This window comes from Lacerta agilis, chromosome 8 (assembly GCF_009819535.1).
Source record: "Lacerta agilis isolate rLacAgi1 chromosome 8, rLacAgi1.pri, whole genome shotgun sequence".
Taxonomy (NCBI): Eukaryota; Metazoa; Chordata; class Lepidosauria; order Squamata; family Lacertidae; genus Lacerta; species Lacerta agilis.
This window is the reverse complement of record NC_046319.1, coordinates 65,866,464-65,938,552: the sequence shown is the minus strand read 5'-3', so window position 1 is coordinate 65,938,552 and position 72,089 is coordinate 65,866,464. Positions and strand designations below refer to the sequence as shown.

General features: G+C 45.6%; 1 protein-coding gene across 2 annotated transcripts; it reads right to left on the bottom strand.

Moving 5' to 3' along the window:
- Positions 1-15,945: 15,945 nt before the first annotated feature.
- Positions 15,946-67,626, bottom strand: HIVEP3 (HIVEP zinc finger 3). 2 transcript variants are annotated; one of them, XM_033158017.1, is made up of 6 exons: positions 62,367-67,626; positions 60,672-60,817; positions 37,834-38,009; positions 25,709-25,807; positions 17,817-18,901; positions 15,946-16,976 (listed from the first exon to the last, which is right to left on the bottom strand). In XM_033158017.1, the coding sequence occupies exons 1-6, from the start codon at positions 67,419-67,421 to the stop codon at positions 16,116-16,118; spliced, it is 7,422 nt and encodes a 2,473-aa protein (XP_033013908.1). In that variant the 5' UTR covers positions 67,422-67,626; the 3' UTR covers positions 15,946-16,115. The 2 variants fall into 2 exon arrangements, with proteins under 2 accessions (XP_033013908.1, XP_033013909.1); XM_033158018.1 differs by having other exon boundaries at positions 62,655-67,626.
- Between the last annotated feature and the right edge of the window lie 4,463 nt (positions 67,627-72,089).

Sequence of the window (72,089 nt, the reverse complement as noted above, 5' to 3'; positions counted from 1 at the left end):
TGGGAGATTGAAGTGTTCTCCTACTGGTTTCTCTGTCTTGTGATTCCTGATATCAGATTTATGTCCATTTATCCTTTGGCGTAGGGTTTGGCCTGTTTGTCCAATATAGAGAGCTGAAGGGCACTGTTGGCATTTGATTGCATACACAATGTTGGAAGATGAGCAATTAAATAGTCCTGAGATGGTGTGTTTGATGAATAATTTTCGATAAAGATATAGGGATAGTCTGGGAATCTGGATGTCCCTAACTCTGCCTTAACCCCAAAAGTCCAACGTTTTTGAGGGCAGGTGTTATTTCACCAGGGCTTTTGAAGTCGTGTGCCAGGTGGTTGTCTGAATTATTAGCCCGTTGTTCACACTGATGAACAAGACAGGATGACTGGAAAGAACACAGGAAGTTGCCTTAAACCCACTCAGACTGTTGTTCATCTAGCTGTGTATTGCCTCCACACTTTCAGAAGCAATCCTCCAGACTTTCAGGCAGGGGTTTCTCCTGGCCCTACCTAGAAATATCAGGGAATTCAACCTGGGATCTTCTTCATGCAAAGCATTTACTCTACCACTGAGCTATGGCCCTTTGACAAAGGAATGAAGAGGTTGTGGTCTCGATATTTAAAAAGGGGATAAGACAGAGCGAAGGAATTTTAGGCCAATCTCTTTGCTGTTAGTTGTGAGTAAAGTCACCCATAGCAAACTCACCCATAAGCCCAATATCAACACTCCATACAGGGAGAATATCAAAACAAGCTCTTCAGTTTTCAAGGGGCAGGGAAAAGAGGTTCATCTTCAGCTACAGACAGAAATTGCAAAGAGATAGTGTCAGTATATGTGCCATCACCAAGAAGGCCCTCTCATGAGCTTCTGCCCCTCAAATTTTGGACAGTGGCAGAACCACCAAGAAGGCTTCTGTTGCTGACCTTAATGCCTAGGGTAGTCCATAGGCAAGGAAGCACTCTTTTAGGTATATGCACGCACACAAAAATATTTTTACCATCTTATCTAGTACTTCTTATAGTCCAGTCTATCTGTGGAAGAGGCCAATTTTACTGTTGCGGTATAGTGATGATGTGATGCTGTTGTCCTTCTTTCAAGAGGGTTTCAGGAGGATTATAAGGTCTGGGCTGTTCATCTTATGAAAGGGACTTGAACAGATGCTAGGAAACAACCACTTATGACGACGTTCTGGAGTCCAACATGTTCCACATTAAAAATAATGTCATTGATTCCATCGTTTGTCTTCCCTGTCTCCAAGACTGTCCAGTCACAGTTATGTATGCCTGGTTAACTGCATGCAAGCAATTCAAATGCACGGGAAATAGCTGATAAAATCTGGGTTACACAATGAAAAGAGAAACCACAGTTATTTCATGCCACCTGGCAGGACTTCATTACCTTTGCATCCAGCAAGGTTTTACAAAAACACACAACAATGACCGCTCCCCACATCAAATGGGGGGGGCGCGCGACTTTTGTGTGGGTGTGTGCAGCCCCCCTGGATCCCAGTGCAGCTCCCGGTAGTTCGGGCTGGCTTCATCCTCCCCAGGCTGGATACCTGGGGCCTCCGCCTATCTCAGTCAATAGCCCAATCCCACCTGGGGAGGCACTGCCAGGGGATTGGCCAGGTAGGGGGGGGGACTACCCAGACCACACAACAGAAGGTGAAGCTTACCTGTGAAGCGGCAGTTGGCTCCAGAGCTTCTCCCACCCTCCCTTCCCTAAGTTAAGTCTTGTTGAAGGGCCAGAAAGGAATTTTCCTGCATTGGCAGGTTTTGCCTTTCCGGTACCAATATGTCACAACTTTGGCGGTTACCGGCCTTGGGCGGAATCCTTTAGTCTATCTTTCTAAATGGGGGGGGGCGTGATGCAGTGACCCACAGCCCCTTTGCGGCAGTGATACCAGGGTTCCTCATTAAAGGGGTCTTGAGGGGGGGGCATTGGCTACACACCGAGAGGTTGTCATTGCTCTCCCCTCCAGCGGCGGCGAAATGGGGACAGGCTCTCTGCTTGAACATATGTTCTCCAGAGCCAGCCCAACCCCCACACATTCTGGATAACCCTGAAGTTCCCCAGATCCCTGGCTGGGGACTGGGAAGGATAAACCCCCAGTGCCTGAGCCAAGGTCTCCCTACATCTGAATCTTAATAAAGTTGTGGCCAATTTTAATCCCATAGCACGTTGTCTTGAGTCATTATTCCGCTTGGGGGTCGCCTGGGGGTTGGGGGGACTCCGCCTGTCCACGCAATGGCAGTTATGAACAATTGACAACTTTATGTAACATGAACTCTGGAACTTTGAACTTCATTTTTTGAGGAGGACATTTTGCACTGGCCGTATTGATGTAGGGGTTTCCCCTCCTTTTTGTGTTTTACATTGCATTGCTTCGTTTTGTTTAGGATAAATACACTTGAACATTTTGTTTTTTAAAAAGATGGACAGGGGACAGATGGACACAGGACTTTTGGAGGGGGGCAACACCATTTCAAATGTAGGACTATCTTCTGCAAAGTAGAATATAGGGCATGGCTGCTCTATACATTTTTTTAAATTATATTTTATTAAGGTTTTAATTATATTTTATTAAGGTGATTTTGGTAAAAAGAAATAAAGTAACTCAGAAAAGAATGAAAGAAAAGTGAGAGGGAGAAAAACAACAACAACAAAGATACACATGAAAGTGAAAATATACAAAAAAATCCCCATACATTATTGTATAAATTGGCATAGTGCTATTGTCCTAGTGCTGATGTAAATGTTAATACTCTACTACAATTTGTATAAGCTCATTCCAAATGTTATTTTATTTACCCATACAGATTCTGCGCCTGTAAGCAGTCGGCTCATAAATTACCAGAGATGTCATATCATCAGTTGATTAATCGAAGGGTACCATATCTTTATTTTTTCCAATTCCTCAATCTCAATCTTTTGGCCACCATTAGGGCACGGAAAACCCATTTCCGTTGTCCCATTGATAATTTCCATACTGCGGGTATATAGTTCAATAAAATATTCTCCGCTGAAAGATTTAACTTTTTCTGCACATTCCTAGTTACACAGCACTTTCTTCCAAAACTTGTTAACTAAAGAACACTATACAAACAGGTGTTTCAGAGAGGCATTGTCCTTGCCACATCTCCAGTGCTGAGCTATCTTAGCTAAACCCTTTTTTGTACAACCGTAAAGGGTTCCAACAAACTCTAAATTTTATTTTCTCTTGTATTAGTCTTAATTTTTAACCTTAGATATTGAAGCTATACATGGAGACACTGTTGCCTGGCCCTGCCTTTGCCAGGACCACTGTTCCTTCCCTACCATTGCTGCCACCACACACACAAAGGGCTCTGATGGCATGAAGATCTTCCCTTTCCTACGAATTCCTATGTTGGCATGTTGACACCAGGCAGCAGCCTTTTAAGGTGCTGGCGATGAGACCGAAAGGAAGGCTCTGATTGGCTGGCAGTGAGTCACGTCCACAGTATGCATTTCAGCTTCCTCCTAGACCTCAGAGGTTTGGCGGTATCGCTGTCAGCGACTCCATTGAGCTGAAGAACTCATGCAGAATGAGCCCACTGCTTCAAGTCCAGCTGCTCTTTTCTTCCCCTAAAAGGGAAAAGGAAGCCAGGGAGCCACTTGCCTGAAAAACGTGATGAAAGCAAACATACAGGTAATGCGCCACAGGTAGATGGATTTTCAGCAACGGAGAGGAAACCCAAGAAAGCCAAACATACAATCGCAGGTCAGCCTAGGGTGAGATCTTCCAGGCAAGAGTGACATCACTGGAGGATTATCGTAGGCCAAATCTACACCATCCATTTAAAGCACTTTGACAGCCATGGTGTCCCCCAAAAGAATCCCCCAAGCACGCCATTTCCATGACAAAGAAACTTCAGCAGAGCTGAAATATTAACTTACTGTAGAGGAAATGCACTTTTCCGGGGCTTTTTTTAAAAATATTTTTATTGAGTTTTTAACAACAACCACAAACACCGACAAACATCCAAACATACAAGGAAACAAACAAGAGTATACCTATATCATTCATATTCTTTTTTTTTTTTACAAATATGCCTTATTACAGCAATAACTAGATAAAGAAAAATGTATCAAAACTTTTTAGCCATTCTTATTCATAACATTTTGTTGTTCAGTCGTTCAGTTGTGTCCGACTCTTCGTGACTCCATGGACCAGAGCACGGCAGGCACGCCTATCTTTCACTGCCTCCCGCAGTTTGGCCAAGCTCATGCTAGTCGCTTCGAGAACACTGTCCAACCATCTCATCATCTGTCGTCCCCTTCTTCCCATTCATAACATAAAGAAAGCTAAATTATATATTAATATTAGGCTTCCCTAATCCATCTCTCCATTAAACCAAAAATAGATAAACTGACATAAAAGAAAATATGACACTGCCATCAACAACTATATTACTATTTCCGGGGCTTTCCCCCCCAGGTCCAGCACCTCTCAGGTGGGCACCATTGCCATTCTAAGAGAACAATGGAGACATTCATGCTGAATTTCAGCATCTCTTTTTCTAGAGAAATATCACTGCACTTATCCAATATGGGATGCGGGTGGTGCTGTGGGTTAAACCACAGAGCCTAGGGCTTGCCGGTCAGAAGTTAGGCTGTTCGAATCCCCACAACAGGGTGAGCTCCCATTGCTCGGTCCCTGCTCCTGCCAATCTAGCAGTTCAAAAGCACGTCAAAGTGCAAGTAGGTACAAAATACAAAATACATAATAAAACAAACAAACAAAAAACAAAACAATCCTGGCTCAAATTAAACCCAGACACAATGTCCTTCTAAAGCATTTCATTGCCAAGCACTTCTTGGTACTTGTCACTCTGGTTGATTAATGATTTCCAGTCCTGTAGGTGGCACTGGAAGTATTATGTATCCTGCTGTTGGATTCTGCAGCAGCTGACTCTGCAAAAGGGTTATCAGATGCTCTTTCGTGCTGTGAAGGGATCTGAAACTGCTGCTAGACAGCTCCCTCTTGAGGCAAGAGAATGAGCTAAGGAGGCCAGCAATTGCTCATTTCCTTGGATATTAGAGGCAACCACTGCTCAGATTAGGGCACCTCCAAACTGTCAATATTTTTCGGGAGGGATTCAAGAGCATCTCTGGAAATACAGATTTTCCTCCCCCTTGGCAACCTCCAACATTCAGCCAAATCTTCTCGTTGGAGAGATTTTGTCTCAACTCTAGTCCGCAATACTTAATGAGTTGCTGAGACCAAAGTAGCCCAGCAGATGGTGCCAACAGACAGAGCTACAACTCAAAGAATGACCCAATTGTTGTTTTAAATTTGCTGTGACAATTTTATTTCGCTTGTGGTCCAGGACTTCCAGGACCACAACAGGCCACACTTTTGCAAGTCAGAGTTGGGCACAGATGAGTGACAGCATCAGATTTTCCTATCCACAAAGTGCACGAGGGTGATCCCACCAGGGATTTTGCACTCTCAGTCCCATTCCCGGTGGGAATAAGATGCTGAGCTGCAGCAGATGTCAGTGAGACATCGAGATGCAGGGAAGCTTCGTGGACGTTGGAGGGATGGAGAAACAGGCTATGCATGTTTGGGGCAGGCTGCACAGAGGACCTTTTCCCATTCAAAACCTGCTTGTGTCTACAAATGTATTGTTATGAACATTGTGGCAGGGGGAGACCTCCCCTAAACCGAAGAAATAAAGGAATGTCAGAATCTAGCTAATATCTGGGATATCGAGGGGGGGAAATACAGGCTGCAGAAGTACTCCTAAACTGTGCCAAAGGAAATTCTTGGGTTTAGCTTATGAAAACTAGCCTGGCTGGGTTGGTTAAATGCAGGCCATTATGAAACAACACCCAGGCAGCTACACATTGAAGAAGGTGTTCAGGTCTGTGCAAAATGGAGGTTGCCAAGGTGATGGTGTTTGTGTGTGTGTGTGTGTGTGTGTGTGTGTGTGTGTGTGTGTGAGAGAGAGAGAGAGAGAGAGAGATGTGGGATGTGATGCATTAGAGGCAATCAAGTACAACATTCCTTGTGATGCTAGAGAAGACATGTGAGGGAATGTTTGGTCCAGCCAATTGAAACTTCCTGTTCCTACTGGCTGGAGGACCCTTCCTTTGGCATGTGATAGAAGGTAGCCATGACCTAACCTGTCAAGGTAACAAAAGGACGAGTCACACAGTACCCTTCCCTCTTTTTGACTTCTTTCTTCGTTTGACCAGCTTTTAGCTAGGACTGCTCTGCTTGCTCTCTCACTGGGATTATTCCCCCATACGGGGTAGATCCACATGTACATATTTGTAACTAAGTCTGCCTTCAGGAATCCAACTGTGAACTGATGTAAGTAAACTTCTTTTATTGATTTTAAATAACATTGTGGCGGTCTTTATTCTTTTAAGAGGGATTCAAGGGAACTTACCAGGAATGTACAATTCAATCTGAGACAGACTGAATTGTATAATAGTGAGAGGCTCACACGAGCCTGCAAGCAGCTATCTGCTGTGCATCTAAAAAGGTGAATGTAACTCTGCTAAGTAAAGGAACTTGGTAGTGCAAGTTAGGAAGGATATTAATAAACAATATATCTCTCCTGCCACCCTGAACATTCCCACACCGGGGGGGGGGGGTGACAAGGAAAAGTGTCATTTTACGGGATGCTTGGGTTTGTTTTGTGTTTTGCAAAAGATGTGCTGGGAAGGAGAACAAAGCAGAAGCTCATATGGTGCTGGCTGGAGGAGGCTGCACTATGAGACTGGGATCTAAAGAAACTTTGGACGCAAGCTTGCTGAAACTATGGAATAGATCAGGCACCCCCAAACTTCGGCCCTCCAGATGTTTTGTACTACAATTCCCATCATCCTTGGCCACTGGTCCCATTAGCTAGGGATCATGGAAGTTGTAGGCCATAACATCTGGAGGGCTGCAGTTTGGGGGTGCCTGGAATAGACACTCATGGGATATAATGTTCTGCACCCCCTCCATTGCAGATTTCCAAGTGTATATATGTGTCAACACACCATATTCCACAAGGGCCAACACTGATGCCGAAATCTAGCATCCCCCGAGTTCTGCGACTGTGGCTTTCTCCTGATTGAACAGCAGAGTGTTTGAGGACTGGGACATTCGCAGGGAAACCAAAATGCTTGTTTACAAAGCAATTGTACTACCAACCTTACTGTATGCTTGTGAAACATGGACCACTTATAAACGCCATCTCCAACTCCTCGAAGGATTCCATCAACGGTGTCTCCGAAAAATTTTAAACATCACTTGGGAAGACAGGCAAACCAATACCACTTTACTGGAAGAAGCAAAGATCACCAGTGTTGAAGCAATAATTCTTCAACATCAACTTCTTTGGACTGGTCATGTTGTGCGGATGCCTGATTATCTTCTCCCAAAGCAACTACTCTATTCCAAACTTAAAAATGGAAAGCGTAGTGCTGGTGGTCAACAAAAGAGGTTTAAAGACTGTCTTAGGCAAGTCTTTTAAAAATGTAGTATAAACACCAACAATTGGGAAACACTTGCCTGCGAGCGCTCCAGTTGGAGAACAGCCTTTACCAAAGGTGTCATGGGCTTTGAAGACACTCAAACTCAGGACGCAAGGGAGAGACATGCTAAGAGGAAGGCATGCTTGGCAAACCCTCACCATGATCAACTCCCGCCAGGAAACCTATGTCCCCACTGTGGAAGGACATGTGGATCCAGAATTGGCCTCCACAGTCACTTACGGACTCATTGTTAAAACCGTGTTTATGGAAGACAATCTTACTCGGCTACGAGTGATCGCCAAAGAAGAAGATGATTTCTTAAAGACACTAGCCTCCACCTCTTCTCAATGGAAACACAACCCTGGGGTGTGCCCAGAAGCCCTGGAATCTGGCACCTCTTGTGAAGACTGGGGTGTTGTGTAACAGTATGGCTCACATCCCTAGCACTCGTGTTGTTGGCATTGCATTGCTCTGATGCACTGTGTGTTCTTGAATGTAATTTGCCATTGCCATTTGCATCTCAGAAAAAGGAACCACCAGGTCTTTGCAAGCCTGAAACACAATTATCCTGGGCAGCATCTCTGATCATATAACACCCCCACTCCCACATTTTAAGGTGAAACTGAAGATGGAACTGCTTTAGTTTCATCCCCAAGAAGCAGGACGATTACCAGTCATCACACAGATCCAGGATGCTCTGAGCTTCAGCAAAATATCTGCACGCCTTTCTCCCTGTTACCTTTCCAGAGAGAAGTCTGTGAATGAATGCTGGAAGGAGGAACTGGAAGATGAAGATAGTTTATCGGAGTTGTCAGCTGCGCAGATTTGAAGTATGCACAGAGCTCCCCCATGTGGAAAGTTATCATCATTCATTTCAACCAAGGGAGGAAGTGATCTTCACACCCCCAGAGGTGGGACTTGACATAAATCCTAAAAGGCCACCATGTAAAATATTAACATGGGTGTCCGGGCTGAGGAACAAACATAAAGTATAAACTTATGATAAGTGAGACCTGCGATCGAACTTCCACCCTCCTCCTTTTCTCATGCAGCACCTAAATCTGTTCCGCCCCTCCAATCCACTGTAATAGATTTGGAGAGGGTGCAAAGTTCTATCATGCAAATACTTTTGCTTATGGGATGAGCGTGTTGGATGCCAATGGAACTCTGCAGTGTTTCTGCAGATACCTGGAACATGGAAACACCCACAAAATCATTCTATCAAATAAATGACCACAGAGAGGCTGCTAGTGATATGTTGGGACTTTAAAATTTATTCCAACGTGCTGTTTTTTTAAAAAATAGGCTCAGAATGAATAGACAATCTGAACTGTAGTAAAGGCAATATACGTGTAAAAACTTTTTTTTTCATTCACAGTACAGATGTCATTTACAATAAAGTTCACAAACATCAAATGCCGAGTATTTTTTCTGTTTTTTTCTTAACATTATGTTCTGTGCTTTTTACCTGCATTTTTTTTTTGCTTTGCACTCTAATAACCATACAGACATTGCAAGATGCAAGTGTAGAAACTGAATTTAAAATAAAATTACAGGCAAAACTACCAAATTACACTGTACTCTGAGTCTGTACATATTTACAGTACCTTTTTTGGAATGTATTGCCATTTTTTTTTAAAGAACATATAGAAACTTTCTAAAGACTATTCCACTTACAGAATACATACACCTTTTAGAAAAAAGGCAAATATTTATCTTACATGAGACCATGTATATTAAATTTGCGTACACATCATCAATATTATTAATATTTTACATTACATTTACTAAAGTGAGCATAAGTGCCATAATATCTCAATAATGAAAAGTTGTTTTATGTCATCGTTAGGACCCAAATTTGGTATTTATTTAAAAACATTTTGCCTTTTAAAATTCACAAATACTGTGCAATAACAGGAGGGCAAAAAATCCATAAGGAACACAGACAATAAAAATCAAGTGTATGTCAGGGGTTGGGAATAAAAGTGAGGAAAACATGGGGGGGGTGGAGAGATCGTAGAAGGGCTAGATCACAATGTTTCACGCTTAGCTCATAAATGGTTTGTCGGTATCAAGAACATATTGCTTGAATGCTTTTTAAAAGCCAATTGTAATGACTTGGCATTGTATTTTTTTATTATTAAAAAAAATGATGGCCAAATTTGGCAAAGCAAGACACAGAAAAACAAGAGGTTCTCACCTATGAAGAATCACTGGGCTGAGTTCCGTGAGTGAGGGCATATCAGGGAGATGGAAAAGGTTGCTCTCAAGGTTAAAGAGTGCAGAGGCCAAATCAGTTGGGTCACTTTTCCTGGGATATTTTGTGGTTCCTGGTCTCTTCCAGTTAAAAAAAATTAAAATAAAATCCATTTACAATATCTGGGCAATTTCATCTCAAATGTAGTGGGGATTTCGATTTGGTTTCTGTTATTGTGCTATTTCTTACTTTAAAATAATACAGTCGTACCTTGGATTCCGAATGCCTTGGCACTCTCGGACGTTTTGGCTCCCGAAAGCCGCAAACCCAGAAGTGAGTGTTCCGGTTTGCGAACATTCTTTGGAACCTGAACGTCCAACGGGGCTTCCACGGCTTCCGATTGGCTGCAGGAGGTTCCTGCAGCCAATCAGAAGCTGTGCTTGGGTTTACGAACGTTTTGGAAGTCGAACGGACACCCGGAACAGATTCCGTTTGACTTCCAAGGTACGACTGTATTATTATTATTATTATTATTATTATTATTATTATTATTATTATTATTATTATTATTGGCTTTTCTTCAGCCAGAACTTGCCCAAACTCGGTTCCGTCACCTCTCAAGGTAGGCACCATTGCCATTACAAGAGAACAAGGTGAGTTCTGGCACCTCTTTTTCTATAAAAATAGCACTGATAATAATGTAAAAGTGTCTCGAGAGCCAATCAGAAATGTAAACAGCAAATGTGCTCTCTTTGGGAAAGTCCACAACTCAGTGGGAAAGTATCTGCTTTGAATACTGAAGGTCCCAAATTCAATCCACAACATTTCCAGGTATGGCTGGGAGTTGTCCCCTACCTGAAACCCTGGACAGCTAGGAAGACAGTACTGAGCTGGATGGACTGGTTTGACTCAATATAAGGCAGTTTTCTATGTTCCTTGAGGTTTCTCATTTTTTGAAGACTATCATCTTAAATATAAAGGGCAGAGGAGGGGGTTCAATCTAAAATAAAATTAGATTGAGTCATAAATCTGTCAGAAAACTGCCCTTGGGATCACAGGTCAGCAGAAGCTGCCATAGGTATTGCAACGTAGAATGGTTGATGGATGGAGTATTGGCCATCACTGAAGTGAATGGGGCAGCCATGATTTACCCTTGAGAAACTCCAAGCATTTATCAGAGCCTTGTGAATACCAAAGCCAAGGGATTCATTTGGCTTACATACAATGACTTTAACTGTACCGGTTTGTGGACTATTCAACACCCGCAGATTTTAAATTCCTCAGGTGTCCCATAGAGATGATTCAGAATTTCCAGCAAACCATGGTTTTTCAAGATGTCTGAACCCATGCCATCCAACAAACAATGGTGTGCTAGTGGCTTCCACACTGAGATATGAAAGTACTGTTTGAGAGGGTGGGTAAACTTTGGTTTTATTTCTGAACCAACAAACCATAGCTTGGGCCTCTTGTCAAGAGTCTGCTGTTTGGGGGGTAATGGCTATGAATTCTCAGGGAAAGTTAAGGAAAGATGGCAATCCCACAAACCATGGTTTTCCTCTACATCTGGAACACAAATCATGCTTGGTGCCTGAGGCTGCATTCCTATACAGTACTCACTTGCCAGAGACTAAGTCTCAGAGCAACCGTGTATGGTATTACACTTTAAGTTGCAATTAGAGCAAACCATGGTGTGATATTATACCCTAGATGGCCCACTTTATGAAGTCAATTTCAGTTTAACTCAGATTGCTAGGTAGGTGACCAACTGTTTTGAAACTCTGGCCTGAAACTGACACTCCAAATTGCTTTCTGCTACTAATCTTATGCATGCTTACCTGGGAGTAAGTCCCAATGAACACCGTGGAATTTACTTCTGAGTAAACATGAATAGGGTTACATCATAAAAGAAGGAAAGAATTTTTTAATTTTTTTTATTTTGATCATAAAAGAAGTAATTAATTACTGATTCTAAGAACACTGGGAAACCAGGAAGGTGCTTAAATGTGGAAGGAAAATTCCTCCACAGATTATAAATCTAGGAATAAAGTGCTCCAAAAATAAAAAAGCGATCAACTCTCATGGATGCCATCAACATTTCAAAATAATTTTTTTTGTCTCTTTGGGCTGAAAAGGGATAAAGACAGGAGAGATGCTCAAGTAACCAAAATATAGAGGTCTTGTCTCAGCCAGTAATAATAACAAAGAAGATCTGAGTAAGCCAAGGAAAAACAGTACCCAGAATTTGAAAAGAAGAAGAAGAAGAAGAAGAAGAAGAAGAAGAAGAAGAAGAAGAAGAAGAAGAAGAAGAAGTCAAAATAGTTTTATAAGGGGTTTTCTTTTCTTTCTTGGTTTTTTTAAACGATGCAAAGCTAAAGCAATTGCAGAAGTAACCTATGGAAAGTGCAGCCCAATACTTCACACACTTACTCTGAAGTAAACACCACTATGTTGGATGAGATTTACTCCCAAGAAAGTGCATATAGGATTGCAGCTTTAGGAAGCGTGGTTTGCAAGGGTGAGGGGGGAGAGAGATTAAAATTTGATCTCTGAAAAATAAACCTTTCAGCAACAGCAAAATAATGAATGGCAGGACCCAGGACCTGACAGGTCTAGCAACAGATTTGACACATGGCCGTTTCTGCAGGCTTCTGCTACAGCACCACACCGGGGGAACCATGCAGCGACTTTGTGATGGGCTCAGAACTTTACCTTCAGTGGGGCAAGTTAAGTGCTCGAGGTGAAGCACATTCTTAAGGCTTTGCTAGGTCTGCCTGGAGTGCTCAGCACCTTGCAGTTTGAGCCCTTAGTTTGTTTAGCATCTTGCCCTAAGGAGAGCCAGCTCCATCTGGCCAGCCAGTGCAATTGGATAGGCCACCAGGAAATGCCCCAGAGACATTCAGGAGACTTGCTGGTTGGGAACGATGGGTGGAAGGAGTTTGCTTGCATCACAAAGCTTCTTTGCAGTGTGAGACCTCAGCCAACTGTGGCTTCAATTTATATGGAAATGCAAAAGGTACCCTGGCAAAAAAGGTCAATTTCTGCATTCACAACTGCCACCAGTTGTGGCATGGTTTCTTCTATGTCCAGCCAACGCTGGAGTGATGTTACAGAAAGGGCAAAAGGGTCGCTGCAGGCAGATACACTGGCATAAATACTCAGGATCTAGGCACTTCGCAGATCCCAACCAGAAAATGAAAGGAAGAGTTCAAGTAGAGTCCTCTGCAGTGGATGTTGCCATCCAAAGCTACAGAGCTTTGCATGGTGTCTTGTATGCTAGCCTATTCAAACAGCATTGGGGTCCTGTGCTGTCCTTTCTACCCCAGATACAAATGCCCCCCCCCCCCCCGATGACACTATTTACATTTGCAGTGCTTGCCTCACAGAGGATTAAGAAAGGTCAGAGAGCAATAGGTAGACATACCCAGAAGGTTATTATTGTTATTAGCTCCGGGTTGTTTGCAGATGTCATCAGGACAGATCCTGTCTAATGCACCCAAGGCAGAGTTCAATCCAAAGGCTGAAAACCGAGCACCAGGTTGCATTTGATGTAGCCTCAAAACAAAACCAGAGGGTGAATGGATAATTGAAGAGCAAATGCCCAGTGAAGGCTCAATACCGAAAACCATTTGGTCCTAAAAGAGCTGCATGATTAGCTGGTTAAGGGACGGGAAGGGAGGGAGATGACGGGGAAATCAACCAGCTGGAATTCAAAATCATGGCAGAGACAAGGTGCGGCTTTTCAACAATGACCACCGATATTCTGGTCCAGGCTTTGCTCATTCCATTAAGTTGATGGGTGCCATTATGAATCTTTCAAAGGTATCATGACCATGACACTAATTTCCATTGGAGCCAGACTTTAACTCGGTGATTGATGTTCATCCCCATGAACTGTTGACAAAGGGGATTGTATTGGACCTTCAATAAAGTCTCGGGTTAGGTACCGGATGCCAGTGCAGACTCCATAAGCAAGATCTTTCCGGACCTTAGCACTGAAAGAGGTATTGGAAGCAGAAGTAAACCAAGGGGGAAACAAAACAGAACACTGTCCGCTGTGAATGGAGTTTTCCAGGGAAGTTCCAGCGTCAGTTTGGTCACCTTCACATCATTTCAGTCACAACATCATTTCGACCAAAGAAAATCAAAAGAGCTCCACCAAAACTATTCAATACAACACAAAAGTGAAATGATACATCGCAGAAGATTATTCAACTCAAATCCCCATCCATTCCACGTTATTCAGCTATGCATTGGCAACAGTTCATGTTTTTTCATGCCTGCTTAAAATAAAAAATATTGTTCATGACATTGTTGTTTGGAGCATGCACATAATAAACGGGAACATCTCAGAAAGGACTGGTCCATTGGTTAAATATTTGTGGAACTGATTCATTTCGCCTAGTTAATTTCTAAAACTGTGTGTACAGACTCCATCCAGAGCAAGGCACTCTCCAAATAAGCGAGCTTGCTCTCGATTAGAGTAAACATTTGCTATTAAATGCTATTAAAAGACCTGTATGGCTCTGGCCCCGATCTTTCTATAGGTGACACCAGGTTGGTTAGCCATTGGGGCCACTGCATTCTTCTGCCCCTTTGCTAAAACATCATCCATTGCAACCTATCAATTTGAAAGGCAAACAGCTCAATGGGAATTCTCTGGGACCTTTTTGTATAGGAATGTATAGCCTAAAAGATCTACTGCATTATGTAGACTAACGTTTGTAGTTATTCCATTAAATGGGGAGGGGGGGGAGGAGATAACAGTATGCAAAAAACAAACAAACAAAAAGCCCTTAATTACTTCTTTGTGGAATCTATGCAGCTGAACACATGGCTGATCTGATAGACATAGGATACATCTAGGACCAGTAGCGGAACTAGGAATGCAGATATGGTTGAGGGTGATATCAAGGCAAGAATGAACCCAGCCTTGATTTCTGGGCTGGGTGGGAAATCTGTGACACTCCAAATGTTGATGGACTCCAACTCCCATCACTCCTGACCATTAGCCATTGTGGCTGGGGCTAATGGGAGTTGTAGTCCAGATCAGTAAGCAACTTATTTCTATTTTTCTCTTACAATGGCCAAATGTGTGATGAGAGAATGTGTTCCTCCCCCCCAAAAAAAACTTTTGGGGCGGGGGAAGAGAAATTAAAAGCAGAAACAAAAAATCTCCAACTAGAGAGCAGATTTCCAAAGGGCAGGATCCACAGGGATGACAGCCAAACCCCTACCATCTAGTGGCTGGCAAAAGGCACCCCTTGGAGATTGTGCGTATCAGTCAAAGCAGCAGCCAGGTCACGGAATGTCAGTATTAAAGCAAGAATGGTGGTCAGAAAGCAAAGATCTGCCATTCCCAGAACATTATTATTTTATTTTTACATTCAATATATTCCTATTTTCTTGCAATTTCTCTCTTTTATTTCCCTTTGTGGGGCGGGGTAGAGGGACCTTTTGCTTATGTGCGTGTCCCTTTTTTTTTAAAAAAAAAGTGCTTGGGGGGTGTAATTTGTACTGGGGGAGGCACATTCTGAGATTCTTTCTTTGTTTTGGAGAGATTACCTTTTATCACCATCAGGGCCTCCCCATAGAAAACAAGTGCTAGTTTCAATTACAATCGGAGGGTAAACATTCCTCTCTTCTTCTTCTTCTTCTTCTTCTTCTTCTTCTTCTTCTTCTTCTTCTTCTTCTTCCTCCAGATTAAAGCAGTCACATCTGTCCTTAAAGCACATTTAGAGGCAACCAGAGTAATGCAAATAAAAGGAATAATTATAAAACACTTTGCCACATATTAAATAAAGCAAATAATAAATAAGGGGTACGGTTGTTGTGGGGTGGGGCAGGTTGTACCTGTCTGTACATGAGAGAGGTGGTGGTTGCCCCCCGCCACTAAAAATAATTCAGCCAATCTCTTTGAAGAGGTGTTTGTTTTCCTTAAAAAGGAAAAAAAAAAGAAAGCGCTTTTCAGTGCATCCATTGGAAATTCTTCTCAACTCTTTCCACATGTCTGCATGCAGTTGAGCCAAGACCTCATCGTGGGGAATGGAGACACCATCTAAGAATAAGCCCCTTTCCAATAAAATAAAACAATAACAATAAATTCATAGCTTCAATTTGTCGGTGCATTTCAAGCAACAACCAAAACACACACGCACGCACACACGCAAATGAAAGTAAGTCTAGGAAAAGGCACACAATTACGATGGAAATAATAGCAGACTGAAACAGAGAGAGAGAGAGAGAGAGAGAGAGAGAGAGAGAGAGAGAGAGAGAGAGAGAACCAGCAACAGTCTCCGTGGGTTTGGTCGTATGCTAGAGCGTTGGGTCGTTTCGTTTTTTCCTTTAGCAATGATTATTCGAAAACCAATCACACTGACAAAGGTTTGTTGATCTTATGGGGAAGCCAGGGTCAAAAGCTGGGAGGGAGGGCTTAAGCACTTCCTGTATTGTGATCCACTTGCCTCTGCAGTAGGCTGAAGCTGACTTGCTCCAAGGGTGGGCTCCTCCTCCTCTGTACCCCTGTGGTGGGAGGAGCTGGCTCCCCGGAGAGGTTCCTTCTCCTGGTGGGAGGCTGGCAGGAGGAGTGGCTCGAGGACAAGGACTCCAGCAGGCAGCCAGCGCTGCTGCTCCTGTCCAGTGTCTGGGTGGGGAAGTCCGAGATCAAAGTGCAGGGGGGTTCCAAGGAGGTGTTTGAGCTGCTACGTGGTTTCTTCCCCTTCTCCCACCGGATGCCTTCCCCACTGGCCGAAGGCTGCGGAGAGGGCTCATCCTCTGGGCAGGAACCATCTCGGCTGGGCGTATGGCTTCCCCACTCTGGGACTCCGGGTTCAGCACTGGCTTTCACCCTGTGTTCCTCCTTGGCCGGCTTCTGCTGATGCTCGCTAGTCCTTATTGTCCCTTCCAAGCAGCTGCTGCTATGAAGCGGTGGGGTTGCTGATGAGGAGCGAGCTTCTCGGATGCCTTGGGCCCCTTTCCCGGGATCTTTTGCTTGGCTCGATTCAGAGGTGTCGCCGCTGGGGGCGAAGTAGCTGGCTTGCAGCGACATCACTGATCCGTGCCGCAAGCTGGGATGGCCGCTGGGCCTTGCCTGGACCATCTGGATGCCCCCAATGGGGATCATGGGGAAGGGGCTCCGGGGTAGCTGCTGGGAGTGCAATGGGAGGTGACTAAAGATGTAGTCTTCCACCCGGCTTGGGGCATGGGCGTGTGTGTCGTGGGGCGATTGCAAAGGCCTGACGCAGTGATGCTGAGTGACGCCCGGTGAACTCGCTGGGCTCCTGGATTCTGTCTTCTGTAATGACAGGAAGTACATATTAGGAACGAGGGAAGCTGCATTATACGGAGACCAAGCACTGGTCAATCTAGCTCACTACCATCTATGATGATGTTGATGCTGATATTTATATGCTGTCCATCTGACTGGGTTGCCCCAGCCACTCTGTGTGGCTTCCAACATATGAAACACATTAAGCATGGTAATACATCTGATATTAAAAACTTCCCTATACAGGGCTGCCTTCAAATGTCTTCTAAAAGTCAGATAGTTGTTTATTTCCTTGACATCTGATGGGAGGGCACCACTACAGGGCGGGTGCCACTACCGAGAAGGCCCTCTGCCTGGTTCCCTGTAACTTCACTTGTTTGCAGTGAGAGAACCTCCAGAAGGCCCTCAGAGCTGCACCTCAGTGTCCAGGCTGAACGGTGCCCTCTGCCTTACATTTCCCTATTCCTGATCTACAGTAAGTGGCAACAGCCCTCCAGGGTCTGAGAGAGGGAACACAGCTTTATCCGGAAATGCTGGGCATTCAACCTGGGCTGTCTGCCTGAACAGATGCTTCACCACTGAAATCAGTGCACTGATGTGGGCATATAAACTGACTTTTTAATTGAAGCTTTTATGGTGGGGGGATGGTGAGTAAGGGAGGACAAAGATAAAGGACCTCTGTGCTCCATTACATTTGGCTATCCTTCCCTCCTTGCCTTCTTATTTTTAAAGACACTCTCCCCTTCCAACACACACACACACACACACACACACACACAGTAAATAGTGGTGGTCTCACAGCTGCAACCCTCCTTAGATTTGTGGGTCCAGACTCACTGCTTGGAAGACCAATGCCAAAGAACTTACCAGTTTAGGTTCTTCATACAGTTCTGTATTCTTGCCGAGGGACCTGTGAGGTAGAGGCACTGAAGACGAGATCCCATGCAGAGTTTTACTCAGGCTTTGAACTTTTTCATCTGCTGCCGACTGGCCATGGGAAGGCAAGTCCTCTCTTCCTGGGGATGGGTACCTCGAAGGCGGCTCTGAATAGCTCTGGGACAACATCTTCTTCAGGGATAAGTATCTGGCTGAAGAGACATCCCTGCTCAGAGACAAATGTCTCACAGGAGACACGCCTCTCTCTGGCGGGAGGTACATTCGTGACGACAGCTCTCTTTTCGGAGATATGTACCTGCTGGGCGAGAGCTCGAGTCTCGGCGACAGACTGCGGAGGGGAAACGCCTCTCTCCTTGGAGACATTCGGTGACCAGAAGACCTCCCCCTTGCTGGAGAGAAGCTCCTCAGAGAAGGTGTTTCTCCAGCTGTCGAAAACCTTTTCGGAGACATTTCGTTTTTGGTTAACAGGTGCTTCCTAGCCAACGTGGAATGGTTGTTGTTGCCACCACTGCCAAAGCCAGAGTCCTTGCTTGGAGACCCCTTCCTCCTCAGAGAGGTGTCTTTGGAGATTGACAAGTCCATCGCTAAGAGCATCTGTGGCCTTGTAAGGGGTTCCTTCTCAGCAGAAGAAGCCACGGGTCCACTGGAGGTCAAAACCGGCCGGTGGAGTCTCAAGAAGCTGTGGCAGACGGCAACTTCAGTGCTGTCAGCTGACCATTTCGTTTCTGGGCCCGAGGAGGTGGTCTGGTGACGCTGAACAGCACGCTTGCTAGTGGAGACAACATCTTCCAAGATGGACAATGCTGTCCTGGTGCCTTTCTCCTGGGCGGAGTGAGAACCTCTTGGAGAATGTCCTGGGAGGGAGATGTTCTTCATTTCTGAAAGCTTCACTGGTGGCTCCTCTTGGCTTTCCTCCTCCTCCTCCTCCTCTTCCTCCTCCTCTTCCTCATCGTCATTGTCATCATCAGACTCTCCCAAGTCTGAAAACTGGTGTTCTTCAAGTGGCTCAGATCCCTCCTGCCCTTCTGAATCTTGGAAGAGATCTTCACTGGTTCCTAAGGGGGACGGGGGGGGGGGACACTGCATTAGATCACGCAGAATATAGCAAAATCACCCTTTAAAAAAAAAATCTTGCTCAAGTTCAAAAGTCCTCAAGATCGCTTCTTTGCCATTTGGTCAAATTTTGTTTTATAAACAAGCACAGTGGCTCAGAAGCATCAGGCACCACAGCTGTATGAGAGTGTTTGGATTGAGCACAGAAACTGCTCTTTTATAGTGTGGCAACACCTAAACTTTGGAACTCCCTGCTTATTGACATCAGGCACGTACCTTCAACTGAGCCTTTCCAGCGTCTGCTAAAAATATTTTTATTTAGACAACCCTGTCTGGATATCTCGAATGCTGACATGTGTTTTAATCTGTTTTTAGTTTATTGCAGAATTTTTTATTTTATGGGGGGAGGGAATGTTTGAAATAGTTGCTTTTAACTGGTTTTTTTTTTTTTTACTTATAATTGTACTTTTTAAATTCTTTTTGTAAACTGCTTTGCATTTTTATTTCTACAGTCAAGTAGTGTACAAATTTTTGGAAATAAATAAAATAACTAAATAACAGAATGCCTTGGGAGGCAGTGGGCTCTCCTTCCCTGGAAGCGTTTAAACAGAGGCGCTGGACGGCAATCCATCAAAATGATTCAGCATTCTGGTTTGGCAGAGGAAAAAGAGAAACATGCTAGGAAGTCTTGCAGCGTGAGCCACTTGGAAACAAAAGAGAATGGCACAGGAACCCCACTGAGTTCTAAGCTGCTTGCATTCATAAAAATAAAAAAAGCGTAGTGCAGGAAAACTTCTCTGTGGATTCCCCCACCCACCCCATATTATGTTGTTATTCATTCGTTTTTCACTGACTGTCATGGATGCTTATTCATCTGGGTGACAGATGGATGATTTATGCTGCCATCATCATTACTCTGGGTGTTACTCTTCCACAGAGAGGCACTATTAGAACAACATTGAGCAAAGCTGCTGGTTGGGAATGGTTTCAGCTTTATCAGACAGGAGACACTTCAAGATGGGAGACAAGGGGGATATAAAATGGCCTTTTATGTACTACAAGAAACAGATTAAACGGACCAACATCTCATTTAAGAGTCTATAAACAAGCTTCCCATTGCAATTTCTTCAGCAGGCAGCAAAATACAGGAAGCAGTGATGCGATTTCCCCAGGTTGATTGGACAGCCTCGTTAGGCGCACTGTTGCGTTAGGGATGCAGGAGACATTTATTCAGTGCACATTTGAAAGTGAACTGAGGTCACACCTGCCCCCATACGTTTAAAGCCCTCTTTTGCCACCTTAACAGTCATGGAGAATCCTGGGAAACATAGTTTGCAGAAGGTGCTGGGCCTCACAGACTTACCACTCCCAGCACCCTATGCAAACTACGGTTCCCATGACTCTCCATGGCTGCTACAGTTGTATAAGAGGGCTTAAAATGTGTTGCATGAATGTGTCCCGAATTTAACTTTCACCTCTTGGGTGACTTACACAGATCAGAATGTAGTTATTCTTTGGGTTTCACATCTGCCTAAATTTTGCAATATAGTTCCCGGTTTAAAAACATATGGAAGGGCATTTAAAGATTGCATGTTTTAGGATAAAACACACTTAGAAATATGTTCTTTATGATAAATTACATATTTGAGGGTCACATCCTTTAAGACCTAAGTTCAATAGACTTTCTTTAAAGTAATGTTGAATGCAAATTTTCACATTATGAAAAGTAAGAGATTAGTGCAGAAAGCAATGGATGAAATTGACATGAAGAGGAAATAGATTGATCTGGCCAGCTCTGCCCTTTTCCCTCCCGTTTTTAAACTTCTTCTTCTTCGTGGGCAGGCTGGTTTGGTACAGGCACGAGTGCCTTTCAGCCAAAAGTGGAAATGAGTTGAGTGTGCGAGGGAGTTGTAATTCTAAAATTACATGTCTTGTTGCATAAAGCGGCAAAGCCCAGACAGCTAAACACATTCCAGTGGACGGGGGGTGCAGCCAACATCAACAGACCAGGGAGGATTCCATTCTGAATACCAGCGGATTCCTGCCACAGAGTTGAAGTCAGCTCTCACGGTGGAGCTCTGCAGGTGCCTGCGGACTGAGAACATCCCCTGGACAGGCTCTTTGAAAAAAAGGGAACGGGAGACCTCAGGCTGCCGCTTAGGGTTCACTCCAGCCACACAGCCCTTCTAAGTGCACAAGGCAGAATTGGGGGGGGGGTGTCTCTGCAAAGTGTTAATGCCTGTCCATATTTATAGAAAGCAGATGCCCTCATGCTCCCCTGAGCATGCTCCCCCCCCCTTTTGCAAGCAGACGCAAATGCCCTGTTGGCTCGAAGCCTTGAATAATTGCTGAGGCGGTGACACACTGCGCCACTTGCCATGTGTCACCATTAGCCGAGCGGGGGTGTGGGAAACGATGGGAAGGACCAAGTCACTGAGAGCAAGACCCACAAATCGGCAGGGCCGGATTTAGGTTTGATGAGGCCCTAAGCTACTGAAGGTAATGGGGCTCTTCATATGTCCAGCTGCCCCTTGTTAACAACAAATTGTCACTGTTTTTGTGTGTCGAATATATGCTAAATGGTAATTTATGGACCTAATAGTGATCTAAAGCCATTTGCACATGTTGCCATGAAACCAGTCCATGCAGAATGTAGTCACCCTATATATAGAAATGAGCAAACCAGTGATATTTTAGGGAGCAGGCTAGCAGTTGGGGCCCATTACTTACATTATAGGAGCCTACACAACACAAAACACTGTTGCTGTATTTTATTTGGTTTTTATCTTCTATTTTGGAAATGTACATCCAGGTTTTTCCCTTCAATTTTTTGGGGGCCCCCCAATAGAGTGGGGCCCTAAGCTATGGCCTGTTTAGCTTATATGTAAATCCAGCACTGTGTGTCGGCATCTGCATCCTCTAGCTCTCCACCGCATGGAGCAGCATTTGCAGGTTTTCAACGCGCCGCTAATGTGACTGGGACTAAAAAGAAATGAGGACCTAACCGAAGCTGAAATCCATCTGTTGTGGATGCTTTAGTTCAGATTCCTGCATTGCAGGGGGGTCCGGCAAGGTGGTCCTTGGGGTCCCTTCCAACTCTACAGTTTCTAAGATTCTGTGAAATGGGGATGTGGCCCTTTGGCCTGTGTGCCACCCCCCGACAGGTTTCCCGTTCAGTCTCAGAAAGTAGTCAGGCTGAGAGCAGCGAACACTTTTCAAGGGGCTCTCAAAGCTAATCAGTTATTCTGAGTAAGTTAGCAGGCTCCGCAACTCCTCCAGCAATCTGACACTGGAGCAGATGTCCGCTGGCTGACACCAGCATGAATGCATCTCCCTTGTGACTGACACGATACTGGACTCAATCCTCCCCCCTCCCCATTTTTCTTTTTCTTTTGCACGTTCTTTCCTCCCCAGGGTAAAACTCTGGCAAAGCACCATCTATTCCAAATGTGGAACGTTTTCTTTTTTTCATGATGTAAAAGCAGCAAAAGAGAGAGAGAAGGGGTAGAGGAAAGCCTGGATTTCAAAGAAGGAAAGCTGTACCGTGGCAAGCAAGCGAAAATCACAATGTCTGCTGTCTTAAGGCTGTAAGTTCATAAAGGCACAGGACAAACTCTGATGGGTCAGGCCAAAGGCCCGGTTCCAGTTCAGCATCTCACAGCCAGACTGATGCCCCAGTGAAATCCACAAGTAGGGCAGACAGACAGTAGCCCTCCCTCCCCACCTCACTGTTTTAGGATGAGTCTAGACAATGCCCCCAACAGGGGAACTGGTGGTGGCTTCTTCAGTGGTGTAGCAAGGTCAGGCGGTACCCGGTGTGGAAAATTTCTTGTCACAACCCCCCTCCCTTGAAATGTAGTTGTCGTTGTCATTGCCAGGAGTTGTTGAGCTTTTTTAAGGGGAGGGGTGGCTAAAATTGTTGAGCTTTTTCTGGGATTCCAGGGTTTGAGTCCACATTTGAGGGAGCTTTTGCTTCTCTCCTTCCCACCCCCCTCTGCCGGTTTGCTTGCATGACACCGTTCCGTCCTCTCCCTGCATGCCTCCTCCAGCAGTCCAGGAGTGTGGGGCTGTCAAAACGCCGCAGCTCCCCACATGCCCCCAATGGCTCAGTATAGCGAGTTTTGAGTTCAGGTGTCATAAGGACATAAAAAGACCATGCTGAATCAGGCCAATGGCCCACCTACTCCAGCATCCTGTTCTCACAATGGCCAACCAGAAACTTGCAAGCGGGATTCAAGCATCAGAGCCCTCTCCCCTCCTGTGGTCTCCAGCAATTGGTATTCGGAAGCACGACTGCCCCTAGCTGTGGAGGAAGAGCCCAGCCACTGTGGCTATTAGCCATGGATAACTTTCTTCCCCATGAATACCAGCCATCGGGGAGCAGGGGATCCAATCCAGAATGGGACTGCTCATGGGCATAGGAGATGTGTTAACCCTTTCCCTCATGCAGCAGTCCCAATGAGCGCCTCAGCTGCTTTTTGCATAAGAAAGCTCCAATAGCATGTGATAAAAACAGTAGCTTCTGGCAAAGTGGCGAGGTTCTCTTTGCGGCTGCATGGCAGTGAGAAAATGCCCCCCCTCCCTATCTTGTGTGCTGCAGTCCTAATCCTGTTACCACCACCACCCCTGCAGCTGCTATTTAGCAGCGATGCAGAAACATCAACCAGCAACAATATCTATTTTGTATGATGCCATTTAGCCCAAAGTGATACCATCTACCTGGCAGGGTGGTGAATAGGGAGTTCCCCAGGCTGCTTTCTGTGGAATGCTGGAAGCAGACAGATCTTATAGTGCAAATGCCATCAAGCTGGCGGACTACATGGCTCCATAGCTAGGTTAGTTGGGTCACTAGGGGGAGGCCACGCCCTCTGCCGCTCTGTGCTCAGTTCAGCTGCACAGCACAGTCATCCGGATAATGACCCTCTGAAGCTTATTCATGGTACTTAGTGCAGGATACCACGCTGAGCACAGCCTCCCTCAAAAATCCAGCTCTCCTAAACTCCACACTCATCAATGCTGCCCATCGTCACAAGTGCCGGGGAGTAGGCAGGCAAATAACAGCCACTTCAGAATGGAAAAAAGTCCTTTCTGTGTTCAAATCCCTGCTCACTCCTGAAACGCATTGGGTGACCTTGAGCCAGTCACAGTCTCTCAGCCGAACCTACATCGCAGGGTTGTTCCGAGGACAAAATGGAGAGGAAGAGGGCGGTGTACGCCCACCTTGAGCTTTTTGGAGGAAAAGCGAGGTGTAAGAGCAGTGAAATGAATAAATAAATAAATGACAGCACTCCCAAGTATGAAACTTCACCCCCACCTCCATTTTAAAGTTAGACTGGCATCATCTTTCTTAGTTTTCATTGGACCATTAAAACTTGATTTGCTCTCTTATGACCTTTGAATGATTTTAAATGTAAATCAATTCTGTTCCATCTGTTTGTCTGTGCCCCCACCCCCATCTGTTTGTCATGAAATTGTTTTTCTCATGCGGTTCTGTGTGTGTGTGTGTGTGTGTGTGTGCGTGCAATGAGTACTATAGTTTTACATCTCATAAAATATATTGGATATACATATATGTATTAGATATTGCAATGGATAAAGCTATTGGTGGGTTTTAATCCAATTTTGAGTAGTTCCACATTTTTATTTTTATTTTTTGCTATACTGTTGTATGACTGATGATGGCCTTTGGCTAATCAATAAAGATTTGGATTCAATGTTGTTTTTAGGTTAAAGGTTTTTAAATTTCTACGTCACCTTGGGGTCTTTTGGGGGCTGAAAGACGACTCGTAAATAATTTTATAACGGGAACATTTATGTGTAACTTGGTCCTCTTGCTTGACTTCTTAATTTTATACCAGATTTCATCCCCATAAAGTAACATGAGGTAGTAATAAATTATCTAGTGGATGGTAGACTGGTTTATGCTGATCACTGAAAATGTAAGACGATACCTTTGAAACAAGTACGGCTGGGGAAATTGTAGGATACTCTTTTATTGGTTAAATGGATGGCATTCTGTAAATCTTCAGATGCATTCAAATGCACAGTGAAATATGGAACGCAGCACATGTGCACGTTTGTGTGTGTGTGTGTTTCTGTATAACTGTTCACCAGATCCAGCCAGGTCACAAATCAAATTGGGCCAACCTGGGATTCGGTCAGACCAGGTTGAAGCAGCCCCAAATCATCCCAGGTTGGATGAGTTCCACCTGGAGCAATCCAGGGCGGCCAAAAGAGGCGGGGCGGTCTAACAGGAAGGGTGAGGAGAAGGCAGCTTCTATGTGACCCCATCTACACTAAATACTTAAAGCAGCATCGTGCCACTTTAACCAGTCATGGCTTTCCCCCAAAGAAACCTGGGAAGAGCAATCTGTTAAGAGTGCTGAGAGTTGTTAGAAGACCTCTATTCCCCTCACACATCTAAAATTCCCAGAGTGGTTCAACAACCCAGCTCTCTTCCCAGGGAATTGTAACTGTGACGAGAACAAGAGACTCCTAACAACTCTTGGCAACTTTAACTAACTTCAGTTTCCAGAATTCTTTGACTGTTGACTGTTGAAAGTGGTATCATAGTGACTTAAATATATAGTGCAGACAGAGCCTATGTCTCCTGCTCTCCCTTGCCCCCGACTACATGTTTAATTGAGGTTTTAAGTGCTGGGTGACCTTGGGCCAGTTACTGTCTTTCAGCCTAAGCTGCCTCACAGGGTTGTTTGTGATAATAAAATGGGAGAGGGGGGAGAAATGTAGGTGCCACCTTGAGCTCCTAGACAGTAAGAAAGGAATGAATGAATCAGTGTGAGCTTTACCTTCATCTGCTTCTTGCTCCACCAGCGAAGACACCAACACACCCATCTCCTGACATTTTTTGCTGTGGGCTTTTGACTTCATATGTTTAGTCAGATTCCCTGAAACAAAACAGAACATACACGTTTGTCAACACGGGCTTCCTTTCTGCACGGGAACCAGTGACATTCTCTGCATTATTTTGCCAGAACTGGAGGCAGGTGCCTACAAACCACTCATTACTCTCTCAGCGGGCTGAGTGTAAGGTTAGTCGTTTGCTTCCTTGGGAAGATTAAGGCATGGCCTTCACAATGGCTAGCTGTCATGCAACGCAGAAAAGCAGGCAGGCACTGTGCTTTGCAATGTAGGAAAGGAATGCTGATGGCATGGCCCATCTTTCTCTCCAGATTTGCCAGAGCATAGACAGCAATCGGACACTGTCAAACAAAAGGCAATGCCTCCTTGCTGGAGATCAAGCAACAAAGCTGGCCATTCAGTAGCAGTTCAGTTGAGGCCATAAGCAGAGCCCTGCTGGATCAGGCCCAAGGCCCATTTGGTCCAGAATTCTGTTTCCGCAGCGGCCAAAAAGATGTCCCCACAAGCAGAACATGAGCGCAACAGCACCCTCCTAACGATGCTCCCTCAGTAACTGGTACCAGAGGTAATTCTGTAGCCTTTATGACTAAGCACCACTGACAAACTTATCCTCTATGAATTACCCTCATCCCTTTTTAAAGCCATACACATTGGTGACCATCATTACATTTCGTGGTAGCAAATTCCATAGTTAGCTACGTGCTATGTCAAGTAGCATATTTATTTTTTGAGGGGGAGAGGAGAGAAGAATTCAGAGGGGAAATGAAGGCTAAAGAGTCATGCAACAGAGCAGATATTTAGAAGGAAACAATCTCAGCTCAGATAGGCTGCTCCACTTTTAATTTAAGACTCATGTTAGTATATTCAAGCCTTATTTATGCCTGGCTTGTTCTTGCATCCTTGCACACTTTGCATCATCTGAGCCTGCCCCCCCTCCCAAGTTCTGACAGAATGGCAAACCAGAGTTTGGTGGCATACCAGCTCAAGGTACCAAGATGCCCTCAAGTGTTGCCCTCATCCTTCTCACTACCACTGCTGTTGATTGAACGCCTGTCAGGAGAACGACTTGTGAAAAAGCAGAGGTGCTGCTGCCCACCACTTCTCATCCACTCTGGGCCAGAGGGTGCATAAACAAACAGGTGACCACAACAAGTAGGAGGAATCAGGATGATTCCTCTGTACCTTGAGCTATGGCCCTTCTCCAGATATATGGCATTTCTATTCTTCCTTTGAGGCTGTACTTACTGGTAATAATACAATTTGTGGGCAGCAACTATGCAGCTGCTCTAATGCTTGGATTAGTCTCCAAAAGTGGGGAAGGCAGGCAGCTGGATGTAAGAAGAGTCTTGGTGGATCAATATAAAAGTTGGTTCCATCTAGCCCAACCTTTTGTTGTTGTGGAGGACTGCACCCTCAATTTTGGTATGTATATGAAGATCAGCCCAGCAAGACACCACAATCCAAGGCTACCTTTGACAGCATGATTCAACCAAGAGAAACTTCATTTAACAACAACAACAACAACACCCCACCCATCTGGCTGGGTTTCTCTAGCCACTCTGGGCAGCTTACAGCATATCTAAAAACATAATAAACCTCTCTTGCCCCGGTGGAGGCTTGTCAGCTAGAGGTTTGGTGGCTGAGAAGGAGTCCTTCTTCTGAGAAATCTGAACCAGAGAAGAATTCATGGGTATAACGCTTTCCTCTTCTTTGAGGCACACATTATGAGCCCCAGAAGTCTGCATCTGATCTCTGACACAGCAAGCTTTGTGAGCGCCTGTTACCAGTGATCTTTGCACTGAAAGTCTCTCTGGTTGCACTGATGGCTTCAAATCACCACAAGTGACCAGGAAAGGTGTCTATCCTCTGGTAAACAGGAGAATGGAATGTGGCAGCTTTTGATAAGGAAGAGAGAATGCAGGTGCATGAAAGGAGAGAAGTGAAGAGAAAGAGTTAAAGAACAAGAGAATGGTAGAACATTTCCTTTCTCTTCTCCCTTCGTCTCTCTCTCTCTCTCTCTCTCTCTCTCTCTCTCTCTCTCTCTCTCTCCCTCTCTTATTTTTTTCTCCGCACCCCCCCTTCCAGGGACCGAGCTGACTGAATATAAGAAGTCATGCATGTCCTCAGCGAAACTCCTTCAAGGTTTCGTTAGCTCCTGAGTATGTCTTAGTATCTAGCTTGGTTCTCCAAATGCACTGTAACAAGATGACATAGCCAAAGCTCTCCTGACTGTTGGCAAAATACCTGCAACCCGAAAAACTGGAACATTACAGTCAGCAAAGGAAACCAGCCAACTGGTCCTTCTGAGACCTGTTTCAGCTCAGCACTAATAAGGATCCCACTTCTCTGGAGGGTGCTTGTAAAAAGCCACCATCATGTCCCTGCTTTACTGGGGAATGAACCACAGAGCACTGATAGAACACACACTCAGGGTTTACTATTGTTTACCAATACAGTCATTCTGGTCCATTTGACTGAAATGATAAAGAGGTGGTGTTGTGGACAACGGACTTAGGAGGAGTGGAATCGATTTTGTGGTTTCAGACAAATCCCTCTTTCAGAACTCATTTCTCCATCTTCAAATTGAAAATGTTAATGATCTGCAAGTTATTCTTGCTACTTGTTTTTTCAGATAATTGTTTTCCTCTAATAAATACAGATCACAAGGAAATTTGCATGTGAAAAATGTGTTAAGGAGAAAAGGTTCACAGGATTTCATAGTCATAAAGAAATCATCATGTGAAATTTGGAGTTGGTCCAGTGCTGAATTGCAGTCAAGCATGAGAATTATTGCTCTCCATGAGCACACTGGATGAGCTCAGATGGTGGCTTTGACCACAACATAGAGCATTGACCTCAGCTTAGAAGTCACATTCACAACATCTGTTTAAAGCACCCTTACCATTGTAACAGCCAGGCTCCTGGGCCCTATCCTTTGTTACAGGTGCTGAGGGCAATTTGGAGACCCCACACAGAGCTATAACACTCTTGACAAATGATAGTTCCAAGGATTCTTTGGTGGAAGCCATGACTATTAACACAGTATACAGCTGAAACTCGAAAAATTAGAATATTGTGGAAAAGTCCATTTATGTAAGCAATTGTTTTCATTAGCTGCTGGAGTTTAATATATCAGATAGACTCATGACATGCAAAGCGAGATATGTCAAGCCTTTATTTGTTATAATTGTGATGATTATGGCATACAGCTGATGAGAACCTCAAAGTTGATTTGGGGTTCTCATCAGCTCTATGCCATAATCATCACAATTATAACAAATAAAGGCTTGACATATCTCGCTTTGCATGTCATGAGTCTATCTCATATATTAGTTTCACTTTTAAGTTGAATTACTGAAAGAAATGAACCTTTCCATGATATTCTAATTTTTTCGAGTTTCACCTGTAAGTATGCTTTAAATGTATGATGTAGATGTGATAATATTCTTTTCAAAACAAAATAGTTTTCTCACAATGTCAAATTTCACATTCAAAGAAGGTTCAGGGTCAAAAAAGGTTCAAGAAACTGTTGCATCTCAACTCTTTTCATGCCCTCCTGGCCACCCATTCACAGCTGCTTCTTTAATAATTTTAAAAACTGAACCCCCGGCTGCGACTAAAATTTGTCCCAGCTCGAGTTCATAATGGACGGTATCATCATTCAAATGGATGCTTGTCATTGAGGTCAATCATGCCCCAAAGAGTCCTGAGCCCTGTTCCTCTGGCCAACTTAAATTACATCAGCACACAAACAAAAGCAGGAGGGACTAGAAGCATGCGGCAGCAACATAGTCAAGACATGCCACACACACACATAAAGGTTTCTATCATTGCCTGCTTGTCAATGAACATTATTAGCTGCTTAAGCTCTTTTGTTGAGACATCTTTCATGGGACTTAAGCGGTTGCCTTGAGACAGCTAATATGCTTTTGCAGCCTTAAACCTCAAAAGCAGCTTAGCGAGGACAAGGAGTGCTTTCTGTTCCTCTCAGAACCAAATGCAAAGGAAGGGAACCTGATAGACATCTTATTTGCAGAGCTGAAAAAAGGTCAGTCATGGAGGAAAGTTGAGGGGAGACATAACCCAAATGCACGTCAGTATGCTGTCTGTAAGAAGCCAGGCTAGACACATTGGACAATATCAAGGGAGCCCCTCCTTCTCCCCCTACTTCTCACCAGTGACAACACATTATATTAACTGCTTATTTAAGGTTTATATAGGAGTAGTGTAATGATGTCACCTACAAGTCATGGAACCCAACTGCAACCTTAGGCAAAGCATATTTAAACCCATTCTCCTGCAGAGCAGAATGTCACAGAAGGGATGGAGACTTGGGTTTAACTGGAAATGGCCCTACCTGTTTTCAACTAACCTTTCATAAACCTGTGGCCCTCCAAATGTTGTTGGACGGCCCCTTCTGCCACTGATGACCCTTGGCCATGCTGATGGGCACTGAGGTCCAACAGAATCTGGAGGGCACCGGGTTCTCCACCCTTGACCAAAGGTGGGTCAATCTGCCAATTTTGGTTTCTCATTTTTCCAATCTTAATTTCAGTTCCAATTTGAATCTTCAAAAATTAAATGATCTCACGAAAAACCACTGGCATTCTAGTACACATTTTTTTGTATGCGCATTTGCCTTATATAATGTGTTTATTATATATGTTATTTTCATGAAAATATGCACTTTGTGCACACTGTCCCCTAGCGGGTGCATTTTAAAATTCTTTTTATTGTCGCAGAACTGCATTGCAAAATTCAGAGAAGTGTGAATTTTGAAAGGAGAGCTGTGCTTCGGCTCACAGATTGTTTTGGGAAGTGAGAATCACAAAGCCAAATTTCTCTCCAGGCCTGCCATATGGGATTCCCATCATTCTTTCAAAATAAAATTGAAAAATCATTTTCTTAGGGTTCTTCAGTAGGGGGCATGGCTAGCCAGTCACTTGGGTATTTGAGAAGCTTGAAGAAATCCCTTATAAATCTGTGACAATCAATATGGTTTTAAGGATACCCTGATGTTTCTCACTGTCGCATGGTGGAGTGTTCTTCACCCTGGTATGCAGAGGCAAATTCAGATTCCTGCCCAACGGTTGCCTGACCATTTGGGTGTACAGCTGCCATCTCTATTTTGCGCAATCTCATGATCCCAGGCTACGTGAAAGACCCCATCTCCCTATATGAATCTGCCCAGGTGCTAAGATACTCAGGTGAGCATCTCCTCTTGGTCCCATCAACATCAGAAGCACAGTTGGTGGTGACAAAAGAGAGCGGCTCCCAGATTGTGGAATTCCCTGCCAGCCTGGCATTCCCTGGGGGCTTTGGACTACATCTCCCACCAGCCCCAAAGCCAGCACTGAATGGCTAGCTGGGGGGTGATGGGAATTGTAGTCCAAAGCCTCTGGAGAGCACCAGGTTGAGGAATGCTGCTTTAACTTTTCTGAAAAGCAACTTCCACCTTCTTTTGCTATGTGATGATGGGACTTGGGGAGACCAGGAAGGGTCTCGATGTTGCCCATTAACATTGACCACCTGGGCAGCCAACTGAGTGGGCCCACATGCAACCTGGTGAAGCCTTCCCCATTTCCATTAAAATTATAGGAATTAGGCTGCATTTCCATTAAAATTATAGGAATTATTTCTAACTGTGCATCAATGCATATAAAATTAGTAGGTGCAACTTCTATGCAAATCTGAGCCCTAATTCTCCTCTTTCTTGGAGGTGCATTTTGTTTTGTTTTGATGCCACCTTAGCTGGGGCAATATGTGATGCTTGAATGAAGGCAATGATGGGAACAGGGTTGCTAATAATCCTACCTAGAGGGGACCCATTGAAAGTAATAGACACGGCTAACATAGGCCCATTAATTTCAATGGGTTCCCCTCTGAGTAATTTCAATGGGTCTACTCTGAGTAAAACTTCATTGGATACAACCCACGATTTGGAATGGTCCTTAGAAGAGACCTGCTTTCCACTTCTTTTGAACTCAGCCAATTAAGAACTACTCCAAGCTTGCGGGGGGGGGGGGGCAGTTCCCAGTAGAGCAGTGCACATTTTGAACTTTTACATACACAAGATCACTACCTGAAGAGTACAAAGCTGAGCATTGGGAGGTGGTGGTGGGGGGAATAAAAACAACAAATCAAATAGAATTTCTATGAGATACTCCTCCCTTCCCCCCCAAAAAAGCTAACTTGTTTTTGGAACTTTCAAGCAAACATTTCCAAGGCAGAATGGTGGATTTTTTTAAAATAGGCCCCTTTTGCAACAGAGAAAGAAAGGGGGCAAGGGGGAGATAAAAAGGAAAAGACTTGTTTGCTACAGATAAAGGGCATGCACCAGCTACTGTTAAGCACTTAAACCCTATTTATTTCACGGGCAGAGAATTAAGTATGTGTTTTAACATTATGATTGCAATCCAGGAAGCTTAGAAGTGCTTCGCGGTGGTTAGAGTGCACTGAAATAATCTTGCAGCTCAGAATAAGCTTTTTACCAGCTTTTGTAACACAGGCCCATTACATTTAATCTTCGCAATCCGCTAAAGATGAATCATATTTTAAATGGTTCCAATTTACCTGAGGGCCTCTCCCCAGCGTGACACACAAATGCATCTAACAGAACTCCAGTAGCTGTTTAAAAGGCACTTTAGGAAGGGGCACTTGTGGGGTGGGTGGGGGGGTGGGTAGGGGGAAACAGCATTTCTCCCCACTTATCCTCTCCAAATTGCCTCTTCCAGAAGCTGCTTTTCCCTTTAAAAAGAAGAAAAGCCCATTGGGGATCGCTTACAAATCTTTGCGTGTAATTAGGCTGGGAATCTCTATAGCAGAGACAGGGAAAGGGATCCGTCCAGGGGTCCGAATTTTTATTTCTCCCATGAAGGATTGACAGGTGGGAAGGGCCAGCCTCCTACCAATCACCTGATGTCACAATGATGTCAAGGGACCATTTTTGCCTGCATGGTTTGAAACCCATTCGTGGGGTTTGCAAAGCACCACACACACAGGGTTTGGTGTAGGTTTGTTTCTGCAAGTGCTGCCAATCAGTTGATTGGCGGCGGCTGCAATGTCCATTTGGCCCAGCCGTGTTTCTCCTTGGCCCGCACCTGATACTACATATGACATCAGGTGTAGAGGCAGCAATGTGTGGCTTGGCCAAAACGGCCTCACAGACCAGGTTAGGTCTGCAAGCTGCAAGTTGCAAGTTCTCTGCCCCTGGTTTATAGCATCATGCTGTGCTGGAAAGATAGAGAACTGACCTGAAAACCATTCTCCATATCTTGCAGTATTGGTATAAATGAATGACAGCCCCTTTTCATGCAAATTCAACCCCGGAGAATGTGGGAATTCAGACACGTGCAATTTCCTAGCTGACAACACAGCGGATACACCACATCTCCAAATCCAAGAAACGGGAGTGTTGCATATAACACCCATGACTTTTTTTTTACTGGCCACTACAAATCTGCAAGCAAAACTTTGAAGCTGAAACCAATTTCAAAGCCTATTCACAGGTGGCGGCTCTCAAAGCAAGCTGTCAAGCAGGTCACTATAATAGGATTGAGTGATCCTATCCTACTGATACTCGTAAAACTATAACTCTCTGGTTCTTCAGGAGAAGCTAGGGTAATCCAAAAACTATGGTGCCCGTTTAAATTTGTAGTGGAACTAAATTCCCAGGCACCTCTGATGTTTACACCTCCCTCCTTCTGTCAGACTCCACAAATGAAATCACTACCAAAATGGCAAATTCTCTCCATCAACATGCATTACTAGGAATTGGGTGGTTAAATTTCCTTACCAACTAGACTAGCACTCAGCAATCCATTCTAGGTATGGCTGTGAATGCGCAACAATGCTCACACACAGCCTAGTCCTTGACTTCCTAACAGTCTTTTGCTGGCATGTAAATTGCAAGTTGTATTTGTCTGATTGTAACTTAGTGGCTGATCTGTGATGGTAATAATAAAGACCGATTGACGGAATCAGTAGCATACATGTGCCCTGAGACAGAAGACGGCACAATACGCTCTTTGTTAATTGTGTTGAATCACAGTGCAAATCAAAGCATGTAGAGAGGACCCAAATTTGACCCCAAACTCAGTCTTTTTGATTTCCCATTTTTATACGAGACAGTCAGCGAGAGGCAATGAGGCATCAGCTGATCATGCAAACAACACATTACTATTCAGATTGTTAAAATGGGTTGAGCTTGACAACGCAGGTAACATGAGTAGATCTAATTAACTCTGCAGAGCTCTGGGCTTCAAGAAAAAAGTGCCAGTGAAAGTGTTGATTTATTTTCCTGATGTTAGTTTTCCAAGCACTATTTCTATCACAGCAATGGCCTGCAAAGGTCATTCGTTCAAAGGCTTAGACAGAGTGTAGGAGCTGTGACTCTGGTCCAAAATTCTGTGTCCTTTGATGTGTGCATAACAATAAATTACCAATAAGAACAACCCCGTCCATTTCAAGAGAGGGACTCCATCGATACACTCGTTTGTTTGCATTTACAAATTAGAACCCACCATTACAGATGCCAGCAAAGCTTTCAATTTCTGGGTACATCTTAGAGCTTGAGGGGCTCATAATTCAAGCTTCAAAGAGGAGGCAAAATTTACAAACCACCGAGTTATTCTCTGGCTCAGATTAAAATCCAAGACAGGGACTAAATATTGGTTTCCCTCCCCATCCGCCTACACTGTGAACACTTAATCCTGTGAACCCTTAATCCACCACCCCCTTAAAGTCTTATTAGGCAGCACCTTCTGTGCAGTGGAGCAGGAGGAAGAGAGGAAAAGGGTGGTCTGCCCCTTCTCCCTCCTTCTTTCTAGTATCATGGAACACTGCATAGCTAGGACATACAGAGGTAGGAGGGAAGGGACAAGCCTTCCTCTTTCCTTCTTCTTGTAAAGAACCAGTGTGCCTCCTGTCAGCCAACAAGTATTTAAGGGGAAAGGTTTTGGGAATTAATGAGGCTGATGAGGAGAGTATTTGAGGAATCAAGGAGAGCTGGCAGGAGGGGGGAGGCAATTCTAAACATGCAATTGGTTTGGATCATTAGCTGCATTATTTCAGATTTTTCTGTTTCTTTCTTTGTTAATAATTATTTTGCATATTTCCAAACTGACAGGAGCAGGGGCAGGTTTGCACACCTGTACCCTCTGTTGAAGTGAACGGTGGCAAACTCAGTGCTTGTGGGATGTGATACATAAGTAGCAGTCAAGTATAACATTCCTTGTTTTCCTAGAGTGGACATGCAGGGGAATGTTTGGTCCAGCCAGTCAAAAACTTCCTGTTTCCTCCTGGCTGGGACATACTTCCTTTGCATGTGACTAGAGTTGGCATGACCTTACCTGTCCAGGTAACAAAAGGACAAGGCACGCTGCACACACTCTCTCTTTGACTTCCTCCATCGTTGGAGCAGCTTTCTAGCTAGAGATGCTCTGTTGGCTCTCAGCCAACAGAGGACACTTGGATTATCCCCATATGGGAGAGACCCACATGTATATACTTTGCAACTAAGTCTGCCTTCAGGGATCCAACTGTGAACTGAATGTGAGTAAACTTATTTCTATACTTTATACAAGATTGTGGCGTGTTTATTCTTTTAAGAGGGATATAAGGGAACTTACCAGGAACCTAATAGTGAGAGGCTTACACAAGCCTGCAACCAGTTATCCGCTGTAAAAGGGGAATGTGAAACTCCGCTAAGTAAAGGAAGTTGCTAGAGCAAGTTAGGAAGGATATTAATAAACAATATATCCTCTCCTGCCTCCCTGACCATTCCCACAGTGCCTACATCAGAATTCAAGTACCTGAAAGCAAACTAGATCAGGGCACATGGTGCAGCTACCTTGAAATTGTCAGGACTTCCTTCTGCCTAGGATAGCAGTCTGTTCGTTGACTGACAATTCCACTCCCAAGGTCTCAGGCAGAAGCTTCTCCCAGTTCTGCTATCTGAGACCTTTCAACAAAGAGCTGCTGGGTATCAGAAACTTGGGACCATCTGCACACAAAGTGCACACTCTACCACTGGGAACATGGTAAAAGAGGAATCTGCCTTATACTGAGTTAGATTGTTGGTCATCAACATTCTCTGCATTGACTGGAAGTGGATCTCTGGGGTTTCAGAGAAGAAATCTTTCATGGCCATACCTGGAGATGCAGGGGATTGAACCTGGGAGCTTCTGGAAGCAAAGCAATACTCTATCACTGAGCTATGGCCCTTCCTTGCTGAGGTATGTCTCCTTATAGCTAGAAATGGGGGTTGGGGATGGAACCAGTGGAGGAGATACACAGATAAAAATACACACACAAATTTCCACAACAGCTTCATTCACCCCCGTTTGGATTCTATCCAAACGAAACTTCTATTTCTTTTTTACTGGAGTCTGTAGCTTTCCCTAATATCATGGGCATGGCTTCTAAGTGTGGCAGATGATGTCAATGCCAGCTGCCAGAGGCCTCTGCCAAAGCCTGGCACAAGAGTTACCTGCCAGAACCTGTAACTGATTACTGTCAGCTCCTCCACTCTCCCTGCCGAAAACCCACTTTAATTCCACTCGAGGTGTAACATCAACACCAGGCCAAATTCCACTTTCTGCAGGATTTGTTTGCAACACTGAGAACCGCCTGGTGGATGACTCCACTGAATGACTAAGCCGCTACATGGTCATTGTAGTAGGAACAATTCACAGGAAACTTGTCCTGCTTGTGTCCCACTGAAAGGAGACCTTTATGTCCCTGAGCATGATGGGGCTTGCACAGAAGTCCCTTGGCTTACAGAGACCACTATGAGCACAATATGCTGGCTGGTGCTATGCTCAGTAAATAATAGTGGGTTGTATGCAATATTAGTCCTAATCAAAGTAGAGCCATTGAAATTAACGAACACAACGAGGTCACATTCACACCATACATTTAAAGCACTATGATACACAGTCATGGCTTCCCCCAAAGAATTCTGGGAGCTGCAGTTTGTTGAAGGTGCTGAGAGTTGTTAGGAGACCCCTTTTCCCCTCACAGAGCTTCAGTTCCCAGAGTTTAACAGTCAATCCCTCTTTCCCAGGGAACTCTGACAATTGAGATTTGCCTTCTAACAAATCTCAGTACTCATAAAAAACTACAGCTTCCAGAATTCTTAGGGGGAAGCCATGACTGTTTAAAGTGGCAATACACTGTTTTTAAATGTATGGTATGAAAGTGGCCTGAGTCAGGTCCATGAATTTTAGCGGGTCTACTCTTCACAAAACCTAAGTTGGCTACACCCGATAATTCTGACTTTCCCTTTTAAATCCCAGTTGTGTGGGTTGGCCCGATTTCCTACCCTCTGGAGTTGTGACTCTCAGGGTTACAGCCCAGACATGCTTGTAGGCTGATCTCTGCCAGAAAGATTAGGAGGAACCTCCATAGCTCAAAAGGAAATGAAAAGTGAGATTGTAACGAAACACTGTGGAGCTGAAACCTTTAAAAGGGGGTGTGTGGGAAGAGTCCCAACATTCCCAAGAGCTGGCAATCCCACAGGCTTTGGATTGAAAGCACATTTGTTTAGGGGGGGTTAAGTCTCTGGAGGAACAATTTCTGCAGACAAGGGAAGTAAGGGGTGAGGGAGGGGGAAAGGCTTTAAGAGCACTGGTCGTTTAGACCCCAGATACACCCAACAGCCCCAAGGGAACTCAGTGGGACCCCTATCACCACCCTATTAAACGCCTTCACTCTTGAAGCTAGTTGGTTGGTTGTTCAATCGTGGAATATGTCGGATGGTGGCATGTGTGTGTGTTTTAGCCACAGTTAAGGCTCAAACCCGCCTTTCTGCCAAAGCACAAGAACGGTTCATACCACACTGCAGGCAAACTCTTGACAGAAGCTTTCTGGCAAAAATAGCACGTTACATACTCTTGCTTTAGCATGCTTCAGCCAAGTTAGAGGTTCCTCAAAGGATTTCAAGCATCCTTTCCTGTTGCACTGGTGTCGTCCCCCACCCCAACCCTGCCGAGAATGTCAACTAGCAAGCAAATGTGCTAAGAAGATGAGCGTGGAGCTGGCCGGTGCTTACCTTTGGTTTTAAAAGCAAAGTTACAGTACTTGCAGACATATGGCCTGACGTCTGTGTGCGTGCGAATGTGTTTCTTCAGCATGCTGGGCTTCTTGCAGCGAATTCCACACTCCTCACATACATACTTCCCTCGTCCACGGCCTCGCACATACACATACTCTTCGTTTGATTTGTACCTATGAGCAACAGGGTGTCATGGTAACAGAAATAAAAAAGATTCCCACCTTAAAGATGTAACAAGCCTCCTTTAAAGTTAAACAAAAATCCAGTGCATATCATTCATAGCCACAGACAAAAAAGTCTCGGCTAGCAAATTCGCTACATTGTTTAGCCAAGGGAAAACGAAGCTCCATGTTGTTGTTGTTTTGTGGGGAGGGAGCATTGAGCACCATGAGCTGCTGGCGTGACGGAGCACTCCTTGATCTATGGCTCTTCCATTCATTTCAATGGAAGAAATGGAGAAATGCTGTTGTGCTCAAGTCCTGGTTGCAGGCTTCCCCTATGCATTGGGCTATTTGGATGCTCTTCCTATGTTCTTAATGGAGAGAGCCAATCTTTGGGCAAATTCCTTTCTTTTCCATTTTGGAGAAAGCCAGTGTGGTGGAGCAGTTACGCAGGGGCAACAAAAAGCAGTGTGGGACTCCCATCATCCCTGACCATTGGTCACACAGATGGGAGCTGGGATCCAACAACTTCTGGAAGGCATCACATTGGCTATCCCTGAATTGGTTTGCCTAGGACCAAAGGGACCAGATTCAAATCTGCACTCCATCATGCAGCTCAGCTATCAAGAAAAAAACCAAAACCTGCCAGCGGGAGAACCAAATGGGGCAACTCAACCTCCATGGAAGAAGAAGATGATCAAAAGCATTCTACATGAATGCTCAAACTGGTCTCCCTGGCAGAGTGGGAACAGCATGCCCGTGATTGCACACACAGGTCTACAGCAGTAAACTACTGCCTTTCACTTCCCTACCAAACACATGCCACCTCAAATTTCATTTGGCCACATGCAATATGAACACTTTCTACTCTAACAGCCACATCACCTTCTGAATAATGCCTAAATGTCAAAGGCATGATGATCTGACACCTGCGGCTAGAAGCTCAAGCATAATGTATCATTGAAAGACATCACAGACCTGTAAACATAGTTAGCTTTGGGCTAAGACGGTGTGGGGAACCTCAGGCCCAGCGACTGGATGTGGCCCTCCAGGCACCTCTATCTGGCCCTTGGAACTGTTGCCATGCCCCCTCCTTGGTCCTGCTTCACCCCCAAGTGTTTTTGCCTAGCTGGAATGTGTCCCTGAACTCTGATAACGCCTCTTGCTTGTCTGGATAGGGGATAGAGAGAGCTGTTTGAGTGTTTGTACTATATAAACAGTGTATATCAACAGTATACACACTGTTTCTACTGTAAGGTTGCTCACAGAATTGTAGAATTGGAAAGCTGGAAGGGACCACAAGGGTCATCTAGTCCAACCCTCTGCAGGGCATGTTACATTTAATGAACGTACGGTCCACGTACCTGTGTATACAAACAATTGAGCTGTACAAATCAAAAAGTGCATACTCATACATGCATAGAGATAACTTAGACCTGAGTTCAGTTTAATGTGAAAATAAGACTCTTTTGTGTGCCGTATAAAGGGAAAACTCACATTTGTTACTCTGCCCACTTTTTCCTCTGATCCTGCCCACCACTGGCACGTGGCCCACAGAAGCTTACCAATGAGGGAAGGAGGCCCTCCAGCTGAAAAAAAGGTTCCCCACTCCTGAGAAACACATAATGTAACTCAACTTCCCTTCCCAAATCATCATTCATACGGGCACATTATATTTTGGCAGTGTTCTTGAAAGGAATGCCACACCAGTTGATGGCTGCAGTTAGCAAAAAAAACATGCAAGCAATTGCTTCCTACCATTTTCCTGGTTTCAATGCAAAGTGAAAAACATCATTTGGCGTCCTTGAATTTAAGAGATCACCACTAACTTTGGCCAACAATATCAATAGAGTTGGATGTCTAAATATTTGAAAGAGAATACGCATCTCAAGAGTTGCTCAAACCTTTCCTTTCCTTTCCTTTCCTTTCCTTTCCTTTCCTTTCCCTTCCCTTCTCTTCCCTTCCCTTCCCTTCCCTTCCCATCCCATCCCATCCTATCCTTTAAAAAGGAGAGGCATTCCTGACAATCAAATTGAAACACTCAGAACTACTAGATGAAATATATTAGCTAATAAAACCAAGTAACCTTCAAAAATCACACAGGCAGGGTGATAGTGGGGAAGTCTCACTCTGTGCTGAGTTTTGGTTTACAAGTGATGCATTTACAAGAGACAAGGAAACAGACGGCCAGTAAATGTCAAAGATATGTCAGACATGCTGTAGATGCGCATGCAGACATTAGGAGATAGAGAGAGAGCAGACTCTAATGCTAATACGTTTCCATAAAGCTAGGTATAATTACTAGGTATGAATGCAACTCATAATTTGTGGAGGAGTTATAAATTTATTTCTAATGGGACATTAGTATAATAGGTGGCTACGAACAAACAAAAACCCAGAGCAAATGTCAGCCAGGGCCCAAAGATATTTATTCATTGAATTGTCCCCAGTCTTTCATCCAAGGAGCTCACTAAGCCTGCACAAAATTCTCAGGGTAACTTCCACACAGGCACTGCCACATTCACACCATACATTTAAAGTGCTGCGGTGATACTTTAAACAGCCATGGTTTCCCTATAGAATTCTGGGAGCTGTAATTTGTCAAGGGTGTTGAGAGCTGCTAGGAGGTCCCTATTTCCCTCCCAGAACAGCAGTTCCCAGAGCTGTGTAACAACAAATCTGCCTTCACAGAGAACTCTGGCAAATGTAGCTCCATAAGAGGAATTTCCTAACAACTCTCAGCACCCATAACAAACTATATTCTGTGGATTCTTTGAGGGGAAGCCATGACTGCTTAAAGTAGTATAGGTAAAAGGTAAAGGTAAAGGGACCCCTGACCATTAGGTCCACTCATGTCCGACTCTGGGGTTGCGGCACTCATCTCGCGTTACCGGCCGAGGGAGCTGGTGTACAGCTTCCAGGTCATGTGGCCAGCATGACTAAGCCGCTTCTGGTGAACCAGAGCAGCGCACGGAAATGCCGTTTTACCTTCTCGCTGGAGCAGTACCTATTTATCAACTTGCACTTTGACGTGCTTTCAAACTGCTAGGTGGGCAGGAGCAGGGACCGAGCAATGGGAGCTCACCCTGTCGCAGGGATTCGAACTGCCGACTTTCTGATCAGCAAGCCCTAGGCTCTGTGGTTTAACCCACAGCGCCATAAAAAGGTAAAGGACCCCTGGACGGTTAAGTCCAGTCAAAGGCGACTATGGGACTAAAGTGCTCAACTCGCTTTCAGGCCGAGGGAACCAGCATTTGTCCACAAACAGCTTTCCGGGTCACGTGGCCAACATGACTATACTGCTTCTGGTGCAATGGGACACCGTGACAAGTGCCAGAGCGCATGGAAAAGCCATTTACCCTCCTGCCACAGCAGTACCTAGTTATCTACTTGCACTGGTGTGCTTTCGAACTGCTAGGTTGGCAGGAGCTGGGGCAGAGCAACAAAAGCTCACCCTGCCACGGGGATTCGAACTGCCAACATTCTGATCAGCAAGACCAAGAGGCTCAGTGGTTTAGACCACAGCTCCACCCGCATCCCTATAATAAAAGTATAATAGTACCTTAAATGCAAAGAGCAGATGCAGCCACATTGGTAAATAAGCCATGAAGATTGGCTACATCTCTTTTAGCAATTCTCCAGCAAATCTTCCCAGACTTTCCCAACTTGCTATGGGTCACGTGACAGTGACTGGTTTCCACTCACACTCATGCATCCCCCCCATCCAGTCAAGCAAGAGACATTCTCAGAGTTCAAGGACCCACCTCATACCCTCCAACGTTTCTCCGATAAAAACACATAGGGTTGCCAAATCTTGAAGAGCAAAAAATAGGACAGCTCGATTTGCTGCCAGCCCGACCTGGGGAAAGAGGAGCACAGGCACGAGGGGGGGGCAGTCCAAGCCTGAGCCACCTAAAACCTCAGCAAGCTGAGCTGCGGCAACCTCCAGGGGCTTAAAGGGTTTGTCCTCCATTCCTCCCGGGGGGGGGGGCGACTGTGTTTCCATGCTCTCTGACTTCCCTCATGATGTTCCGTTGTGCCACAAGCAGTTTAGTCATGCTGGTCACCAGGGGCGCAGCAAGTTCCAGGGGAGGGGGGTGTGACACTTTGGCTGCCCCCCCACCCCGCCCCTCTGGGCGGGCCCCGAATGGGGGCATGTCACCTTTTCCCCTTCCAGCGGCTATTTTTCAGTGCGAGGGGCGGGCCAGCGAGGAGGGGGCGTCATGCCAGTGACACGCGTGACGCCCCCTCCTCGCTGGCCCGCCCCCCTGCCGAAAAAAAGCCGTGGAAAGGGGGAAATTTGACTGAACTTAACCATCCAGGGGTCCTTTACCTTTACCCATATAGTGGTACCTTGGTTCTCGAACGGCTTAGTTGTCGGACAAATCAGTTCCCGAACACTGCAAACCCGGAAGTAAGTGTTTGCGAACGTTTTTCAGAAGCCGAACATCCAACTTGACTTCCGCTTGAATGCAGGAAGCTCCTGCAGCCAATTGGAAGCCACGCCTTGGTTTTCGAACCATTTCGGGAGTTGAATGACTCCTGGAATGGATTAAGTTCGAGAATCAAGGTACCACCATATTCCTCCACATAGGTGAACCTTTGACACTGGACAGTCTTGCTGCCATTTATTTATATTTTCTGCCTGTTTTACACTTATGGAATCTTTAGAATGGATTTATTCTACCGGTACAAGTTATTCTTTAACCTTTGCACAGTGCAAAGAATGTTTAATGAAAAACAAAACAGACATAAATAAAATAAAATAAAATAAAATAAAATAAAATAAATAAAATGAATGAATGAGACGGCCACTGCCTACATCTCAATGAACCTGCTTCAACCATCAAGAAAGGCCTCCTGCACTGCTCAGGCATTTGCCCCCTGGCAATCAATCATAGGACTCCATTTACAGCTGCCTTGTTCTTGTATTACTCGTAATTACTCTCTGACATGGACCCTTTATGAGCCATGCCTTTGTTATGCTGGAGTCCTGTGTCAGCTCCATTAGCACTATCAACAGACAACATCTCCTGGCATTGCCCGGGTTTTTTTTATTATTTATTTATCTGGGCCTTACTAAAAAGAGCTGTTCCTTCTCCAGCTCATTTATTCTGTGGTCAGAAAAGTGGGAAAGATGTGCGTGCATGACTAAACAAGGATTAAAGGACAACAACATTTTAAAAGCACACAATTAGATTTGACTACAGAAGAAAAGAAGGTGTTCGAAGCGTGTCATGCAGAACTGTTGCTGTACTGAAAAAGAAGAGTTTTGTGTGACTCAGATACATTCAGAAGTGGGGATTATTGCATGAGTCTTCCTGGGAACAATGGTAGTGGTTCTGTCACGATTTCCACTGTTTATTTTACATTGCATTTACCTGCTGCATTGTGGAATTGGGGTCTTTTATAATTGATGTTCTGCCCTCTATGATGTGTCACCCTCTCTGCACACGAGTGCTTCTGTTCCCCCATGATTCACTCGTGAAAATGGCAGGAAAGAACCATATGCTGGGATACTGGGCCAATTTTTGGCACGTGAGTGGGAGTGGCATGACGCATGAAAACTGTGAAGAAATCACAGCACAAACTCCCGTAATTTGTTGGGTTAACGGGGTTGCAAGCGTATTTTTTTCAGGGAGAAAGTAACATGAAAATGAGCACTGGATCCTGCTGGAGTTCCAGAAATGGCACTTACGTCATGTAAAACATCACGTAAAAGGCAAAAATTATAAGGCAAGGAAAAGTCAGGGAAACGAAATAAAGTGCAATCAGAAAGCATCCTCAGTTTGCATGTTAATGCTAAGCCGAACCAAACCATGGCTAAGTGTAAAGGAGGAAGCATGTGGAGGCACATTAAGTTGCTAAGTTTAACAAAACATAATATATTTAAAGCAGGCTTCCGCAACCTAATGCCTTCCAAATGTTGCTACATTTAGGGCTACTTAAAAGTGAGCATTTTAAAGTTTACAAACATTAATAATCACAGTGGCTGGGGATACCCAGTCAGATGGGTGGGGTACTATTATTATTATTATTATTATTATTATTATTATTATTATTAGCCTAACAACCCTTAACATTTGTATAGCACTTTTAAGTCTTCAGAACATTTCACGTGTCTTACAGCACAGATGGGGAATCTGTCCCACTCAGGTGCTGTTGGACTTTGGTTCCTATCAACCCCAGCATGCATGGCCAATTGTCAAGGATTATAGGAGTCAACACCAGTAGAACCACAGGTTCCTCACTCCTGCCTTAAAGCAAACCTGTAAGGTGAGTTGGTGTTATCTCCAGGCTGCAGATAGCAGCAGCTGGCCAAAGGCCATCTAGTGATTTTCCAACCAGGGAGGTATTGATTCATAACTCAGTCTCTTTGGTTGCAATCCTATACTCACTTACCTGGGTGTGTAAGCCTTACTGAACTCAACAGAGCTTGGTTCGGAGTAGACGAGTCTAGGATTGCACTGTTAATCATTATGCTACCCCAGCTGGCCAAGAATAAGATCATTTGCCGGACAAAAGGCCGCAAACTATCTCCTATCCCCTTTTCTTTTCTTTTTTTAAACGTGGTTTATTGGTTTTCATGAGAATTTGCTATGTCAAGGAAGATACTGGCACCCTGCACTCTCATGAACCAGCAGCAATTCTGCAGAAAGGCTGTGGCACAGCTGTGGCTGACTGGGTGCCTGCCAACAGACTTAAAAGCAAGACACAGACATCACATGGGGGGGGGGAGGTAAGGAGAGGGAGTTTTAGAAGTAGATCAATCCCACTCCAGCAAAAATAGCCTATATGGGGACAAACTTGGCAAAGGCTCAGCTTTATCTGGAAAAAGCCACTGGGGGTATTTTGATACAGCAACACAATGCACAAGGACGGAGTTTGATCTAGCCAGAGCGAAGTGCTTTGGAGACATGCGTGTGCCTATTACCGTGAAAAACACAGTCGCATGCCCTGGCCGTGTTTGGGACTCACACTCTCTCTGTTCCTCAATTGCTTTGGGCTCTCTGGTTGGAACAAGCTGAGCTTTCCCATGATGTCCAAATATGGCAGAACAGGATTGGAAAAGGGGGTAGCAAACAGAAACAGGGCATCCTACCTACTTTGGGCTCTGACCCATGCCACCTGCTGTCTTTGGCCCCACCCACTCCTTGCATGCCACTCCTAATAGATCCCCCCCACCAAGAAATAAGGACAGAGGGGGGGGAGAGAGATGCCCCCCACTCTTGTATTAGTTTGCGAGTGGTCTGCTCCCATTTCAACCTGGGGCCCATCTGCATTATACATTTAAAGCAGTATCATCCCACTTTGAACAGCTGTTGCTTCTCCCAAAGAATCCTGAGAGATGTAGTTATTTAACTTGTTAGGACACCCATTTTCCTCTAAGAGAACCACAGTTCCCAGAAATCCCTGGGAAGAGGAATTGACTGTTAGCCCACTCTGGGCACTATAGCAAGGGGAACAGGGGTCTCTAGACCACCACCTCCAGCTGGAGAAGCCAGGGACTGAATTGTGATAACTTCCACATTACCCTTGGCAGAAAGAGGTAGACAATGAACTAAAATTAACTGGCAATGTGTTCCTCCATTTAGGTGAGACCCATGCATCATTGGGGCTCACTTATCCCAGTTAGGTAATGAAGAAGCTCTCCCAGGCTTGAATTGGGTTGGATTAATTTGAGCCATTCTCTCTGCACCACATCACAAAATCAGGCCATTCGGTGTCCTTGGGAATATTACATTTCCCAGGGCTACTTATGTTGGAACAGAACAGAGGGAGAGACTGCCCTCCCTCTACTTTGCACCACCTCTGGAGATGCAGAGTTAAGAGGGCAAGTAGGAAAAGGGTTTAATAATTTATTTATTTATTTATTTATTTATTTATTTATTTATTTATTTATTTGTGTGTGCCCCGCCCATCTGGCTGGGTTTCCCCAGCCACTCTGGGCGGCTCCCAAAAGAATATTAAAAACATGATAAAACATCAGTAATTAAAAACTTCCCTAAACAGGGCTGCCTTCAGATGTCTTCTAAAAGTCAGATAGTTGTTTATTTCCTTGACATCTGACGGGAGGACGTTCCACAGGGCAGGCACCACTACTGAAAAGGCCCTCTGCCTGGTTCCCTGCAGCTTCACTTTTCGCAGCAAGGGAACTGCCAGAAGGCCCTTGGAGCTGGATCTCAGTGTCTGGGCTGAAGAATGGGGGACACTCCTTCAGGTATACTGGACTGAGGCCAATTAGGGCTTTAAAGGTCAGCACCAACACTTTGGATTGTGCTCTGAAACATACTGGAACCAATGTAGGTCTTTCAGGACCCATGTTATATGGTCTCTTGAAGGATCATCAGAGTGTGGAGGGCAAAGATTTGGGGTATGGCTGGCTGGGAGGGAAAGCAGTGCAGTATTTACTCCAGTAAGCTCCAATTAAAATCTGAGTGAGAAGCTTTGGCGACATAATGCTCACCTTGCCTTTGGGGTGAGTGTCACGTCCAAAGGCTTGTATTTCTGAGCCCCAAAATACGAGTCTCTGCATTTTCTCTAATGCCAGTAGTTTATTTGAGAGGTTAACGGTTGTAAAATTTGCCCTTTCCTTCCTCCCCTCCCACTTAATTGGCACCAGGTGGCTCTTCAGAAACCCAAAAACCATCCACACCAACATTTACCTAGCTTCCCATTAGACTCTGTTGTTCTCAAGCGATTGCTCTCCGATGCAAATTGGAGCAGGTCATATTCCTGCAGACAGGGAACCCCAGGGCCAGGGAATTTTGCCAGACTGTCTGTTCCCAGATGCTATACCACACCCACGTGCAAGAGCGGAGCCGCAAGCAGCTGGGAAACTTGACAAAACAGGAATGGAATCCCTCGCAGATCTCGCACGTTGGAAGGGCACGACTGCTGAGTGAGCAGGAAGGCAAGAAACAATTCCCAGGTCAGTGATGGGGAAAAAATGCTTCTGGGGTCTAGCCAGCTGCCCAGTGAGGTCTTAGCGGGGTTGTGAAATTGCCACTTGGAAGCTTTCCCATTCAGCTGCAGGGAGACACATTTACCCAATTCTCACAAAATGAAGCGACGGGGGCAAGTCTTATTGGTGACAAAGAAGTAAAGAAGCAAAAACATTTTTGTTTAGACAAGCTTGCCCAGATATATAGAATGCCAACATATGTTTTAATGTGCTTTTAGCTTATTGCTGACTTTAATTATTTTAGAATGTTTTAAAAACCTGTTTTTAACCATTTTTACATGTAATTTTACTGTTTTATTCTTCCTGTAAAACACACTGCGGGTTGTTGCTGTTGTTTCTACAATCAAGTGCTATATAAATTTTATGAAATTAATACCGATGAATAAATAAATTACTGATGTTATTCAAAATATGGCAATTGAGGGAGCTGTAGTTCGTTAAAGGTACGGAGAGTTAGAAGATCCCTGTTTCTCTCACGCAGGTACAATTCCCAGAGTGGAACACAAGGTACTTTGGGAATTGTAGCTCCGTGAGGGGAAAGGGGGTCTCCTGACTACTCTCAGCACCCTTAGCAGACTACAATTCCCAGAATTCTTTGGGGGAAGTCATGAATGTTTAAAGTGTCACCATAGTGTTCTAAATGTATGGCACGAATGTGGCCCAAGCTAGGGAAGGCTGTTCTGCACTGATGGGCGAAAGTAACTCCCTGCCGTTTCAGAAAGTGGTTTTTTCCAGCCCTACCAGGAGATGCTGGGGATTGAACCCGGGACCAGGCACTTCGCCACTCAGTTGTTGCTGTTCCTCTCATCCACAGTGGAGGGGCAAATGAGGAACTGGTGCAGAGGCAAAACGAGTAGATGACCATACGTCCCCCAAAAACTGCCCTGTGCAGGGCAGATGCCTGTTATGTGCTCATCTTGCATTATGGAACAGCATGCAATCTTGCAGTCACCTGATACCCTCTTCCCAAAATCTGCTCCTTTCCCAGTCACCAAGAGCAGCCACACACACACAAACACACACACAAAGAGTCTGTCATCTGCACAGAAGGGATTTGCCTTGACAGAAGCATCTGCGGCCTAGCCAGAAGCCAGATGAATGAAGCCACAGTTTGCGAACCAGATTCACAATTCCAGATGGGACTCTTCATGTTAACAGTTTTCAGCTGCCCTAGTGACACAGGCCCAGAGAGGCTGCCTGACGCAGAAGCAACCAGCCGCTATCGCTCCTGACGTCTTGCATAACCCAGACATGTTCTGGGTTGTTCAGGGATAGAACGGAACAGCTGTCACCCACGACAAAACACTTGCTTGAGAATAAAAAGACAACTTCCTGCTTGACAGGGGGACAACAACATTATATAATTTCACCAAGAGTAACCAGCCGCATTCCAGCAGCTACAGTCTCCTCCCTCCCCTTAACTTCCAATACATCTTTATGATGAACTAATGGCTCACATTTATTTTTTCCTAAAAATGATTTTGCCAAGTCAACAGCCCTTAGGCATCCTTTCCAACGGAAAAACATTAGAGGTCACAGCTAACCTAGTTTTGCCACAGGTGCCTTGGGCTTCCACACTTTCCCCCCTCCCTCCTTGCCTCGTCTGCTACGATCCAGTCCCTCTTCCTCCTCCCCACACCTAAGGGTTTCCAGAAAAAGCCTACTCAAGGCAGCAAACAATCCCACTCAACTTCATTGAGCAAAATCATGGAATTGTGAAGTTGAAAGGGAGGAGGAGAGCTCATCTCAAGTGGACCGCCTGCCTCAATTTTTATTTACTCATTATATTCACTATCCCACCTTTCCTCCAAGCAGTTCAAGGCAATGGACTGGTTTTCTCCACATTCCCATTTTATCCACACAGCAACCCTGCAAGGCAGTGTGAGCTGAGAAGCAGTGACTGGCCCAAGGTTACCCAGAGTCATGGACACAGGGGAATGGAGGGAGGCACCAGCTGGGGAACCCCCAAGGGAAGAAGCCCGGGGATTGGTGGTGGGATGATGATGATGATGATGAGTGGTCAGAGGGAGAAGAGAGAAGCCTGGAAGGAGGAGGTGGTGGGAGCTGTAAAGGTAACAAGGTTTAATGAGCAAGGAGAGTCTCTGGCAGAGAGAAGTCCAGAATTAGAAGCTGAAGCAGGAGAGGGGGAGGCCAAGAGGCAGAGAGCAATCTGGCTGGTGAAGAAGCCCCCTCCTGATGTGACAAGCTCCCCTCCCCCAGGGCATCTCTTCTGCAGACAGCATAGAAATGCAGTGGGGGGTCAGCCCACTGGCAACCATGCCCCGCTAGAGCATTCACATAAACCTCAACTCCCACATCCCTAAAAGGTTTTCTAAGTTCAAGTGGAAGGCTGGAAGGGCCCCCAATTCATTTGGGGGCCAAAGGGTAGAATGCTTGTGCACCTCCACTCCCATCTTGGTTTGGACAAGCCATAGTTTGATTTAAATCATTGTTATCTACTCTCTTTCCAGGCAAGAGAAGCCCTCTCATACACTGAAAACACAACTAATTAAGCTAGCTGCATAAAAAAACACAAATTTATTCAAAATAAATAAATAAATATGGTAGTTTAAAAAAAATCACAGCTTCAGAATGCCAGCATGATTATTCAGTGAAAAGCAGATTGGCACAGCCATGTCCTGAAGGTCCATTTAAAAACAGTCAACGAGGGAGCCAAACACACATCCCATAGGAGGGAGTTCCACCATGATGGTGACACCGCTGGAGAGGCCTTGTCTCTCGTGCACATCAACAGGACGGATCTTAATGGCAGGACTCTTAATGTTAGGACTGGGTATAATTTTTACAGGTGCAGGCAGCCCTTCAAACAACCTGATTCTGAACAATTTGGGGCTCCAAATGCAGTGGCGTAGGGAGGGGGGCGAAGGGGGCGGGGAGCCCCAGGTACCACCCTGGAGAGGGTGACACTCTGGGCGCCCCTCCCTGGCTCGCCTCCCACCGGACAGGCTTGCTCGGGGCTCGCCCTCCAGCAGCGCACCACTATAGAGCGCTGCATGCTGGCGGCGGGCCCCGAGCAAGCCGCGGAGTATGGGACCAGCGCTACGTGCTCCTATTGCTTGGCCGACACAAGCAACCAAGAAGCTGCACTCTGCACTGGCTGAAATGTCCAAACTATCCTTAAGAGAGCCAGTGTGGTATAGTGGTTAAGAGTGGTAGACTCGTAATCTGGTGAACTGGGTTCGCGTCTCCGCTCCTCCACATGCAGCTGCTGGGTGACCTTGGGCTAGTCGCACTTCTCTGAAGTCTCTCAGCCCCACTCACCTCACAGAGTGTTTGTTGTGGGGGAGGAAGGGAAAGGAGAATGTTAGCCGCTTTGAGACTCCTTCGGGTAGTGATAAAGCGGGATATCAAATCCAAACTCTTCTTCTTCTTCTAAAAGCAGTCCCATGTAGAGTTCATTGCAAACCAGGGTCTTCATTTGCCTCCAAACTAAAACTGGAAATCATGGTTGGAAGTGGGGTTGTTGCAAAACGACACACAGAAACACACATTAAAAAAAAAAGAATTGGCCGCCACATTTGTGAGACTTGCACAACTCAAGCATCAGAGACTTGCACAATTCAAGTAAGCATTAGTGTACAATGGTGGCCAGGGGGCAGGTGATATTCGCTGCCCATCATGGTAAGTCGCATCATGAGAAGTGGCAAAAGGAGAAGACCAGCCAATGGTAAGCACTCCATGGAAAGCGTTTTGCAAAAATTCACATGCATACCAAAATCTCTCTCAAAACACCACCCACCCACCCCCTGCCCCCCAAGTCAGATCCCCTTCCAGAGAATTTTTCCACATAGAGGTGTTCTAACCATTACATTTAGGAGCAGCATTTGGAAAGCAGAAATCCATCTCCTGGCATGTACAAGACATGGGACTGAATTCAAGACAAGTGAACCTGAGACGGGCGGCACAACAGCTTGGCTTCTTGGAAACCCTGAAAAACCACATAATTCCAGTTATTAAATTGTTTGTTTAAACGAGGATGTCGAAAAATTCAAAAGCCTCAAAAAAACCACGGGTTCCTCCATGCTCTGATGGGAAACATCTGCAAGTGATCTCTCCGCTCTGAAGGGACAGCTACTGCTTCACAAGCAGGCGGAGGAGGTAGCTAACGCTGACCAGTTAAATAATGTGAAGAGCAGAAGAAAGTCAGTGCAAGAATGAAAAACAAACCAAAACACTCACCCACCTGCTTAAGAAAGAGGCAATATTCAGAAGCATAAAGCTGGGAGGTACTTTAGAGGTCATGGTGTCCAACCCCCTGCTCACTGCAGGACACAACCACAGCATCCATCTACTTAAACAACTCGAGTGAAGGAGAGTCCTCATATATAAAAATGTGGGAAACTAGGAAGCAGACTGGCAGCAGCAATCCAGAACTTCAGGCAGGGGACATTTCTAGCCCTAACTGAAAATGCCAGTGCTGAATGTGGGACTTTTAGCAAGGGCCCCAGATTCAATTCCTGCCAGCTCTCATTAAAAAAAAACACAACCCCATATATTAAGGTGCTGGTCCAAATAAAAAAGAAGACCTGATGCATTGGAGAGCAGTTGCCAGTCAGAACCGATCATACTGAGCTGCTATAATGCAACTTCTCATGTTGCTATAAGATACCTATCTGTACAGAACAAGCTGCGGACATTAAAATCTGCAGATGGCCAGGCCTCTTAAGCATTTCCTCGCAGTTCGCTGCAGGGATTGCATCACAGAATCAATAATACAAAAGGTTTCCAATCCCTATGTCTGCCCGGACTTCTGAAACTTCATCTTAATATGGAGGTTTTTATTATTATTATTATTATTCCAGACGCTTGGCCTCCATTAAAATGGACTCATCTAGCATGCCCGTGACTCTAGAATGGTAAAAACAGGCTACAAAACCTCAGGCATACCAATATTCTAAACAGAGAAGTTTATTTCAATTTTATAGGACAGCAAAAAAAAAAAAAAAAGGTCTAGAGCAGCTTCCCTCAACTTTGCACTCGCCAGATTTTCTGGACTACAACTTCAACCAACATACCTCACCATCAGTCACAAAGAGTTGTAGTCCAAAACAATCTTGAAGGTTGCTGTCTCAATACAAAGGAATTTCAGAAATAGACTGGAAAGAGAAGTGGCTGAATTGCAACTAATCACCAAACTTAAAACCATGGAGAAACCTGGTCTGAACAAAGACATTGGATTCTTATCTCATTATACACGACAAAGCTATATTTAGCCATCTCACCCTTTGCCTTTCCCTGTAAGACCACACCTATCAGCTGATCACCCATTCCCACCACCCTTCTGAGTAATACCCCTCCCCACGCCCTCACTATATTTAAGGGTCTGGTGACTTCCATTTCAGTGTATCTGAAGAAGTGTGCATGCACACGAAAGCTCATACCAAGAACAAACTTAGTTGGTCTCTAAGGTGCTACTGGAAGGAATTTTTTTTATTTTGTTTTGTTTTGAAGGTTCATGTCGGCTTCCCTTGGAGTATAGCACTGCAGGTTTAATTCTTGAACTTTGGACCAAGTAGCGTGTATGTAGGATACTTTCTGCCCTCCTGTCCCTTTCTTCTGCACTGTAACAAAGGCTTCCAGAGACTCTTAACCCTAACTTCCTAGCCGGGATGGATCTTCTATGAAACTAAGGAAGCATAAGCTTCAGGGCCTTTAATCTCCGAGGGGCCCCAGAAGAAACTTTAGAGCACATTGCTTAGAAAATATGAGTTTAGTAGACGAAATCTGAGTAGTACGACTCAAATTGATTGATTTTTGTTGTTGCATATATTTCAAACATCCCAAAGTTTGAGTGTCAGTAGCACAGATGTTGTAAAAGGAGTTGTGATCTGTCATGGAACAACCCCATTGAAGAAGATAACTGGTTACCCAGACCTCGTTGCTGGTTGCATGACAGATTAAGCTTCAGGGCCCCAAAAATGTAGGTCCGTCACTGCTTCCCTGGGAAACTGGTTCACTCCAGGGCTTCAATCCGGGATATGCAACCACATCATAGTACAAGAATAAATCATGATTTCCCGGTTCAGATATAATCAGAAACCAAGGTTTAACGAACTCCAGAAGTTTTCCATTGCAGTGAGAAAGAGAACGGCGGCATGATGATGCTCATTGTCTGTGTAGTACAGGGGTCCCCAAATTAAGGCACTTCCGGGTCTGCGGAGGCCCGTGCGCACACGCACAAGCTATTTCCGGTGTCACGCTGCACCAAAAGTGCACCGGAAATGATGCTTGCACACGCGCACGAGCTATTTCTGGTGCCGCGCTAGAAAAAGCGAGTGAGTGCACGTATGGGCGCGTGCTCCCCCGCCCTCCAGCCCGCTGTGCGATCGTCACCAGAGGAACCAGCCCGAGGCCAGGTAAGTTTGGGGACCCTTGGTGTAGTACATTAAATCACAGTTTTCTGTTTCATCTGTGGTGGGAAACAGAGGTTCAGCAAACTCTGGGGGCTTTTAATTGCAGCAAGAGGGAGGTGATGAGAGCATCTGAGTACTAAACTAAGTCTCAGTCTATTTGATTATATCATGGTTTCCTGGTTAAGATGCAAGGGGAAACTAAGGTTTAATAAGCCATAAGTTTTTCTTTTATATTTAAGGGGGGGGGGAGGAAGATGCAATACCCATTCTAAGTCTATTAGATTGAGACTTCTCCATCTGAATCAGCGCTTTGCCAGACTCACAAATATATTGTCCGCACAGGACACTTTAATATAAGGTACTAGTTTACATTAATTTCTGTTGGTGAGGAGCATCACACTTTTTTTAATAGCACAGAACATCTATTTGAAGCATCATTTTGAAGGATCAAATTAGGTAAAATCTCGTGAATCTTGATGATAGCTCGCATCCAGCTGTCTGAGTAGTGCTCTATCGATTTGTATTGTCTGACCACTTATGTCAAGGACGACTGAAATATTTTATCACGATAAAATAAAAAAGTCATTCCATAACAGGCCATCCTTCTAATTTTATGCTGCCTGCTCCATTTTCTGCTATTTTTATTAGGAACAAAAGTTTCATCTAATCCATTTTAAGAGAGGTGGGGGGGGGAGAAGATAGCTTAGTTCTTCAGGCCACTCTACCGCTTTCCTAGCCAAGCCCATATTTATAAAAAGAATATAACTTACCAGTGTGTCCTTTGTATTAAAGCAACAAAAATAAACCTCTGCGAAGTGTTTCAGACATCAACTCTCTTTAAAAAATAAAATAAATCTCAAAATACTTTCAATTATAAGTCTTTTGGCTGTCTACTCTCTCCCATTTAGACTATGCTAGACAATTTAAAAAATTGTATGTCTCCTGCCATTAAAACAGGAATGGCGAACCTGTAGCCCCACCCTCGACTGTTGTTGGACTACAAGTCCCACCGTTCCTGAGTACTGGCCATGGTGGCTGGGGCTGATGGGAGTTGGAGTCCAACAGCATCTGGAGGGCCACAGGTTTTCTAACTCTGCCTTAAAAGGTCAACACCTGATGGCCAAAAAAAAAATTGTCAGGGAACACTCTCTCTAAGTATGAAGGGCTAAAGTTATATACAGCTATTCCAGCTAGCAGCAATTCACATAAGCAAAATTGACTGGTCATATATTTACTTATCAGGAAACTTTGCGGACCACTAACCATTAGCAAATATCACAGCGCTGTACAAAAATAAAAAAGACAACACATAAGACCGGTTTCCCAAAAGAAATCTGAGTCAGCTCATCCTTCTAGGAAAGCCAGTAGAAGAAACAGGAAAGTTTTTAGCATCCAATGAAACGTCTATGATGTCCGAGGCTGTTGAACTTAAATGGGCAGTGTGTTATGCAAAGTAGGTGTTACTGCACTGAAGAACTTCACCTGAGTCACCATTAAATGAAATTCTGGTATATGTGGTACCACCAGAAGGGCCCCAATAGATGACTGCAGAGAAATAGCTCACAAAAATTCTTGTCAAATCTCTTAAGCCCACATAACTATTTTGGACGACTTCCCAAGGTCCTTATTCCTAATGTCCCTTCAACATCTGAGACAGCATATGCAGTTTTCAATTGGTTCCTGAATAAAAACTAGATGGAATTCAGAAGCATCACTGCCTCTGACCATGGAGGCAGAGCACAGCCATCAGAGCTAGCAGCCATTGATAGCCTTTGCCCCCGTGCATTTGCCTGATCCTCCATCAGAGTTGGTGGCCATCACTGCATCCTGGGGACTCCAACTCCCCCTAGCCCCAGCCAGCATTGCCAATGGTCAAGGGTGATGGGAGCTGAGTCCAGCAACTTCTGGAAGGCCACGGGATGCCCCATCCCTGGCCTATTCCGACTGGCAATGGCTCTCAGGTAGATGTCTGCCCCACCATTTGCTACCTGGAAATTAACAAACTGGAAATGTATGTCTAATTAACAACAACATCAACCTGGGACTTTTTGCAGGGGCAGTTTTAGGGTAGGGTAACCAGTATGGCCACACTGGGTGCTGGCACCATAGGATGCTGCAACAATTATGTTGAATGGAGCATGAAAGGCAGGAGCACCAAATTTTAGCATCTCATAGGGCATTGCTGAAATTTCAGGGTCCCAAATCTGCCACTGCTTTTCCTTGCATGTGCTCTGCCATGAAGCCTTCCCAGTGTGGGTTGATAAGTCTTTCCAACTAACATTGCATATTGAACAACAGTCATCTTGGTGTTTCAAGTGACTGGGGGTGGGGGGGGTGGGGAAAGGATTTATCTTGCAGCTATTTTTAACTTTTCAATAACTATCACAAGCTCTTCAAAGCACTTTCTGAGAGAGCTGTCTGTCATGTATCATTGCTTGATGCACGCAGCATAAACCGGCTGTGCACAATGGAATGCCTCCATCTGGGTAAGAAATTGGAAAGTAAAGCCTTCATGATATTTGGGAGCAGCTCAGGGGTTGCAAACAGTTTCCAGGGGAGACACACACAAAAAAAGAAAGAATAATAATACAAAAGGGAAACTCAAGCAATGACTTGTCCAAAAGCAACATTAAAACAAAAAACTACAAAACAAAGTTAAACAGAACGATATCAGCATTGTGCTACGATGTTCCAATATCTTTCCCCCAGACACATTTGGAATAAAACATTCAGGCTGCAACTCTCTCTTCACTCGAATTCAAGCAAAGCTCCTACTGGAATCAATGGCACTTTGTAGGCCTGTCAATGTGCAGGTCTGCCATTGCTTGTTTGTTGGAAACACGTGAAGTTAGTGGCAGGCACAAGCATGTACAGTGGTACCTCAGGTTACATACGCTTCAGGTTACAAACTCTGCTAACCCAGAAATAACGCTTCAGGTTAAGAACTTTGCTTCAGGATAAGAACAGAAATCGTGCTCTGGCGGCGCAGCAGCAGCGGGAGGTCCCATTAGCTAAAGTGGTGCTTCAGGTTAAGAACAGTTTCAGGTTAAGAACGGACCTCCGGAACGAATTAAGTACTCAACCAGAGGTACCACTGTATTTTGAACACAGTCGACCTGAAATCAGGCAGCGAGTTTGGAATTCATTCTTATAGATAATCCACAGGGCATGGGCTTCTCCCATGCCTTGGTTTTTACTTCCCGGCCTCAGGATGTAGCCTTTCTACCTCATTAGAGAATGAGTCCCTAATAATATTGCATTAGAACCCTGTTATGTACTGAGCTTGGATCCTAGAACAATAGGCAGGTAGGATCCTAGAAGGCAGCAACCTGATTGGTCTGCAGGAGCCACCCAATCTGGCTGCAGGAGGAAGTGAATCAGCAACCTGATTGGCCTGCAGAAACAGCCCAATCAGGCTCCAGGAGGGGAGTTGAATCAGCCAATCACGCGAGACCCATTGTGTAAATAATGTATATATAGCCTGAGGTTTTGGGGGAAAGCACTCACTCACTGTTTACCATGAGCTGAAACAAAGAGCATGAAATCAACACTCAACTCTGAGTATATTTCAAACCTGTGAGAAGCCTGCAAACAGGATATGAGCACAACAGCAACACCTGCAGTTCCCAACAACTGGCATTCAGAAACATAGCCATAGCCATAATAGTTAGTAGCCACTGACAACCTTATTCTCCCTGAATTAATTTAATCCTGTTTTAAAACTATCCAATTTGGTGGCTCTCACTGTCTCTTGCAGGAGGAACTTCCATGGTTTGTCTATGGGCTTCATGAAGAAATACTTGCTTTTATTTCCCCCCGAATCTTCCATCATTCAGTTCTAGTATTATAAGAGAGGAAGAAAAACTTTTCTTTATCCACATTCTCCATGCCATGTATAATTTTACAAACTTCTATCTTCTCACCTCTTACATGCCCTTTCTCAAAACTAATCCTACTTCTTCCACAAGTGTGAGCAACTGCAGCCAGCAACTGCAGAAGGCGGCCCTTTAATACAGCACAGTCAACTCCTCCAAGGAGGTGGAGTCAACAGACTTGGGCCATCTTCTTAAGTCTTCAGGTGGTCTCAGATCTTTGCTGAGATCTTCTTCCCACTGCTCAGCCAGTAAGGGGCCACTGGGAGCTGTCCATAGTCCTAGCGTCTTCTTAAAACAACTTTCCTTGCTATTATTTGTCTCAAAGAAACTCAGTCTAATGATTTCCGCTTCCCCTGAGAGTGCCAACCCTGAGAAGAACAGGATACCCATCGTGGAAGAAAGGCAGGGTGAAAATGGAATTAATAAAGGAAAAACAAGAATTCTGAAATGAAAAGGCACACTTTTCCCATTACACACAAATACGTTATAGCAGGCATCATCATAGAAGACGAATCCCCTCCTGTGTATGTGAGAGAAGGAGAAATGCTACTTCCAAGATGGTTCTTGCTATCTGCAGTTTTTTTTATAAGTACCTGTATTAAAATTATGGTATTTGCATATCCATAACTATTGTCCAGTTAATCAAGAACACTTTTTAAAATCAATCAAAGTAGGAATGGATGGACCCATTAATGTCCTAGTAAAGCATGAGGATGAGAAAAAGTCTGTCCCCTTCCATTTTCCAGGAAGATATTTAATGCAATTTCATTTTTTAAAAAATCTGCACATAAACAGAATTTTTTTAATAAGAACATGGGAGGAGGCCTAAGGGTTGTGCGCTGTCCCTGGTCCTCCAATAATGTTTCCTTCGCTAAACAGGGCATCCAAATGCCCAGGCCTAGAGAAGGTACCATAGGAGCCAACACCTAGGGGCTGAGAGGGTTTCGGCCCCCCAATAAAATATTTGAGGGGGCTGCCCCCCAAAGTTGATGGGCATTGCCATTATGTGATTGATTATGCAGGGCGGGGCTTACCTGGGTCTCTCCAATATTTTATTCAAGTTGGCACCCCTAGCAGCTACTGCATAGGGCTTTTTTGCTTTAAGAACGAATACAGCAAGGAAAGAGAGCAGTGCCGGTGCACTGAGGGGGGTCTTAATGTAGTTGCGCTCAAAGTGTGCAGCAGCAAGAAGCCCTGCCCACACCCTGGGTAGCCAGATGCCCTATTCTGAAAAGTCTAAAAGATGAATACATTTTTAGGAGGCAACACACAACTCTTGGTGATCCATGAACTGATCTGATTCATGATCCACCCAGATTCAATCAGAAGAGTCTGTTTTCCTGAATCTGAGCTCAATCCCTCCCTATTGCTAATCAAAAACTGTTTAATCAATCAAACTGCTTTTATCAGTTAAACACTGCAGCCACCTCTCTCTCTCGCTCACACACACACACACACACACACACACACACAAGGATTGCTTACCTCTGGCTTGGCTATTCCAAGCACAATCATTTGGGGGGGGGTCTGAGGGACCCCATGTTTCTGATATTGCAACAGTGCCCCAAACAACAGCCTTTAAAAATATATATTCAGAAAATCAGCATTTGGATAATCTTCCTCCTTCTTCAACAAAAAAAGCTCATCCTGATTTACAAGTGAAGTTTGGGTGTTAAAGCAGAAACCAGTATGGAATTTAAACCATGTGGAGTGTGTGTCCCCCTAACCTTGAGTGACAGCACCTTTATCTGTTGTTTAAGAAGAACATAAGAAGAGTCTTCCTGGGTCAGACCAAAGTCCTGTCTAGTCCAGCATCCTGTTTCACACAGTGGTCAACCAGCTGCCTCTGGGAAACCCACAAGCAGAACAGAAAGACAATAGCCCTTGCTTGCTATTGCTCCTTGGGAAACAGTAGTCCTGCTACCTCTGATACTAGAGATTTGCATATAGTTATCATGATGGGTGAATGCTCATTATCCCCCATGAATTTATGTTGTTACCTTTTAAAGCTGTTCAAGTTGGTGGCTATTACACATCTTGTGGCAACAAATTCCATAACTAGGCACGGTAAAAGTAAGTATATCCTTATTGGCTACAGGTAGGTCTTGATTTGACTAAAATTGTGGGGCAGGGTTTAAGGATTTATTTAAGGGTGTCCATATTCTTCATTTCACACCACTGCAGTTTGAGCACCAATCGAAACTCTTGATAATTCAGAACAAATGAACACAAAATACTGTGGAGGGGAATGTGTGGCCCTTCAGATGTTGTCAGACTACAAAGCCTATCATCCTGGACCATTGGCCTGTTATGAAAACTTCCCGCGGGGGCAAGTTGAGAGACTAACCCCCAAGGCGGACGAAGCCTCCGTGCCCTCTGGCTACTGGAGTCCAGGGGCACAAAGATAATATGCGATTGTTCCCCAGCTTGAAGAACAACAACACGCACAAGCCAGTAAGGCTAAAACCTACTTTATTGTAGATAAAGTACAGAGTCTGTCTCTGCGTAGCTCATTATTGCAGAGCTGTCTGTAAAAGCGTCCAGCATCTCCTGATGCAGAACTGAAAGTAAAGTACATCAGTAAATTACAATGACATCACATGTGTGGAAAGACTGGTGGATTTCCCACAGGGTGAAATATGACTCTTTGTCAAGTCAAGTGACCTCGCTTCTTGGAGCTCGGTTTGTACTAATATCACAACATGGTGACGGGGGCTGATGGGAGTTGTAGTCCAACAATATCAGAAGCGCTGCAGGTTCCCCACTCTTGGATTATATTTATGGATAAAACTGATAAACTTTGGGACAGTAAGGACCTCAATCCAGAGAATAAAAATAATGTGTGGAAACATCTGGACTGTGCAAATGCTCTTAGACGTTTTCTAGGGGTGGAGGAGGGTTGAGAGGACCTTAGCCCAATGATGCGTGACGTCTTGCAGAATCCAGTGTGTATGTTTTCGCACAAGTTTGTGCGGAAGCTTGGTGACCACGAATGCAGTCGGTGATATGCAATGCTTGCGCTATCTGGGCTGAAGAGCCAATGTGAACAAATGCAATCTGCCTCTAAGGTTTGAGATTATTGTCTTCCTAGCTTCTTCCAATATGATGCTTAAAAGAATTGAATCCAAACTGAATGCTCTGGGGGAAATTGCCTGGGACAATGCACCTTTACAACACAGTTCTCCAGAATTTCTATAGGCAAAGAGTTGAATGACAGATACATGTTTTCTGTCCAACTCTTTTGAAACTCAGTGCTTACTCCATTGGCATACAGATAATGAAAGTCAAAGAGAATTTAAGGGCGATGGACAGACTTGGAAAAGGAAACAATGGAAGGCCGGGCCTGATTGACTCCCTGCTGACTTCCATGTGGCATCTTTTACTGACAAGCTGCTTTCAAGAGGACAGCTTTCCATCAGACAGACGCAACGGGAGATAGAGTGCAAAGCACAATACTCACCCTCCTTCAAAGATCTTGATCCGGGCTGGCTCCCCTCGTTTGGATATGGGAATGTCATCTTCTGGCTTTCCTCTTTTCTCCTCTTCCTTTTCAGTTCTCATTTCGTCCTTTCGACCTTCGTTGGGAAGGAGCGAAGGCAGGTGAACCTACCTCGCCAAAGGATGAAAGTAACGGTTTTATTATTCTTCCAAAGGTTTGTTACCAAAGACAGACACCTTGGACAAGGCTCTTGCGGAGATTAGAGGGGGGGAACATCCAGAAGCCACCCTAACATCAGTGATAATTAAGTGTAAGATTTAAACCTGTTTTGGAAGGTTCTCATTTTAGACCTGGTGCTACTGGTCCGAGCTGCATGGGGTGGGTGGGAACAAGCAATGCTTAATGGGGCAGAACATTTGTTTTAAAGTTGCATAAACAGGATCTGGACTGAGTACTCTGCTCGGCTTGCATGACCCTGTGCATTTTAGGAGTCGTACAGGAGATCACTGGACACAAAGGTGGCTGTGAGTTTTTCTACTGTGCAGTGAGTTTCCCCCCTCATCTTCACTGTACAGCCTCAAGACTGAACTCCAGTCCTTCCTCTCCACTCCTTCCCAGGTTTCAGGTAGACAGTCTGTCCCCAGCCGCCATGAGCATCTTGTATGTATAACTGTTCAAGCATTCATTCAGTGCTTGGAGCGGGAAGGGGCAGGGCATTCCTGAACACTTCTGTAGTGATTAGCATGCAGGACTAAGACCTGGGAGATCGGGGTTCAGGTCTCCACTCAGCCACAAAACTCACTGGGTGACTCTGGAACAATTTGTGACCAATGGGTATGGGGCTGAATCATGAACACACACCCCAGCATCTCCCTGGCACTAAGAATCAAAACCTTCTGACCAGTCAAGGCCTGGGAAATCAGGTGGGAGGGTAGAACAGGATCCCCAGTGCCCAGGAATCCCTCGTCAGCTAGATAACTGTTTCTACAGGACAAGGGAAGAAAGGAAGTCAGGTATGAATCTGGTTAAGTTGCTGGGACCGTTCTCCCAAAGCAATCTGGATTTCATTTAAATTTTCGTCCTGGAGCGATGCCTTTAGCATGCTTTGAAGTTAACCAGTCCAGCACACAACTACCCCCCTCCCCCCCAAAAAGCAAAAACCAAACATACCCCCCCCCCCAAAAAACATCCCTCTTTGAACGACCCCCAAGTGGTTCTAAGCATTTGATCTTCTTTTCATCTCATTGGAAAATAGCCCAAACACAGCTTTTTCTCCAGGACAGTCGTGTAACGCTATGATTTCTAGCATGTCTTCATAAACAGCAGCTATGTTTACCCCAGACTGATCTGTACTGTGTGAAGCTCGGCTAAGTGGCAGACTGTCTTGGATCTGCTCTAGGGATGAATGAACCTGCCGATTTCGGTTTACCTCCATTTCTCATTCCCCCAAACTTAAGATTGCAACTTAAGAAACAAAAAGTGTGTATGAAAATTAGTGTGCATTTTAATGCACATTTCTTCTAACATGCACATTTCTGCATGCGTCTTTCCAGGCAATTTCCCACAATACGATACAATTTGGCACATTATTTTCACTAATCCAGTTTTGTTCACGTGTTTCCCTAATATAGCCACTTCTATATTTTAATGGCAGCATCCACGTCAATTCTTACTCACAAAACAGGTGAGGACAAAAGGAAAACCCAATTCCCTTACCTCCGACATTTTGGGGTTCCCGGCGCTTGAGGGCACAAGCCTCCCTGCCTCTGGACGTGGAGCAGCAGACATGGTGTAGGTTTCTTTGCTCACCTTTTGCTTGGAGTGCAGGAGCGAAAGGGCTGCTTTGGTGGACACACCGGGGAGGTTGGGATTATACAAACTAACGCACCAGCCGGCATACACCGAGGACCTTCGGTCAACTTGCTGGATGTGATTTGGCTTTGTGTAATTTAAATAGCACCAACTGACATTAGTAGTTGTATGGAGACTGGGGAACTGAAATACCTTCTTGACATCTGGCCCCTCTTGGGACTTCTTTGAACTTTGGGCAGCCTCAGAACGAAGAGCTGAACTTGGGGAGGTTGTTGCAGGTGGCTCCACGGGCTCTTTGCAATCTTCCTTCTTCACCATCTGTGGGGATTCCTTGCTTTGCAACTGCTTGCCAGCTGGATGCTTAGATTCCTCTCGCCCTTCAGGGCTCGAGGCCTCAGGCTGTGGAGAGGCTGGCCATGAAGTTCCCTGGAATTCTTCCAACTCAGACTGCTCAGGTGATACGTCCGGGGGCATTTCTGACTTGACTCTCCTTTGGTTGTGCTTCTTCCCTTCCTCTGTTGCACTGGGGGCCACTGCTGCTTCCGACTTCTCCTCCATCTCAGAGAACTCTTCCTCCTTCACCCTTTTTTGCTGCTGGGTTTCCATAGTGAGTTCCAAGCTTCCGGCTGGAGACAGCATCCGCTTGCTTCCTCCGACAGTCGACGGACTCCCTTCAAGATCCAACAGGCTTTCGGATGGCGAGCCAAGAGGAATGTAGCCTTTCTTTTCTGAGAGTGACAATGGCAGCCTTAGGTAGGGTGTCTGGAAGATGCTCTTCTGCTCTTCAGTGATCATCTGTGCCAGATCAAGGCCAATTCCATGAACGTTAGCGGTGCAAACCAAGGTACCCTTGGCCTCGTACTCATCAAATCTGGGCAGGATGATAGAAGAGGCGCTGCAGTGCGACTGAGTGACCAGGATCTGAGAAAGGGTTGTATACATCGCGCTTCCGTAGGAGGGCATATTCGTCTGAATGCGAACTGGGACCACTAGGGACACGACAGGCTCAGATCGTGTAGGCACCACCAACTGAGAGATGGAGACAGACGCAGAGGGACTGCTAGGCCGGGCTAAGATGTGCAGTCTGCTCTCGGAGCTGTAGTCTGCAAATGGGGAGAAGATGGGACTTCTGGTGGGCGGAGAGAGCCTGGATTTGAGCTGGGGCAAATGGGCACCAATGTCACTTGGCAACTGGAGAGCAAGCTGGGACTGGAGGGGCAGAAAAAAGGCAGAATGGAGCGGCGGGGAGCTTGGGTAGTGCACAGGGACAAGGGACGGGCTCTGCCTGAGTGCCACGTCCCCTGGGTGGGACAGCAGCGGAGGGGCAATGTGAAGCTGGCCCGGGTGCAGCAAAGCGTCTTGCAGCGGGATGGCAGCATTCTCAAAGATGGAGTGCGGTATTTGCGGGATGGAATACTGAGCGGAAAAGAGGTCAGTCATTGTCTGGCTGGAGAAGAGCTCCACCGTCTGTCCCGATGGTGGCAAAAGATGTTGGAATGGCAAGAGAGAAATCTGCGGGGTCATGTACTGTTTTTCATGGAGCGTCAATTGTGCCGATGGGTGGTGAAACACCTGCAGAGCTTCGGTGTAGGGATGGGAATATGTGCCCTCAGGGCAGTCCTTTGGCTCACCCTTGTCAGCTGGGTAGGCTCTTTGAGAAGAGGAGGAGGAGGAAGAGGATGGTGGTTGCTGCTGGGGCAAACTTGCAGCTGAAGATTTGCTTGTGGACTGCAGCAGCTCTTCTGTTTCGGTCCCTCCTTTGGAGCCACAGTCCGGCTCATGCTCTGGGTGCCCAGCAAGAGATGCCTGTCTCACCAGGAAACATTTCCTCCTCTCCTGTGGTGCTGATGTTGTTGGTGGGCGGGGCAGGGAAGTGGGAGAGGAGGAGGATAGGCTTCCATAGTCAAATGATTTGCTGCGGTTCTCTGACATTGGAGAGGAGGGAGAGATGTTGGGCGTCTGCTCGGAGACGGACCTCCGCATTTCTCGGGTAGGGTGGTGAGGGTGGTGGTGGCCTGGTACTGTTAGCATGTGTGGGCCAAGCCCAATAGGTTTTATGTGGGATTCAGAAGACTGGGAAGCAGCTTCCTCGCGTTCAAATGACGTTGAGCGGCTGGAGGCATGGGAGATGCTGCTCTCCTGACTGGGGCTCCTCACTGACTCAAAGCTGGATTCTCCAGAAGATTGAGCCATTTCTGCAAGCCTCAGCCTCTTCTTTTTGGGTGGCAGCTTCTCTGCAGGAAGCTGGGAGAGAGACTGGCTTCTCTGTGGCCACTGAAACTCCTCCGTCTTCTCTGGCTCTTTAGGGGGAGGTTCGGGCTCCATCTCTGGCCTGTCCGGCTCTTCTGTGACCAGGATCTCAGGAACTTGGATGTTGGGTTGACGCACAAGCTTTGGCTGCAGGGAATGAGTCGGCCGGCTGTGCTGTGCAGCTGACTGAGAAGTGTATGGCAACGACAGCTTTTCCTCTCCTTCCAAGCTGCTCAGTTGTTCGATAGAATCCGACTTCTCAAAGGAGCTGGTGTGCTGGATGACAGAGATCTCCTTTGAGGTCGTCCTCCTCTCCTTGACCTCCGTACCAATAGATGGTTTTGTAGTCCTAGAGTGGAAAGCGACACCGGCGTCAGAGAGTGGCATCGATTTGCTGAGGTCTGCTGGTGACATAATGGACTCGGAAGTCAGGTTCAAGGCCACTTCAGTGGGTTTCAAGCTAGTAAACTGAGCGGCTGCCCCAGAGCTACAGGAAGATGGATTAGTCAACTCAAAAGCCGGGGGGTCCTCATCATCACCAAGGCTCTTTTCCTTACGCCTTTTCCTCAGCGGAGTTAGTTCTAAACTCGTCCCTAGCTTATAATGCATCATCTGCGGCCAAGGATCAGATTCTACGGAACCCTTCTCAGCTTCCAACGAAAAATGAGAACTGGAAGATCGGGGCTTGGAGACCTGCAGTTCCGAACAGTAATACTTCTTGTGGGCTTCGTAATTATCCCGTTTCTTGTACCGAGCGCCGCAAACGTTGCACTCGTACATGAACCCTTTTGTTTTTGCGCCCTTCCTCGACTTTTTGGTGAGCTCGCTCTCCTTGGTTTCTTGTTCCTCAGGAGGTTTGGAAGAGCTTTCTTTGCTCGCCGCGCCCACGTCCTCCGAACCATACTCCACCCCCAAGGGAAGTTCGATGGCGGGCTGCCGTTTTAGCATACGTGGGTGGGAAGACACCTGACCGCGGCTTTGGACCTCCGATTCGGTGATGTGGTCATCGAAAGAATAGCTACCTCTAAAGGTATGGGAGGAGCTGATGGTGCATGCAGCTGAAGGCATAGAGTGGCTTCGTAGGAGAGGCACTGTCTCTGTGGCACTGTGGGAATGCTGGAGTGATAGCAATGATTGTTCAGGCTTCATTTTTTCCATGTGGGGCATCAGTGACTTAGATGAATCAAGTTGGCTACCAGAGCCGGGTTTGATCTCTAACGCAAAGGGCTCTCTGTACATGCCGGACTTTGGCGATTCAATGCTGCTGCGTCTGGACAATGAACTTCTCCTGGGCTTGACACTATCTATCTCGCTGGTGTCAACAACGGCTTCGTTAATAGTGATTAGTTTGGTGATATGTTCAATAACCTGCGTTCTCGGCACAGACAAAGGAACTGTGCTGAGTTTCTCCTCGGCTGATACCTGGGGAAATTCCTGGGCAGTGGCTGCCGCTAACATGGAAGTCCGTTGGCCAATTCTCCCACATTTGCCAAAAATAATCTCTGCATAAGACTTGGCGTTGGTGTTTGGTGGGCTGATTTGCTGCTCGGCGCTCTCTGACCTGGAGAAATAGCCAGATTCTGTGCTCCCTTTGCTGCCAGGGCTAAGGAAAGCCTGTTCCTCAATCACCTTCTTTCTTTCACTCAATCGGAGAGCGAGCTTCTGCTTGATAGTATGAGTTTCCTCCGATTTATGACTTTGGGCATGCTCCGAAGCCGGCTCCACAAACGGGCTGCTTTCTTCGAGAGACTGAGACAGGCTGGAGTGAGAAAACGAGCAGCTCTCTAGGCTAGAACTTTGGCTTCCCGACCCGTACAACATGGTTTGCTTTCTCCGGGGCGACAGTTCTGCCAAATGGCTCGGTGTGCTCCTGGTCTCCTCCTCCGAGTCGGTGCTTTCACCCTCGGTGGGCTCTTCAAATTCCTCTCCGGCCATCTTCTCCATTTCCAAACCGGAAGGGTACAGCTCAGTCCCAGTCCCCGAGGCAAGACCGGCTTTGATCCGGTGAGCGTGAGACTTCCGATGTTTATACAGATTGCTCTTGGTTTTGAAGGAAAAGCCGCAGGGGACACAGGGATAGGGCCGCTCCCCTGTGTGCGAACGGATGTGTTTCTGGAGGACGCTGGGCTTGGCGCAAGGCCGGCTACAGTACTGGCAAATGTATTTGCCAGGTTTCTGGGGTTTCTTCTCTTTCTTGTGGCCTTCTTCTGAGGATTTCAAGGAAGCTTGTGAAGCGCGGGGAGTGTAGACCTTTGGAACGGAGGGCATGTCCTCTTCAGGGACGACAGGAGGACGGGATGACAAGAGCTGGCCAGGGTGAAGCCCAGAGGATGGAAACGAACTGGAGGGACCTGCCCTGGCTGGGTCAACTAGCTGCCACGTCGTGGGGCCTTCAAGGACATGTTCCTGCTTCCGGGGAGGCATGAACGCTGGCGACAGGGGATGCTGCTGAAGCTGGGAGGTGTGGGGAGGGCGTTCGAAAGAGGGGCGTTTGAGCTGGGCTGGCCCTGTCTTCTCCTGGGTCTCCTCCCTCGAAAAGGGCTGCTGCGCTGCAACGTCCCGGAGGGGAGAGCCTTGCAAAGGAGCCGAGCTCCCCGGATAGGTAGCGGCGGACGAAACACTGCTTTGAAAAGCCTGTCCTTTGACGAGCCTCCTCCTCGACCCTTCCTCGCCCTTCTTTGTGCTCCTCTGGCTTTGTTCAGGATCCATGACCTTGGAAAGGGAAAGGCGAGGAGGGGGGAGATAGTCCCAGGAATCTATTTCGGGAAAGTGTCGGCAGGCTTCATGGATAATGAAGGAAGGCCTCCTCTGTGTTAGCTCGCCGGCATTTGCTGCGGGGCTGCCAAAGGTGGCGGCCAGAGAAACGGTTGTTGACTCGAGATTTCAAAGTGTCACTCGCTGCTATTTAATTCAGGGGGGGGGGAGGAACAAAGGGTGGGGAGGGAACAATGAAAAGGAGAAAAAAAGGTTGGTTGAGGGTCAAGAGAGTTCACACTGGTAAAGCATGACAAACTACTTCAAAGCAGGAAAACTGTCCAAAACCTGTAGTCCAAATATTTTCCTTGTGGATTTTGCAGAGGCTTTAAAGCGGGCCATTTTTATCACCGTTGATGGTGGCAAGCCTTCAAAGAGGAGAAGCAACCCAGAACACTGCCTCGGGTCCTTTTTCTCATGCAAACCTTGGTAAACGTGAGGCTCCCATGCTCATCTCGCAGCCATCTTTCTCCTTGGCTTGGAAAAACAGCACTTGGCAGTCCTCTGTTGCTCTCTGCATGTGTGCCCTGGCGCACCGATTCCTTCTTCGCTCTCCTCTTCTACTACTTTGCCATTCAGAGACCTCGGGAAACAGACCGATCACAGTCCTGCAACGATATTTGTCGAAGAGGTGAAAACACACACAAACACACAATTGCGACCATTTGCATTCATCATGTTTTAAAGCAATCCAGTATTCAGAGTACATAGGAGGAACACAGGAAGCTGCCCCCTACCAAGTCAGACCATTGGTCCATCTAGCGCAGTGCTGTCTGCTCTGACTGTCAGTGGCTCTCCAGAGTTTTCCCCAGCCCTACCTGGAGAGGTCAGTGATTGAACCTGAGACCTTTTGCATGCAGAGCAGGTGCTCTATCACTGAGGGATAGTCCTTCCCCAATGGAACCGAAGACAACAGAACTCCCTTTTTGCATAAGCAGACAGTGGATCATGCTTCCTGGCAGCAATCCTAGGCAGACTTATTCCAGTTAAGTTCTTACACACACACACACACACACACATGCACACTCTTTTAAAAAAGTGCTAACAAACATAATCCAGGGTAGTAGATGTATTCCAGAAAACATGCACAGCCAAGATGACCTCAGACTGTAAACAGTCACCTGCATTTGATTACTCAAAATTAACTCTGATTCCGTCCCGCTTCCTGCTGATGCTGTGAGCTGGACAACTTTATAGGTTAGGTATTTGCATATACATTTTTTTCATTTAAAGAAAATCCTGTTCTCTCGTTAATGTCAGAAACCTTATCGAAACCGAAGGGGCAAATAGGCGCTGCACTGGGGTTTGCCTAGAAAAGGCAGGAAAAGGAACAACATGGAAGGTCTTTAATAACAGAAAATATGCAAATGCAGAATGTGGTCTCATCATCTTTATGATCTCACATAAAGACAGTCTTTATGATATCAAACTTCTGGAGCTGTGGCTTGCACCATCAGTGGGAGTTATTTCCAGGTAAACATGGTTAGGATAAGGCTGTAGGGTTGGCGTTTATCACACGTGAGGTTTATAAACTATGAAGGTGCCTCCAAGATGGTCCCTCCAGATCAGGGCTAGGGAACCTCTTCCATCCCGAGGGCCACATCCCCTCATAGGGAACATTTTGAGGGCTGCACGTCAGCAGCTTGCATGGCCACAGGCAAAAGTGGGTATGGCAACAGATGCGACTGACCTTTGTATAGTTCTGGCCATGTGAACATCAGAGGTTTCCAGATACATGCACAAACACATCTCTCCATTCTCTACTCAGGCAAGCGAGAGGCATTATCACAGTTCAGCAACATGTTCCAGACAGGCAAAATGACTTGAGGGGTTATGGAGCAGGGCTGGGGGGCTGCGTAGCCTGGGGAGAATCCGGAGGGCTAGAAAGAGAGGCCTGGAGGGCTGCATTTGCCCCCCCCCGGTTCCCCATCCAATCTACACCACTGTTTTCTGACCTGTTTGTCCATAGTCGATTTGGGGCCACCACTCAGGGGCAGTCCCCGCACTTCATATGCAAAAGGTCCCGGGTTCAGTCCTTGGAATCTCCTATCTAAGGAATCAAGTGCCCAGTATACCTGAAGGAGCGTCTCCACCCCCATCGTTCAACCCAGACACTGAGGTCCACTGGGGGCACCCGCCCTGTGGAATGCCCTCCCATCAAATGTCAAGGAAATAAACAACCAACTGACTTTTAGAAGACATCTGAAGGCAGCCCTGTTTAGGGAAGTTTTTTATGACTGGTGTTTTAACGTATTTTTAATCTTTTGTTGGAAGCTGCCCAGAGTGGCTGGGGAAACCCAGGCAGACGGGTGGGGTATAAATAAATAAATTAATAATAATAATATTAATAATAATGATGATAATAATAATAATAATAATAATAATAATAATAATAATAATGTAGAAGACCCCCCTAAATGAACTCCTGGAGGACCACTGCCAGCCAAAGAAGGTGAAATATATGGCTAGTTGGGGAAATAGCTTGACCTGGTATGAGGCACCTGCCGATGTTCCTCGAAGGTGATTTCTAATCATTTCTCTGAGTAATTGCTAACCTTCAAACCGTGACGCATCATAGATAGTGGCGCCATTGTGACGTCTCCAGGCTCATAGTTTCTATGGAAAGAGAAAAACAATTTGCTCCAAGTTTGCTTCACTTTTAACAAACTGCAGGGGGTGGGGTGCGGTTTGCAAACATGCGAAGACCTGTGGGCCATTTGATGCAATAAGAGGCAAGCAACAATAGTGCTCTTAGGATGCTGATGGATACCAACTCCCATCAGCCTCAGCTAGCAGGAGGGCCAATGGACAGGGATCATGGGAGCTGCTGTCCAACAACTACAGTCCATTGCTCCTGCCACAGACACTTCTTTTAATAAACATCTGTGGCGACAAGACACTCATTTAAATCAATCAATGGCCAACAGCTGCTTCCGCCAACACAACAATCTGTGACTCAACCAGGGATGGGTGTATCAGTCTATTTCTTGACTCTCACGTGAATTCATACTCAAATCTGTTCCATCCTGTTTCCACATGTGTGTGTGTGTGTGTGTGTGTGTGTGTGTTAAAAGCAGAGGCAAAAAACTGCATTTAAATACGTATTGCTGTTTTGTCTCAAAGCAATCTCGTGCATTTCTGAAGCCGAGAACATTTGAGGAATGTGAAACCTGGGGAATTAACTGAGAGTTGTATCCAATGTTGCTCATACTCAGAGTAGATGAAAATAATGGACATGACTAACTTTCTACCTCCTGTCACAGGGGCTGGCCCTGGCCATTCCTATCCTCATGGAAGGTAAGTCTATTGGTTCCCAGCTGCCATAATGGCTACGTTCTACCTCCACCGTCAGAGGCTGTATGCCTCTGAATGCCAGCTTCTGGGAATCACAAGCGGGGAGAGAGTGTTGTGCTCTCAGGTCCTGCTTGCAGGCTTCCCACAGGAATCTGACTGGTCATTGTGAGAATAGGAGGCTGGGCTAGACAGAATCCACCAAGACTTTTCTAATGATCATATGTGCCTGGGGATGCCCTATTGCGCCTGGGGATGGTTCCAAGGCCCAAACACACACTACTCCCAAATGAAACCTCAGAGCCTTCAATTACTAGCTTCACCTTCAAGTTCTCCCCCAACAGCCCTGACAGATGGGGCAATTGTTATCTAGCAAGCCAAAGGTCCCAGGTTTTTAAGACTGGACTGGAGGGAGCTCTCAAAAGAGTTTTCAGCTCAGCCCAAGTAACCAGTGATTGCTAGGGTGGTTTTATCTTGGTCTTATTTCTACAGTGTCATTTTTGTGGTAAACACTGACCAATGTAAAATACTGCACATTAAACACACAAGAGTACACACACACACACACACACACACACACAATCCAGAACACTACAGCCTTGGTAAAACTCATTGAGCGGACTGTAAATATTTCACCAAGGACCTCACCAGCACAAATGAATGCAACAGTGCCTTGATCAACAACAACAACAACAACACACACACAAAAACCACTCACACCCTTGCTCCATTTAATGGCAGGAGGGTGAGGAATACTTACAATGAATTTGATTTCAGCAGCTCTAACGGTGTCTGCTCTTTCCTTTATTTATTTTATCTTATTATTTCTGAAGGGTTTAGTTCAGTCTGCAAAACAACAAAGGTGCATAGCAATCAGAGAAATGCATTTAAAAGGAATCATTGTTTTCAACCACGGACAAACCTTTGGGTACAGAATGGAACACACACACACACACAGAGAGAGAGAGAGAGAGAGAGAGAGAGAGAGAGAGAGATGGAAACCTTAAAACCAGGGGTCAGCAACATTTTTCAGCCGTGGGCCGGTCCACCGTCCCTCAGACCTTGTGGGGGGCTGGACAATATTTTTTTTTTGGGGGGGGGGAAATGAGCGAATTCCTATGCCCCACAAATAACCCAGAGGTGCATTTTAAATAAAAGCACACATTCTACTCATGTAAAAACACCAGGCAGGCCCCACAAATAACCCAGAGATGCATTTTATATTCTACACATATAAAAACACGCTGATTCCCAGACCGTCTGCGGGCCGGATTGAGAAGGCGATTGGGCCGCATCCGGCCCCCGGGCCTTAGGTTCCCTACCCCTTTTAAA

What these genes read in the sequence shown, in the direction of transcription:
- HIVEP3 (XM_033158017.1), bottom strand. Translation starts at nt 67,421, where the DNA reads ATGGATCCTGAACAAAGCCAGAGGAGCACAAAGAAGGGCGAGGAAGGG. An exon ending in GGAGCAAGAAGCAGATGAAG is followed by an intron (nt 18,902 to 25,708) that starts GTAAAGCTCACA and finishes CGTCCCCCTTAG; the next exon opens with GAACCAGTGAAGATCTCTTC. An exon ending in TGTATGAAGAACCTAAACTG is followed by an intron (nt 16,977 to 17,816) that starts GTAAGTTCTTTG and finishes CTGTCATTACAG; the next exon opens with AAGACAGAATCCAGGAGCCC.